This window comes from Balaenoptera musculus, chromosome 3 (genome assembly GCF_009873245.2).
Source record: "Balaenoptera musculus isolate JJ_BM4_2016_0621 chromosome 3, mBalMus1.pri.v3, whole genome shotgun sequence".
NCBI classification, from domain to species: Eukaryota; Metazoa; Chordata; class Mammalia; order Artiodactyla; family Balaenopteridae; genus Balaenoptera; species Balaenoptera musculus.
In genome coordinates, this window is record NC_045787.1 from 110768210 (window position 1) to 110840298 (window position 72089).

The window sequence follows — 72089 nt, forward strand, 5'->3', positions numbered from 1 at the left end:
AGGGCTGAGGTTCCAGCCCCAGCTATGCTTCTGCAACCACAGCCCAGATATTGAATTTTAGCCCCATCCCTCAAATGCCAGGAATATTTTCTGATTAACTATTCCCAGCATACTACCTCCAGGGAAGCAAAAGTCCTGGGATTCAAGCAGTCCAGGTGGGAAAATCTGGTTTTTATGGTGAATTCATTTCCAGAGATGATCTCCCTTTGTAAATAGAGTTTCACTGATGTAAAGGGCTCACAGGAGCATTCCTATGAGGACCGGCCCTCTCGGCGGATCTAAAATCAAACTTTGCTGCCCAGAATTCAGTCACACTCCGTTTGTCAAGGGCTTACCCATGGGAAAGACCTCAGGCTCTGCATGTGTGTTCCAGCCCATAGGACAGCATGTAAGCTAAGAAGTAATCCAGTCTACATGGTCAGAGATCTCCTGGCTGTACTCTCCTGCTGTGTCAACTTTCTCAGTCTTTCTCCCCTGATACAGTGGTAAGCACAGTGACTGTTATATGATCTTGGGCAAGTTATTTCACCTCTCTGAGCCTCACGTTCCTCTGCTTAGCCACTCCTTCTTCCCTTTTGTCAAACTCGAAGCCTTCCATCTAAAATCAGACTACCTATTACTCCAGAGGAGAGAGTGCTGAATGCAAAGAAAAAAGAGTGAAATTCTTGGATCTTGATTAGCAAAATGGACTCTTGAAACCCAAAGCTTTTTAATGCAAGAAGTTTTTTGAGCAATGAAAGTCCAAGAGGCTGAAGGACTTATATCTTAAATTTTACATCAGCAACAGCATAGTCAGGAAGAAGGTATGATGACACCAGAGCGAGTTTTCTAAAACACTGGGGGTGGGGAAAAAATTAAGGCAAAGTGAGCATTGCAGTTAGCTACTGGGGTGGGCCTCTGAGAAGGGACTCTCTCTCACTCCCTCCCCCGATCCCCTCTACCCAGGAATAAGGAGAGATTAGGACCTCCAGAAAGGTTTGGGAGCTCTGAGAGTGAAGAGAATCTGTGCCTTGGTCTGTGAGTAAGGTCTAAAGTCTTCCATGATGAGAAAGTATGGCAGCAGTGAAGTAGAAATGGCACCTGGGTGTGCCTAGGCAAGTGGGCCTGGGAGCATCTCAGGCTGGTGAGGAGCATTGAAGTATGTTCTGAGACCCTAAAACAGCATGGAAGTTGCTCAAAGAGGGGCTAGATAAGCAGCAAGGGGCTTGTGGGATGTAATAAATGGAACCAAATGAGCCTAGAAGAATCTGGACAGTCCAAGCCAGAGACCATGGCACAAACACGGACATCCATGGGCACAGCAGAAATCAAGGACGACAGTTCACAACTGGCAGGGGTCAAGTCTACCTGCCTTCCTGAGCAGTAGAGGAAGATGGATGATGACCAAGGACCAGACAATCTCCAGCCCCCTCAACTCCCACTCCATGCCATGATCATATAAGCTCAGACTGTAGTTTTGATCCTGGATAGCAGAAGAGGGACAAAGCCCTCAACTTGACTGAGTGTACCCCTGAAATGACAGTGATCATACAACCACTTGATTAAAGTGACCAGATTATATTTTTGCTATCATCTGGAAATAGGTACTATAGAAAGTAAAAGAGCTATCATTTTGGCACACCCAAATTTTCTGACTTTAAAATTTCATACAGCCATGGTGCAAAGGAATCATATCGACCTGCTGCTGCCCACTTGCTGCTCACATCTGTGTGATCTGGGTGGGATGTGTGGCTTCCCCTCTCTAACCCCAGTCTCCTTGTCTGTAGAATGGGGCTTATAGCAATACTTACCTCACAGGATTTTTGTGAAAATTATTTCAATCACTAGAATAGCTAAACTTAAGAGTGACAATACCAAGTGTTGACAAGGATGTGGAACAACTGGAACTCTCACATGTTGCTGGTGGGAGTACAAATTGGTATATTTCAGAAAATTGACAGTATCTACTAAAACTAAACATGCATATACCCAGTGGCTCAGTAATCCCAATTCTGGACTAATCCCCAACACGAATAAGTCCTCATGTCCATAAAATATGTTTAGGAATGTTCCCAGTAACTTTATTCATAAGAGAAAAAAACTAGAAGTAACAAATCCATCAAATGGAAAATGAAAAAATAAATTGTCATATATTCATACAATGGCATACTAAACAGCAATGAAAAGGAAACTACAGATATAACCATGGATGTATCTCACAATGTTGAGTGAAAGAAGGTAGACAGAAGAGTACTTATGAGTCCATTGAAATTAAGACCAAAAACTAATGTAGGTTAGAGAAGATAGAATAATAGTTCCCTTTGCCAGGGAGGCAGGTATTGAAGAGAGAAGCTCTGGGATGCTGGCGATTCCCTATCTTGATCCAGGTGGTAGTTTCACGGGTGTATGCACATATAAAATTTCACTGAGCTATAATCATATTTGTGTACTGCCTACAAGTCATAACTCAGTTTAAAAAGTGGGGAGTGTAAAAATGGATGTTGCATACTTAGCATGGTTCCAGGGTCAATTCCAGAAGGAACTTTGAGCCCCTGTAGCCTCTCCTTCACATGGCTGCCCAACCCTCCACAGCCAAGGCTGCAGGAGTAAAGAAAGACATTGGGAGGGAAGGTGGGGGATTGTTGCAAGGCCCCTGTGCCTTATCTGCCCAGGGTAGAAGAGTCTAACTGAGGCCTTAGACAGCGCTGCAGAAAGGGCCCCTCATCAGCTTCTTTGCTTCTATCACAGCCAGCCAGTGCACTGCACCACCCGCCCCCGGTGGGCTATGGACCCACCCTCTGAAAGCTGCCATGGAAGCTCTAGGCAGAAGGGGCATCCAACCTAAACAGTACAGGAGAAAACTTCCTGACCCATATCTGTACCCAGCACCATCAGAGAGCTGTGGGCCCAGGCTATATTGGAGGGTTGTCAAGCCAGAGTGGACCTGCCCATGAGATTGAGATGGATTATGCAACCTGCCCCAGCCACATAGCAGGGAAGTGGGGAGGTGGGATTTGAACCTAGATCTGACCGACTCACTACAGAAGAATCAAAGCTTCCCAGAAGAACATGGGCTATTCTCTGTTCCACCCTCTCTCCCAGAGGGAAAGTCTATGGAGACACATTGGTGCCCCCTGTGGGCTCAGACTGGCCAGGATGGACCCAGCAAAGGCAGGCACAGGTATGGGGTTGCCCTACAGGCTGGTCCTGGCCAATCCCCAAGAACTACCAACACTGATTGGTTTCAGCCAGCAGATGGTGCCAGAGGGCCAGATGGCTGTCCAAGGAGGCCTTCCCCCTCCTAGGTTTGCACTCTTGGCCCTGCCCTCTCACTGAGATGTCTCCAGAAGCTGCCCAATCTCCTCTCCAGGACCCAGAATCCTGTCCAGATCCCTGGTCTGGCCATCAGAGAATGAATGCCAGTGCAGATTTTTCACACACACCGTGGTTGCAGACTCCAATCCTGTGGGCCACAGCGTCCTTCTGTGAAATTGAATTCACACACAGCAAGTCCTGGCAGCAGGAGTCAAGTAGGCTCAGTGAGGAGCAGGGCAGTGCAGTGCATCGAGGGCTCTTTTGCAGATGACAAAACCATGACAGGTATGACCTATAATCTCCAGCTATGTCTTCCCACTGTCTGCCTCCGTAGGAGATCAGAAGACCCCAGTACCAATGTGGCATCTGGAGCCAGCACACCGGGGCAGAGACCACCAGGCAGGGTAATCTGTCTGAAAGGTGTGCAGCCTAGCCTGCCAGCTGTCTGCCCGTGGAGCTCCAGGCCAGGCCCTGAGATGCTGAACATTCCAGGAGCCAGACTCAGGGAGTCATCAGTGAGGTGAAGCCAAGTGCAGCTTGATTATGTCCTGCAAGGCAAGTGTCAGTTTGTGACTACTGAATGCCCAGGCAGGAAGGCCAGTCAGCCAAGGGGTCACTGAGTAGCAAGGATTTCCCCAGGAGAATCTCTGACTCAGTCAATGACCCACTCACTAACTGGCCCAGAAAGCTGCCAGTGTGTGGACTGTGTCAGTCAATTAATCAATGAGTATTTATCTAGTACCCTCTGGCTTCAACCACCCCCCCACCCCCATGTCATCAGCAGGCAGTGGTAAACAAGAAGGATAAAGGATTTCTGACCAGCACAATTAAGGGAATGTTAGATAAGTACTGTGAAGAAAATAAGAGTTGAAGTTGGGGAGAGGGGGGGCAGCGATACATTTAAGCAGAAACTCGCTGAAGAAAGTACCAGCCATGGAAAGAAGTGGGAGAAGTGTTCAAGTAGAGCATGCGCAAAGGCTCTAAGGTAAGACTGAGTTTGGCATATTCCAGGAACAACAAGGCCAGCATCCTTAGAGCTTAATGAATGGCGGGAGAGTGCAAAGAGATGAAGGCCGAGAAGGGCCAAAACATGAAGAGCTTTGCAGGGAAGACATTATAAGAAAGTTGGATTTTCTTCTATTTGCATTTAGCAACCTCAGGGGAGGGAGGGTAAGCAGCAAGTGGCATGATGGGATCTACAGTATACAAAGATCACTCTTTTTTTTTTTTTTGGGCTGTGTTTGGTCTTCATTGCTGCGCGCGGGCTTTCTCCAGCTGCGGGGAGCGGGGGCTACTCTTCGTTGCGGTGCACAGTCTTCTCATTGCAGTGGCTTCCCTTGTTGCAGAGCACGGGCTCTAGAGCGCAGGCTCAGTAGTTGTGGCGCACGGGCTTAGTTGCTCCGCGGCATGTGGGATCTTCCCAGACCAGCGATCCAACCCATGTCCCTGGCATTGGCAGGCGGATTCTTAATCACTGTGCCACCAGGGAAGCCCCAAAAAGATCACTCTTGTGACTATATGGAGAATGGATTGTAGTGGGGGAAAGAAGGGAAGTAGTAAGATTTTTTAGCAGGCTTGAACTAGCACAGGGGCAATGGAGTTGAGGAGAAAGATGTATTTGCAGGTATAGCTAATGAACTACATGTGAGGGATAGCCGTGTGAATGGTGGTACTATTTACTGAGGTAAGGAAACACCAGGAGTTGGTGTGGGAGGAGATCAGGAATTCAGTTTGAGATGCATGTTAGAGATTTGAGTCACGTCAAGGAGGCGATTGGAAATGTAACTCTGGAGCTCAGGGGAGAAGTTGGGCTAAGGATATAAATTTAGGGCTCTTCCGCATATAGATGGGACTAGATAAGATCACCTAGGTAGAGGAGAAACAGAGACCTAAGCATTTAATCATCCTAACGTTTAGAACACAGGAAGAAATTGCAAAGGTACCTGGGAAGGAGCAAAAAGATAGGAGGAACTCTGACAAGTACAGGTTTCTGGTAACTGACTGTACTGCTGAACTGAATGAATAAGCATTTTCAGAACTCTAATGAAAAACTGATGAACTCATAAAAGTGCTAACAAAAGATCAAGATAAAAAAAATTAATTACATGGGACTGAGTGAACTGATGAGGATGAGTATAATTTTTGTGACTTTCTGTCTGAATTAAAAAAAAAAAAAGTCCCACAAGGACTCAGAGGCAAAGAATATAGAAATCAATTTTCACTGCAAAGTAAAGGAGCTGTTACAGTGGAGGATTACTGGACTGAATGTCAATATTATGACATAGTATGAGTGTGTTTCATGTTTGGTAATTGCAATCATTGTTGCTTTTGTTGTGGTCATCCATGTACAATGCTTGGTGTCAGTCTATTTATCTCTTGTAAAAATAAAATACAGTGTGTGTGTGTGTGTGTGTGTGTGTGTGTGTGTGTGTGTGTGTGAAAAAAAAAATCTGGAAAAAAGTTGAACACCTATATACCCACTGCAGAGTTTAAAAAAAAAAAAAAAAGATAGGAGGAAAACAAGCAAATCACTAGATTTGCCCTACGCTAGTAATGGTGGAAGAATAAACTATTTCCAGGAAATTGTTTTGGTCAATTGCTTCAAATGCTAGAAACTGGGATTTAATATTCAGAAAAATATCTACTATACTTCGCAATATGAAAATAATCTTAATAAAGCCAATGATTTCAGTGGAGTGGTGTGCTGAGAAGGGAATGTAATATAAAAAGACAGAATAGATAACAGTTCTTTTAAGGAGTTTTGCTAAGAAGAGTATAGAAAAGGGGGAGACACTTAAGGGGGCTATGAGGTCAAAGAAGTTTGTTTTTAGGATTGAAGATACTGGAGCCATGTTTGTTTATGCTGCTGGGAATAATCCAATTGAGGAGATCAACATGAGAGACAGAGAGGTTGATGGAAGTGGTAGCAGGAGGAAGAGAGAGATCTTGTCTGACTGGACTCTGCAGTGTTAATAGGCAACGTCATCAGAGTTCTGGAAGGGAGATGCTGGCAATCTTTATGAGTCCTTTTGATGGCTGAGAACAAAATCTCAGGAAGCGAAGGGGATTGTCTGGTGGTAACTATGGTCCCTACCAGTATAGTTGTGTCAATTTCTCTAGCCATGTCCTGCTGCTCAGGTGCAGCCCCAGGCTCTGGTCAGAAAATCCCAGGCTAGACTACAACAGGCTCCCATCCAGCAGCTTCCCTCCTGCCGCCCCCGACCTCCCCGCCCCAGCAGGTGAAGACAGAAATTTCTGGGGATGTTGTCAGGTCATGGTCAGTGCTGCTCTACAAAACACACTGCAGTTTTCTCTTATTTAAAATAAGTGTCATCTTGAGATAGCGTCTAATACAGACTGGTAAGAAGGGATAGCTCCTGCCATCCTTTAGGTCTCAGCTCAAAGTCACTTCCTCAGAAACCACCAGCCTCATTACTAGCCCAATCAGTGCAGTTAAATTTAATGAAAATTAATCTACATCAAAATGTCTTAATACAAGGAAAACTGTCATAATTCATAATCTTGAGTTGTGCAACAGACAACCTGCACAAAAGTATATGCAGGCTCTGGCTAAAAGGGCACCTGTTTTTACCTTCCTGTCCCCTTTCTCTTCACAGCACATGCTTCCTATCTGACTTTGATATTTGTCTCTCATTAAGTGTAAGCTTCCAAGGACAGACACTTGGTGTTGTGCACCACTGTATTTATTCCCAGTGCCTAATAACACCTGGCATGTAACAGGTGGCTCAGTAAGCAGTTACTGAATGAATGTTTAAATCTCTCTCCTTCTGCTTGCCCTTTCAAAGGCTGTTCCATTTTAAAAGGCTCCTAGCTAACACCGAGAAATATCTAATGAAGAAACTTCAAAGCTGCAGTTACCCAAGACAACACACCTAGGATCAGGGTCCTCACTATACCCTTCCACTTCCTTCACCATACAGTTGTCTTATAAGGATAGGACACAGCCCTGTGCTGCAACGAAGTCAAAATGGCTCCCAAGCCCGCCCAGGCCATCCTGTCACTTGTCTGACCCTAGGTACCTGTGATACACCACCTGAACCAGCCACTAGCCGCACTCTACCAGACCACTCAGTTCAGCCAGTGCTTGGCAGTGGCTTACTTACCCCGTGAGCTTTACTCAAACACTATGGCAACATCTTTTTGTTCCACTCCCCATTGCTATGCTCCCCCAGATGGCAGCAACCCCTTACTACACTCTGAATGACAGAAGGAAACCCTCTTGCTAGAATCACATCTTATTCCACCCCACAGCACACACTCATCCTTGCTTTCCCCCTTTCTTCCCATTCTTTTTGTCGATTTATTCCTACCTCTCATCTCCCCCTTAGACAAGTATCTCTGTCCTTTGCCTCAAGACTTGGAAAGCCTTGAAATTCTCTTATAAAACAAGAGCATCAATAAAGCACAAGGCTTGGAATGTTAGAGAGTCAGCAAGCCCTAGAGTCACAGGCCTTTTTTTTTTCTCCACATCTTCATTGAAGTATAAATGCTTTACAATGTTGTTAGTTTCTGCTGTACAACAAAGTGAATCAGCTATGTGTATACATATATCCCCATATCCCCTCCCTCTTGAGCCTCCGTGGTAGTGTATATATGTCCATGTCACTCTCTCACTTCATCCCAGCTTCCCCTTCCCCCCACTGTGTCCTCAAGTCCGTTCTCTACGTCTGTGTCTTTATCCCTGCCCTGCCACTAGGTTCGTTCATCAGTATCGTTTTTTTAGATTCCATACATGTGCGTTAGCATACAGTATTTTTTCTTTCTTACTTCACTCTGTACAACAGATTCTAGGTCCAAACACCTCACTACAAATAATAGTCATAAGCTTTTTTTTTTTTTTAAACTTTTTTTAAAAAAATAAATTTATTTATTTTTGGCTGCGTTGGGTCTTCGTTGCTGCACGCAGGCTTTCTCTAGTTGTGGTGAGCCGGGGCTACTCTTCGTTGCAGTGCGAGGGCTTCTCACTGCGGTGGCTTCTCTTGTTGCGGAGCACGGGCTCTAGGCACGCGGGCTTCAGTAGTTGTGGCTCGCGAGTTCTAGAGCGCAGGCTCAGTAGTTGTGGCGCATGGGCTTAGTTGCTCCGCAGCATGTGGAATCTTCCCGGACCAGGGATGGAACCCGTGTCCCCTGCATTGGCAGGCGGATTCTTAACCACTGCACCACCAGGGAAGTCCTGAGTCATAGGCTTTTCAACGCAGACTGGTTCCTGCTGACCAGTCCAAGCAACAGAAGGACTTAGGACTCAGGCATGAATGGATTCATCCAGCTACCACCTCCAGCAGTCCTCCACCAAAAACTCAGATGAGAGCCAAAGCAGAGCCTCGATTCTGCTAAGTTGGTGAGGGTGGGAAAGGCTTTCTGTACCTACAAGAGGAAGGCACAGAACCCCATACTGGGGTGACCAACTGTCCCAGTTTGAGAATTGAAAGCTCTGCTTCCTGGGAAACCCTTAAGTACTTGGCGAGCCGAGACGATCATCACCCTATGTTGGAGCTGTGCACAACTATGACCACACTCAAACAACCTTGTGAGTTAACTTCGTTTTGCCTCCCTGTTTAAAATTTAGCTACTTTAGGGGCCCAGCACTTTCGCCAACTCACTGCTGTTACTTGTAAAATAATTAAAAGCTCATACTGGTTGGCATGGTATCCAAGATGCTTGGATACCATGCCAACCATGTACAGAAGAGTGTCGGCTATCATTTGTTGTAAGGGGGCCAGGAGTAACACACACACAGAGTGCCTATGTGCTGACACATGTAAAATTAACCTAGGTTGCTCCCAGGGAGGCAATTTACTTTTCATGATCATCATGAGATAAGTATGATAGAGCATGACCACCGTACCAAAGGCATGCTTTATGTGCTGGTAGGTATGATTGTGAAGGTATCCACAAATCATTAACAGAACTTCACAGGCATAAGGTGGGGAGATCATTTTTTTGTATACATCTCTATTGCTTGACTTTACTACAAGTATTATTTTATAATAAAATAAAAGATCAACTAAAAAAAAAAAAAGCCGGAGCACCCATACAGATCAGAGGTGGGCAGCACTTGGGGAGTCAGGTCTTCCCTATCAGAATTTGTGGATGGTTAACTGGCACCAGGAGACAAGAAAGTAATTTGCTCTTGGCTTCTGGCTCCTCCCAAAGATGACAAATTAATGGTCTTCAGAAAGGTGGGGAGATTGTCAGGTGATGAAAAGCTAGCAGAAGCTTCCATTTACTCTCGTTGTTAAAGCCTAAACAACTGACTAGTTTCCAACAGTCTTACACAAAATACCAGATGTTTAATTAAAGAGTAAAATACCAGGGGCATTTCTCACATACAAAAACACTCAAAAATCATTTCTGGCTATCAGGGAGAAAAGGAGGAATTATTTCACTTAGATGCAACAGACTGGGGTGGGGTGAGGGAGTGGTGAATAGGTGGAGCAGAGGATTTTTAGGGCAGTGAGAATACTCTGTATACAATGGTGGATACATGTCATTATACATGTCCAAAACCATAGAATGTACACCAAGAGTGAACCCTAATGTAGACTCCAGATGATTATGTCAATGTAGGTTCATCAATTTTAACAAATGTACCACTCTGGTAGGGCATGCTGACAACGGGGGAGGTTATGCATATTTGGGGGTAGGGGACAGATAGGAACCTCTGTACTTTCTCAATTTTGCTGTGAACCCCCAAATTTTTTAAGTCTTAAAAAAAAATTAGATGGGATATCCCACTCCATATATACCTCCTTAAAATAAACCATAGGTTTTCCTTTCCATTTTTAATATATTTGTCAAGCTAAGTCCACTGTGAAAGTTCCTTTATCCTCAGGAACAACAATTAGGCTGTGGTGGCAGGTGGTGAGTCGAAAATAATTTTCTCGATCAGACTCAGCTCTTTCAGAATCTAGTTCACATAAATGTCCTTGAGACACACAGTCAAGTCATTCCATAAGCTTCAGGAGCACAGTGACCAGTATACTTGACTTGGGGCAACACTCAAGAGGGCCAAACCTCCTTGACTATGCTTCCCAAAGGGCCTGCCACATATTTGGCTTACCTGAAGCAGGGTCAGGCACACACACACGTCACTTTCTCTAGACCCAAAAGCTGTGTAGGCTCTTACCCACACTTCAAAGGCCACTAAATACCAATTTCAGCAAAGGAAAGCGAACTCTAATGCTTTTGATGCCGAGCAGGGCCCTGTGGGGCTCCTGGGCATGGAGGATTTTTGCCCCCCATTTCTTGTAGGCAAGAGTCCAGCCTCCAAAGGACCTTCCCTGAGTTCCAAAGGGCAGATTCGAACAGTTGCTAATCAAGGGAGGAGCAGCCACGAAACTACCTGAGGTAAGATTCAAGGGTCCACCTGAGACCCTGCACACACCCTAATCTTGACAGCAACCCACCCTTCTGACATTTTGCAGGAGGCGAATGCAACTGTTACTGCCTATTCCTTTATTACATACCTCTGACCACAGTCCTGATTATATAACCTCTCCCTATTCCCCAGGGAGTGGGGCACAGTTCCAGCTAGCCTACTAGTGGGGCGCTGGCCTGTGTTCCCTCTCTGCCTGGCAAAGAAATAAAGCCACTTTTTCTTTTTTCTCCGTAACTCTTGGCTCCTTATTTATGTTTGGCATTGTTGCACAGACAGCCAAGATTTTGGCAACACTTTCTGAAAGTCAAGGACTCTGGGGTAACACTGCCTGAATAGCTTTACCTTCCCACCCCTCCTAAACTGTTCAGACAACTCAATAAAATAATCCATGTAAAATGTCTGACACATGGGAAATGCTGTGTTAGACATTATTCACTATTAGCTATTTCTGCCATTTTAAGGCCTGAAGGTCCAATGCCTAATGCTCTCCTGTCCACTCTGAATTCAACTAACCCCTTTACAGTAATGGTCATTTCAGCACTCTATTCTCCTTATTCACAAATGACACCAGAACCCTTACTTAGTTGAGAACATCAGCTACTGCTCTGAGGACTGAAGCATCAAAATTATTTGAGAAGCCACAGACCACTTATTCTGCACTCTTCAAACATACCTAATGATGTAGGCCATCTGCCATTTCAGGTTGAAAGCAGAAGTCAAAGTGCTTCCAAGAGGTGGCTTAAACAGATACTCTCACCCATCTATCCACGTTCCCAGCCCTACTTTTTAAAATCCTGCCTCCTGATTACTGCAGTAGGGTATTTTCCCTAGGATCTGAGGTGAAGTTGGAAATACCCACAGGCCTACAGTGCAATCATTAAGATTCTGCTTTGAAGAAATCCAACACCTGAAACTAATGCAATATTGTAAATCAACTATACTTGAATTAAAAAAAAAATAAAGAAATCCAGAGCAAAGGACAATATATGCAGCACTGGCACCAGGAGAAGAGGCCATAACCAGATCCCTTATCACCTTGAGCTTTTCAGAGGACATGAGAGCTACTGCACTACCACCCCAAAGATCTTGGTCCATATTTGATCATCCTCTCTCTCCATCCCTTCCCTCCCCTCCCCCTTCCCTTTCCTTCCTTGGCTGCACTGGGTCTGCATTGCTGCACACAGGCTTCTCATTGCGGTGACTTCTCTTGTTGTGGAGCACAGGATCTAGGGATGCGGGCTTCAGTAGTTCCTGCATGCGGGCCCTGGAGTGTGCGGGCTACTGTAGTTGTGGCGCACGGGCTTAGTTGCTCCACAGCATGTGGGATCTTCACAGACCAGGGCTCAAACCGGTGTCCCCTGCATTGGCAGGAGGATTCTTAACCACTGCGCCACCAGGGAAGCCCCTCCAGCCCTTTTCTCTACAACCAGCTCTGGTGTAGCTATGGGGAGGGAGTAGTGAGCTAGGGCTTATTGTCTTTGTGGTCTTTTAATCACAGGTCATTGAAAGGATTAAAATTAAAGAGGTAGTTTTATTTGAACCAAGGTAGAGATCACTCTTCTTTTGCACGTGATTATGGGAAACAAAGATTGCTCAAGACCAAATACATCATACAGCTTCTCCTCCCATTCCTCTTTCTTGCTACATTCAACACACACTCAGATCCTCACTGCTGCTGGCAAGGGACTTACCTTGAAAGGAAAGCTGGACCTAACAGCAAGGGTAATTCTACACACATTTTTACATCTGGCATATTTCACTATACCTTGTAAACTGGCTCTTTCCTGAAACACTCTTGAACATACCTGACCTTAGAGTCACGAGGCCCACCCTTGACCAGGCTTTACAAAACCTAACTACTAGTCCTTGCCCCTGCCCTGGAGGTAACACTGCTGTTTGATCTACTGCAAAAACCTAAACCATAATAGACCATGGAATCTCCTTACAGCTCAGAAGACATGCTAAGCCTTGAAGCAGAAGTGCTCAACAGACTCTGGCATTTCCAAAAGCTTTAATTAGACCTCTCACTTTGGTCTTCCTAGCGTCTGCAGAGCAAGCACTCTTAACTTCCTTTTCTATCACACAATGCCGGTCTTTGACTTCCACCAATGGGCAACAGACTGGATGGTGGCCACAACCTACCACTACACTAATAAGTCAGCTAAGAACTTCCCTGGTGGACCAGTGGTTAAGACTGTGCACTTTCAATGCAGGCGGCGCGGATTCAACCCCTGGTTGGGGAACTAAGATTCCACATGCCGCTCAGCACAGCCAAAAAAAAAAGTCTGCTAAATCATCTCTTGGAAGAACGTACCTGGTATTGTCCATTAAAGCCTAAATGGACTTTCCCAATGACAATATCTGGATGGCTGAGGCTATCTGAAGAGACTCCTAAGGGGGCTAAGCATTCATATGAAGTGGTCTGCTCCATTAGCAGCATTTTAGGCAGAGAAAACTTAACAGCCCACCCACTTATCCCAAACCTGTCGAGGATACAAACTACTTACAATTAAATTTCAGCCATGAAAATCTGTGTTTTGCCTAAAGAAAAAATAAAAGCAACAAATGAAAAAATGAAACAAAAATAACCAAAACACAACCACAGCCTTTTTTTCAGCATTCAATCACTAGCAGTAACCGCCTCCCTTTTCAATTCCTGGGAGAGGAATTCTCGTCCAGGTATGACAGGAACCTTGAATCTGGGGTTTGTCACCCAGTCCACTTACTCTTAGTTATCAATCATCTTTGTATGTTCAACTTTCAAACAAATTTGTACATTATAAATACCCATAATCCATTTTCCTTCCCTCAAATTTATATACCAGCTGATAAGTGAACACTGTAACCTATTTACTGGATAGCACTAGGACTTCAAGCAATACTACTTACTGTTTCTGCAACATTCTACTTCTGTCTACATGGCAGTAACCTGTGCAATTAATTAAATATATATAATAAGAAACAGGAATATAATGTACTTATAGTCCTAAGATATAAGGCTTAAACTATAATTGAAACAAATATGGAGAACATTAGGTGTGTCCTAAATAATACATCTACTTTACTGAACTACTTTAACGTTATTCAACAGAATATGTAACTGTGAAGGGGAAAAAACCTAACTTAAAAAAGTTCATATTCCCTGGTGGTCTGGAGGTTAGGACTCCGGTTCAATCCTTGGTCGGGAACTAAGATCCCACAAGCTGCAAGGCGCTGCCCCCATCTCCTCCCCACCCGCAAAAAGTTCATAAAAGCTAGAAATATGTCAAAGAACACGTGAGAACAGATTAAGGCTTTAATGAAAAAAAGTTTTAGCTCATGGGAACAGAATCTACCTCATACCAAACAAGCCTATTATTAAACTTTAAGGTCCATTTCTAGTGACACATTACAGTTGAAAGTAAGGGACTACTTATTATACAGGACAGGTAAAAGTCACTACTGAAAGAAAATCATCACATGGTATATTTTAATTGTTCACTAAAACCCACAACAACCATCAATTAGCACAAAATCCAATATTCTTAAATTTGTAGTTGGGAAACTGAGCAGCGGTTCTTAAATCTAGATGTAAATTAAAACCACTTGGGAAACTTAAAAATACTTACGCCTGGGCCTTCCTCCAAATAATTTAAATCATAACCGCTGTGGGCATCAACGTTAAGAACCACAGTAAAAAAAAATCCTTTCCTTATTAAGCTAAACCTAGGTCTTTCTGAAAAATTATCCAATACTGACACGCTACACTTCTATTTAAAACACACCTACTGCAACCAAGAAAAGGAAGAGTCATCTATGTTTGCTTAGGATATTCAACCTAAGAAATGAGCACATCATTTTATCAATTCATTTTACCCTTACAAAATTAAGTTCCAAAGCAAATTTCTCCAAGTCCTCAGTCTAGAACACTAAAAAACATTCATTTTTTTGAACAAGCTTTGTAAAACTGAAAATTCTATTTTAATCTGTTACTAATTGAGAAATCAGCAACAGCAATTATATATTTTTAAAGCAAATTACTATACTTACCAATGCCCTTTCTTTTTTAAAAAATGTTTTTACTGAAGTATAGTTGATTTACAATGTTACACCAATGCATTTTCTTTACCCATTTCATAATCAGGTAGGTTACTAACACTTGCTAGCTTAGATGGCCAAAGTCCAATCATTCTCTACAATTAGCCAATTCGTTTAAACCCCGGTAATCATTCTAAACCCAAGCCAGTCTGGCCACAAGCCCCACCCCACCCCCGTTTTTTGGGCCATGCCACATGGCATGCATTATCTTACTTCCTCAAACAGGGACTGAACCCCTAACCCCCTGCAGTGGAAGTTTGGAGTCTTAACCACTGGACCACCAGGGAAGTCCCCACAAGCCCTTTTCTGTTAACCACAAGGTCTACTTTAGAGAGGCTGTACCTGGATGACAATAACACATCAGTTACAAGATACTCGTTCTTTTGTAGTCAATTTTGATCACAGGACCTGAAAAATCACTGCTTGGTATCTATCAACAGATCAGTTGGAAACTGGATTACGTACTGCACATTAATAAACTATTTGTTCAGTCAGAAAGAAAATGCATAAAATGACAAAACAAAAAAGAGACAGAGGGATGTATTTCTTATGAAAGCATAAAAGAGTAAAATGAAAGGGAGAAATGCGGAAAAACTAAGGGCTTTTGGATAATCAACTCCACGAGCTACCAAAAAAATAGAAAGTGGCCCACTTAAAAAATATATACATTGTGTTGTATTTTCTTCAAGCATCTTAGAAAGAAAAATGCAAAAATTTCCTCATCAGTTCCAAATTCAACACAGTACAAAGCAAAGAAACTTTTATTACTATACCCACACAATTAATGATTAAGTGTCTTGAAGTTTACCCTGGTAGCTTAAGACAATCAAGTATTAGTTTCCATAGAAAACCTGTTTTAACTTCCTAATCCTATTCAAAGGATAAAAGGGAGGGAAACACTCAGTATGTGCTTATCACCGCAACTTCATTTCAAATGCCATTTTTGTCCTTGGGTGAATGTACATAACACTAAGCCATGATCCAGCAACAGTTTTCTATTTGGTTTAACTAGTATCATTTAAAGAGCATAATACAGGATAATGCTTTAACAGCTATATCTTATCTGAGACAAATTTAACTTTAAGATCACATGACAAGTAATGTACAAATATTCGTTAAGAACTTACCACTCTGTCAATCATCTTAAAGCGTCCACGTAACACACATAGCAATATTTATAACCAGAAACTGCAGTGACTGATAAGTAGATACATTAGTTTGTTAACCTCTACCTGAAAACATGCTTTTTTCATTAAAAAACAAAACCCAAAAAACATAAATCTCGATTTATATGGTTTTACAATCAGGTCTTACTGAAGCAGCACAGACTTCATTTCCTTTCTTGCAGACAATATGCAGGAAGAAGAACCCACAAAGAGCATGCTGGCAATCTGACATATTGTACTATCCGGACTACAAATAAGTCCTGAAATTCATTTGAAGAATGTCAAGGAGTTACGAGAGAGATTATGTAGTGGCCTTGATTTTTATTTTTCTTTACCTAGAATTCTACAAATTCTAAAATTTATCAATTGATGTATCTTTTAAATAAACAGCACCAGTCTTGCCCATTGATACAATTAAAATTTGACTTTCTCAGTTCTTAGTTCACAAGTTTATTATGAAAAACACTGCAGTGCTCTTGTGCAGTTAACATCGTCTTACAGGAGGGAGGAAAAAAAAAAAACAGTTCTGTTCAAAACAACTCACCAGGATCTGACAGTAACAAAGAACAACATGAGGCTGAGATTTGAGAAGGGGAAATAAACTGAGTGCAGACAAATCATACAATTAAATTAAACAGTATCCCTGAAAATAAACAAAACGATTTCAAAACTCACAAGTAGAGGGGAGGCCTTGGTACTTAATTTTAAAAATGTTCATTAAGCTCCAATGATTGTTTGCTGCTATTCTTATCTACAGTCATGCTGAGTAAAGCTATAGCTAAATGGAAGTTAAATTGTATTCACGAGGTGTTAATGTTTACATCTTATTATCTGCAGTCTCTCAGAGAAAGCAAAGTAACTACAAATAGCGCTATGCCAGAAACTGGTTTCTTGACCAACAATGTCGCTTCAGCATGCAATGAACTGGTTCATTCTAAAGTGGTCATGGCTGTTGATGACAAGAGGCTTTGTATTTTTATATGGCACATCTTTTTGGTCCGTGTGAAAACAAGTTTTTTTGAATGTTAACTATTCTCTGACACTTTGTGGAGTTACTGTTGCTCTTCCCATTTCCATTAGGTCAAAATGTGGTTCATGGCAATACTGTACAAGTTTAAAATTTCGTTACAGGAAGTAGTCTGGGGTACGACGAGTAACATGTGGCTCGCCTCTGCGAGGTGCTGGGTCAAACTGCAAGCTGAAAAACAAGACATATTTGTTGTTTATACTCCAAGACATCAATGTACTGACAATTAAAATCAAGAATATTAGTCTTTGACTTTACATTTTTTAATAGTTTTTTTAAAAACTGAAGTATAATTGACTTACAGCACTGTTTTAGTTCCAGATGTACAACACAGTGTTTTGAAATTTCTATACATTAATTACAATATGATCTAGGTAAGTCTAGTTACCACCTGTCACCATACAGTTATTACAATATTACTATATTCCCCATGTTGTATATTTCATCCCCGTGCAGATTTTTACACATTTCCCACCCCCATCCAATAACTTAATGTAAGAGAACCCTAATCATGCATTTAATAAGGGTCTTCTAGCTGCACGCCTCCTCAAAGAACCAAGGCAACTTCAGCTAGAGAGGATATGCTTCTGTATATTTGTAGTTCCTTCTAAGACCATTTGAAAGAAGGATTCTAAATAAAGAAAGTTTAAATAGCCTAAGGTACTGTTACCTATCATGTCATCCTCAGGATATATTTTATTAACTCTACAATAAAAACATGGATTTAAAAGTTAAAACCCTAATAATTCATATTAGGATCTAGGTTTCTGTTGATGTGTTTCAAAGGAAACTTAAAAATCCAATTGGAATCTGGATTTAGCATGAGCTCTTGAACTGTTAAACTTCCTATTAAAACTAATATATTCAAATAATGGTAACCAACGACTCAAGTGTAAATACTTACAAAGAGTACTTCAGAGTATCATCAAGTTCCATGATTGCAGCTTGGTTACCGCAACGGTAACAATAGTTTGGAGCACTGAAAATCGTTACTACGTTTCGGTCATGGCACCAGTTATATCCCTACAAGGAAAAGAACAGAAAAAATTCCCCTATTTTACTCCCTTATTTACACAACTAAATGTGACTTCTCTCAAGAGGGGAAAAAAAGACCTCCCCTTCTGCCCAAAAGGCTTTTTAAAAAGTATTGCTTTGTTTCTGGGTGATTTAATAATTTTCTGTACTCCACACAACTTTTTTTTTTTTTCTTTTTGCTGTGCCGTGCAGCTTGTGGGATCTCAGATCTCAGTTCCCCGACCAGGGAATGAACCCAGGCCATGGCAGTGAAAGCACCGAATTCTAACCACTAGACCACCAGGGAACTCCTTCTGCCCAACTTAAAAAAAAAAACAAAAAAAAAACCATGTATTTATTTTTTCCCAAAAGTACAAAAGTAGTCTACTATAAAAAGAAAATCCCTAAAAAAAATCACTAAACAGAAAAGGATAAGCTACTTCTTATATATCCGACTTTCGGTAAATAACAGCATTTCTTCAGCCTCTCTTATTGCAGCAGCCCTAAACATGATACAAGAATGAGTATATGGCCATTCCTTGTAGAGGCAGATACATACTCCTGGAGACCAGAACCTTATTAATTCTGTCCTCAGTCAGTACAGGCATTACCTGTACTGCCCAAGGTACAAAGGAGAGGTGCCTCTAGGAACTCCAGCCTCATTCTCTCAAAGCCCATCTGAATACATGAGTTACTTTTCAAGTATTGTTCACAAATTTCTTTCCCTATCTCTAGCAAAGTCAGACTTTATTGATAATCACAATACAGTTGTATTAGTACTAATCTAAATAGGACCCTAATTTTATAAGTACGCTAATCAATGTTCTATGCTAAGAATTTAGCCCATTTCCCTTTAGCTTCTTCTTTCAAATCACCTGTAATCCTATCATCCAAAGGACCACTTAAACATTTTGGTGTATTTCTTCCCAAACTCTCTTCCATACATACACATGTTAAATACATGAAATAAAACTGAGACCATAAAATATTATTTTTCACTCTCCCCCATCTTACTTTCCCAGCCTTAAACCCCAAGCACTACTACAGTCATTAAGAATTCTCTGAAAACATTTTACCTGTGAATTTCATTTGGATCAAAAGTTTGAGATTTTAATTCTAGTGTGCATCTACTGAAAAGGCTCAGGCTATAATGGCAAATTCATCAGAAGAATACATGGCATGTTCTCACTATATCATATAATTTAAAATTTCCTAAGATCTTCCTTCATTTTTACTTAAAAAGCAAATCAGTCAAAGAATAGAACATACCTCCATCACCAGCTGATGAGCTCTAGACACCAACGTGAGGCCATTGGCATGATTAAATGTCTCAGAAATATCTTGCCCAAAGGTGTAACCAGCTCCTCGAGGAGATATACCCCAACCTCCACGGTCATCTGGATCTGACCATAGCAAGTCACACATTGGACCCTAAAAAGCAAGTTATATTTTAGATTGCCTTTTGCAAAATTGGTTAATATGTGATCTGAGTAATTCACCAAGAGCAGCACCCTACTAAGTCACTTTTTGAACGGTGTTTGCTGAAAATGGTAAAAGGTTTTGCAGATAGAGTCAAATAAATAAGAAACTATTTCCAGATGTCTTTAAGAGGCAGAGCCTACATCAATGAGTCCCAGTAGCAACAAGCCCTAACTAATTAATCTGCCTAGTGTATGCAAATTTCAATGTTAGGCAGTAGAGTTTAGTAACTAAGGCAGAAGCTCTTAAGACAACCAACACCTAGGTCCTAAACCCAGTCCCAGAGCTGTTGTGATCTTGGTAGGTTTCTTAACGTTAGCTTCTGAAGAATGGGGTCAACAAGAGTGTTCACACCACATGATCATTTTTGAGAATTAAACAAGAAAATACATACAATGAACTAAGTTACAATTAAATATTTCCTTTCTCTAAAAAGTTTTTTGAAAAGAAAAGATTTTATTACCAAAAATAAGGTCAATACCTCATGGGGAACTTCTTGTAGGCGATCAAGTGCTCTGATGTGATCCAGTGTATCTATGGATGGTGAGAGGCCACCATGTAGACAGAAGATCTGAAAAGAGTGGTTTACAACATTACCCTCATTTAAAATAAACTACAAACATTCTGGACTAAGCTGCAGGCTGTAGCCCACATCACTCGGCCCTGCTGGTGTTTCTGTGTTCTGCCAGAACCAGGCTTGTTTCTGCAGATCTTTCTTTCTTGCCTCCCACTCTAAACTATGGAATACACTCCCTTTCTTCCTGATAAACCATCCCTACTGCACCCAAATCCCAATCAGCTCTTCTAAGAAAACATTTCTCTGACCTTACCCTCATCATAGACAATTATCTTCCTTCTCACAGAATTTCCTTGCAGTTTCTTATGTGCACTGCTCTACTGGGACCAGTAAATAGCTAATTACATCTCCCCAACATGTCCAGAAACAGCCCAAGAGGATGGACGGGCTATATCTTCCATCCCCCTGTGGTCCCAACATATAGTTCAGTGCCCCTCACAAAGAAGGCACTTCAAAGAAAAACCTCAAAGGGATGTGAGGATGGAAAAATAAGTTACTGTCACCTAAATTAAGAAAGCAGATTCTTGAAAATAATCGGCAATGTATGTTTTAAGAAGACCTACATACCTGCCCATCCACCAAGGCAGTGAGAGGAAGATAGTCAAAAAGATCTGTAAAATATTTCCAAACATTTGCATTTCCATACTTCCGTAAACACTCATCATAGAAACCATATACTTGTGTGATCTGTCTGCTCTCATGATTTCCTCGAAGAATGGTGATGCGTTCACGGTAACGAACCTGAAACAACAAAGTTGAAAACAACATGAACGGCTGGCTCTTTCAAAAACCAAATAAAAATCAAGCAAACATTCTACAGGGAAAGACAGAATTCCAACTTTGCTGGAAAAAACCTCCCACACCCCCACATCACACAAAAGTGAAATCACACCTACAGATCATTTATCCCATGGGGTATCTGCCAACCCCATTTCAACTAAAATCAAATTCTCACTACCACCAACTTTATCCCACGCATAATCATCAGCTGCAAAACTCCATCCATGAGTTTTTTTATTACATTATACAACAACCATTACAATCCAGTTTTAGAACCTTTCCATTAACCCAAAAAGATCCCTCGTGCCTGTCTGCAATCACTCCCGACTCCCACTCTCAGCAACTACTGATACTTTGTCTCTTGAGATTTGCTTTTCTAGAAATTTCATATAAATGGAATCAATACAATATGTAGTTTTTTTGTGTGTGTGGCTTCTTTCACTTAGCAGAATATTTTTTAGACTCATCTGTGAATGGATCATGGTCTGTCTCATCTTACCGCTCTGCACAGTATTCCATTGTATGGCTATACCGTATTTCGGTTTTTTATTCACCAGTAGACTGAACATTTGGATTGTCCGCAGTTTTTGGCTATTATGAATAATGTTGCTATGATCAAACCACATATAAGAAGTTTCTCTACGCGTATATGCTTTCATTTCTCTTGGACGGATTCCTAAGTTTCTAATCTCTTCAACAAACTCACTAACATACGGTATTATACTAGCCTTATTGATGAAAGCCATTCTAATGGGCCTGATTCTGACTTTAATTTGCATTTCCCTGATGACTAAGGTTTGAGCATCTTTTCATGTGCTAAATTAATGACCATTCATATATCTTCTTGGGTGAAACATCTATCCAAATATTTTGTCCACTTAAAAATTATGTCTTGTTATAGGTTTTAAAAAAATATATATGAATACAAGTACTTTTTTCTTAGTGATGTCTTTTGAAGGACAAAAAATCAATTTTTATGAAGTCTAATTTATCAGTTTTTTAATGGCTTGTGTTTTTGGTATCATATCTAAGACATCTTTGCCAAACCCAAGGTTACAAAGATTTTCTGTTTTATTTTAGAAGTTTCACAGTTTTAGCACTCATATTTAGATCTATGATTGACATTGATCCACTTGTAAGGTATGAGGTAGCTAACTTCATTTTTTGCATATGGATGCCCAACAGTTCCAGCACTATTTGCTTAAGTTTCCTTTCCCCTGTATTAAGCCTGCTAGGGCTACCATACGAGGTACCACAGACTGGAAGGCTTAAACAACAGAAATTTATTTCCTCACAGTTCTAGAGGCTAGAAGTCCAAGATCAAGATCAAGGTGTCAGCAGGGTTGGTTCCTTCTGAAGGCATCTCTTCTTTGGCTAGATAACGGCCATCTTCTCCATGTGTCTTCTCATCTTCCCTCTGTATGTGTCCTAATCTCTTCTTATAAGGACACCAGTCATATCGGATTAGGGGTCACCTGTATGACCTCATTTTACCTTAATTACCTCTTTAAAGGCCCCACCTCCAATACAGTCACATTCTGAGGTACTGGGAGTTAGGACTGCAACATATGAATTTGGGGAAGGGGTGGTGGTGGCACAATTCAGCTCATAACACATTCAAACATAAACTCTTAAAGGCAGCATATTTATTCCTCCTCTGAGCACTGGGATTCATCCTGGGCTTTAAGTGCAGGTTAGCTTGCAAGGCTGCTTTCATAGCATCTAGAGTCACTGCAGAAACTTTCCATCATTTAATTCAACTCCTTCAATTTACAGATGCAGAACATAATGACCTCCAAAAATGTTTTGTAGCACTTTACATGATTCAGACCCGTAGCTTCATGAACACTTACACTTTGTTAATTGCCTAAAATTCAGCTCTTGCCAAAACCACATCTCATTGCTTCTCTAGTACTAGAAGATGCTGGCAGCCATCTTACCATTCTACATATTCTTTAAAATAAAATCATCTCCCCAAAAGTAAAGTCAAATAATTTCTTTTAAGGGAGAAAGGTCATCTCAAAAAAGCTTTTTACCGTTTTGTGTTTCACCTTCAGATCTCTGTATATCTCCCAGAGCTACAACTGGTATAAAACAACATGCTTTCTTTAATTATCATTTCTATTGTTCTAGATTATGTCATGTTTAATGGCTGCAAACTATTCCACTGAGATAAACCATAATTTAGATATTCACTTACCATTAGATATTTATATCAATTCTTTCTCTGATATTTAAGATACTACAATTTATGTTTTCATGTAAGTAAAGCTCTCTTCCTCTTAAACTTCTTCCTCTGCACAATTATATGATTATTGTGTCAAAGGATATAAACATGCCAATATTTGAAATATTTTGCTCCTTTAAAATACTTCAAAAATATCTAGAAAAATAATTATATTACCTCTCATATCCCAAATTACTGAACTAAAATTTCTATTTAATCAGCTTTCTAGCATTTTTAAATCATCTGACTGAGGCATTTTCTTCCTTAGAAAATAACCTTCTTGTTTTTATTCTGTACCATTCCCTCATTCAGAATGAAGATAGACCTATGATTTATTAAGTCCCAAACCTGAATATCTAAATTCCTAAATGTGGGGATTTATTCTAAAAGCTAACATGCAGATGCAGAAAACCACAAATCACTGGGAAAAAAAGGACATTCAAGAGGACTGCCATACCCAATTCAAAATGCTCAAACATAAAATTGAAATTACCTTAAGAGCTACAAGCAGAGTAACTGTTTCAACTGAATAATATCCTCTGTCAACATAATCTCCCATAAACAAGTAATTTGTATCTGGCGATTTGCCACCAATTCTAAACAGTTCCATGAGATCATGAAATTGCCCATGCACATCTCCACAGACAGTGACTGGACATCGAACTTCTTGCACATTGGATTCTTTTGTCAGGATTTCTTTAGCCTACAGATAGAGAAAAATAAACCAAGACATTTCACATTAAACAACATTAACAAAGATATGTTTAATTACACATAAGATACGTTTAAGTTACCCTTAATACAGCTTTAAAGGGCAGACTCAGCATAAGATCAAATTGCAAACAATTACAATCCCATTAAAATAAGAGGGCAAGACGATGCCTGGAACCTATCCACCAGCTATCTCACCTCTGATACCTAGAAAAAAAACCATGTATCAAGATACATAGTCCCATTCCTCTCATCAGTATCATGAGTTTTAGATCTATCAGTTGCTGTGTAAGTGCTAAAGAGATCATTATTAGCAGCCATATAAGATCAATGAAAATGGAGCAAGACACTCAGGTACCTAGTTCCCTAGCTTTAGAGTTCTAACTACAATGCACTCTAGGATTCCAGGTTACGAGGAGAGATTTCTTAGTCCTACTTTAAAAAAAAGATTTTTGGAAGACATTAAAATTTTGTCTGTATTTTGGGTTTTTTACACTCTTTATATCAAAACATAAACTTATTTTACAATTGTGACTATTCAATATACATGGTTTTTATGCTGCTTTCAGAAAACTGTTTGGCATCCTATGCATTCCCCCATGTAACCACAAATTCAAACATCGAAACATCACTTTTAAGAGCAACATAATATTCCACTCAGTAGAAACTCTTTTATTCATTTCAACACACATTTATTGATCATTTACTGTATGCCAAAAACTGTAAAGAGAACTGGGAGATAATCATTCGTTTGCTCAACCATGAGTGATACTTTGTGCCAGGCCCTGTGCTAGCCCCTGGAGGTATAGTGAACAAGATAAAGATAGATCATTCCCACACCAGGGCTGGGGAGGGGGTACAGGGGAACGACCACAAACAAGTAACCAAGTAACAAAGTACAGACTGTATTAAGTGCCATGGAAGAAAGGGAGAGAGTAACTGGTGGAGGCCACTTTTTAAGATATCACAACAAACAAGACAGCCCATAAACGTACACAGTGGAGCAGGAGAGGCAGACAATAAAAGATCATTACAAAAGAAAGGGCCAAGTGCTAAGACATGCTAGAGTAAGCAGCAGTGTTCCGGGCTCACAAAAACTGAGAGCTATGAAAACTGCCTGAGGTGCAAATAATGGGCGGGAGCTACAGAAACGGGATGGGAGTAGGGATGGGAGTAGGAAACCGGAGGACATCAAACACCGGCAGATGCAATCATGTGTATAAAGTCCAAGGAGTTAAGCAGAAAAAGTTAATATGGCTAAAGCATAGCATGCAAGAGTAGAGAAGAGAGCAGACTGGGGTGGGGGCAGGTTAACAAACTACCCTGGTTTTTAGCACTGATAGTCCTGTATCCCAAGAAACGCCTCAGTTGTACCCAGGCAAACCATGATGACAGTTGGTCACCCAGCTAGGAAATGTGGGAGGAGAATGGAGCATGGATATGGACTGAAAACAAGTCTAATCAAAGTAGTATTCAAACAAAGATCCACTGGCAGAAAATTTGATTAGTGAATTAAGGATTTCAGAGGTAGGGCTGTGGATATGGATATCTGAGGTGGAGTAGAGCTTAAAGGCCACCCACCAGTATTCAGGGACCAATCCACCGACAAGTCTTGCCTAGTCTCCTTCCAAAACATCTCAATCCATATGCTTCTATCTTCTTTGCCAATATCCTGGTCCAAGCCACCATCAACTAACCTGGATTACTGTGCTAGCCTCCACAATAAACTCCCTGTTTCTAGTCTTCCTGCCTCCAATTTAATTTCCATGCAACAATCAAAGTGACAGTTTAAAAAATTATCACCAGATTCATTTTATCCACCATTGTCTACACAGCACCTCGCTAAACAATGCCCCACACGCTTAATATATATCTTGAGGGAATCAAGAACTTCAACTGAGACAGCTCATCTTTAGGGAGAGTCATGGATGTCTGCCAGGACAACAGCATCAGTACGGACCTGGAAAGTGGTACCAAGTTCTCTGGAGAATGAAGAAATAACAGGTAATAACCATAAGGAAAAATGTCCAGGTATCTAGGTAAAGGACAGAAGCCTGAAAAACACAGGGAATTTTATCCTCAAATAGAAGGATGCAGAACCCATCCACCTGGGAGGGCTACTAGAGAAGGTTAAAGACTTCCTCAGGGAGAGTCAGTTAAGCCAAGAAGGTAAAAGTAAGTATTGTTCTCAGAATGGGTTTTAAAGTGTTTTACTTCATATATCTAATCAACATTTATTGAGCATCTTCTATGTGGGATCAGCAGTATGGAATGGTGTCCCAGAATGTACAGTGGGAGGCTGGGTCAAGGGAAGGCAACACACTGCAATATGGGGGTGAAACTATCATAAGAGAATTGTTGCTAATGAGCCATTGCTCATTACATTTTGAGTGACAACCAAGGATGTCAAGGACTGGTTTTAAGGTAGTGGTATGCAACCTTAGCGGCACATTAAAAAATCACTTGATGGGCTTCCCTGGTGGCGCAGTGGTTGAGAGTCTGCCTGCCAATGCAGGGGACACGGGTTCAAGCCCTGGTCTGGGAGGATCCCACATGCCGCGGAGCAACTGGGCCCGTGAGCCACAATTACTGAGCCTGCGCGTCTGGAGCCTGTGCTCCGCAACAAGAGAGGCTGCGATGGTGAGAGGCCCGCGCACCGCGATGAAGAGTGGCCCCCGCTTGCCACAACTAGAGAAAGCCCTCGCACAGAAACGAAGACCCAACACAGCCATAAATAAATAAATAAATAATTTAAATTAAAAAAAAAAAATCACTTGAGAAGCTCTTTAAAAATATCCAGATGCCCAAACTACTCCTCTCCCAATTAAGTCAGAATCTTTGTCTGTGGGATCCAAGCATCAATAATTTTTTTAAGTCTCCCCTCCCCACCCTACACTAGTGCTTTCTTAGGTGCAGCCAAGTTTAAGAACCACTATTTTCAAGTCTCCAAACATTTTGGGAAGCCTATTTCAGGACATTACCAACCACTGACATCGCAATATAGTATTAATTTCATCTAACATTTTTAAATTTAGAAAAATTTCCACTGTGTTTCAAAAGGAGATATTTCTTAAGAAATACATATAATCCATCTCTCTACAGTCATTCCAACTTCCCAATTTATTATTACTAAAAAGCAAAAGTTCACTAGGCATATTCCATTACTAAACCTGTTTGGAATTAATACCAGGCCTGATGTTTTCAGCACCTAGTACATACTAATGAAAACAGCTATGAATGAAGAGGTAGGTCCTACTTAAAAGAAATTTGCAGGACTCCCCTGGTGGCTCAGTGATTAAGAATCCACCTGCCAATACAGGGGACGAGGGTTCGAGCTCTGGTCCAGGAAGATCCCACGTGCCGCGAAGCAACTAAGCCCGTGCACCACAATGACTGAGCGTGCGCTCTAAAACCCACGAGCCACAACTACTGAGCCCCGCGTGCCTAGAGCCCGTGCTTCACAACAAGAGAAGCCACGCACCGCATAAGAAGCCCACGCACCGCAACCAAGAGTAGCCCCCGCTCGCCACAACTAGAGAGAGCCCGCCGCATGCAGCAACGAAGACCGAACACAGCCAAAGTAAAAATAAAGTAAGTTTATTAAAAAAAATTTTTTTTTTAAAAACACACTTTTTGGGTTTTTTGTCTCAAACTTATCAGCTCTCAGATGATGACTACACAAATACACTAGTCCCAGAACAACCACAACATAAAGACTGTAGACGTCCTTATTAAAGATTATTCTAGTCAGGACAACTAATCATAGCATAGCTTCTCTCAGACATCTCTTTTTCTATCACAGGAGTCAGGCCTTATAAATCCCAGAAGCACCTAATAGCACCCCCCTCTATGGGTCACCCAATGGGACCTCTAATGAGTCACCTTTAGTGCCTCCAGGCCTTCACCAACCATCAGTTGACGCGGAGCAACTAAGCCCATGCGCCACAACTACCGAGCCTGTGCTCCAGAGCCCGCAAGCCACAACTACTAAAGCCCACGTGCCTAGAGCCCATGCTCCACGACAAGAGAAGCCACCGCAATGAGAAGCCCGTGACCCACAACGAGAAAGAAGCCCGCACACAGCAACGAAGAGTAGCCCCCGCTCGCCGCAGCCCGCGCGCAGCAACGAAGACCCAACACAGCCAAGAGAAATAAATAAAAAATTAATTTATATATATAAAAAATTTTTTGATTGAATGTATTCCAAAAACAAAAGTACACTGTCACAGTTAATAGTATCACTGACACTCCATAACCTGTGTGAACTACACTTTGCATGACTATCTAGGTAATCTAATGTTTGTCTTCCAGGTGCACTCTAGAACAAAGGTTCTCAACCTTCTTTCCAGCCCCTCAACAACAGAAAGGTAAAAATTCCCATGGTGGTAGTAACTAAATGACTAAGGCAGAGGTGGGGACAGGGTTGTGCAGAGTGACTGGCCAGCTGGTCACGTACAGTTTTAGAAAATACCCAGATGCAGATACGTCTCTGTCACTGCTTTGTTTATCCATTCCAAACTACAATACCAATAGCAACCATGTATTGTGAAGAAATTAAGCTGTTAATCCCAGATTGCTCTTCACAGTTTTTTCAGACCCCACCCCCACCCGCAGCCATTTACTGGCAACCAGATCTCTGTCAGCCTCTTCTACAACTTCTGCTCCAGGAGCTGAAAGCAAGCCTATTTTAAACAACAAACAAAATCTTTCCCCTTCCCAGTTCTAGTCCATTCAGATCTCACTTGTGTAGGAGAGGAGCAGGGTTGAGGGTTTTTTCAGAAAAGGATGGTAATGTGAAATGGTAAGGAAAAAGGTAAAAATAAGAAAAACGGTCAAAGTATAAAGAAAACGGTAAGGGGTGGGGGGTGGTTCTATGCCACACATAACTTTTCCTGCCTCTCCTCAGCACCCTCAAAAAAGACCCCTCTCTGGACTTCCCTGGTGGCGCAGTGGTTAAGAATCCACCTGCCATTGCGAGGAACACGGGTTCGAGCCCTGGTATGGGAAGATCCCCCATGCCGCGGAGTAACTAAGCCCGTGAGTGCGCCACTACTGAGCCTTCGCTCTAGAGCCGCGAGCCCACAACTCTTGAAGCCCGCGCGCCTAGAGCCCGTGCTCCGCGACAAGAGAAGCCACAGCAATGAGAAGCCCGCGCACCGCAACAAAGAGTAGCCCCCACTCGCTGCACTAGAGAAAGCCTACGTGTAGCAGCAAAGACCCAACGCAGCCCAAAAAATAAATAAATAAATTTACAAAACAACACAAACACACCAACCCTCTCCACCATGCGTCAACCAAACCCAATGTCTCCTGGTTTTCCTAGCTTATCTCTCCAAACTAAACAAGCAATATTCCACAGGTAACTGACAAACCTGACTTACAATGAGATAGAGGAAAAAAATAACACCAGACTACTGTTAACTCAAAATGCTGTTTCCAGTGCCCATCATTCTTTCTATAGCATGAGTTTCACCTTAGTCCTATTGCCCATATTTGCAGACACAGAACTCTTGGCTCTGATAGAGAAAACAAGGCAGAGTGAGGCAGGGGGTGGGGGGGAACTTGTGTGTCTGAACAGAAGAACTGTTCACCTTTTTGGTGTTTCCTCATTAGGTCAACTCAAAACCAACTGCACTACCACTTCATGCCTGGGAGATCAAAGAATACACACAGGCAAACAGCCTTGACTGTGGAAGCTATGAGGATAAAAAGAAGGGCATTTTAACAAGCTTAATGAACAATATAAATGTCAGTTACACTTTATTAGAATATTTTAGAACTCGGTCTCTGGATCATGATTTACAGTATCTGAGAATACATAGAAAATTAACTGAGGTTTATCATCTCACTTATCTTATTTGAGAGACAAATGCAGTTAGCCACGTCCAACACTGAAAAATAAGTCCTGTTTCCTCCTCCAGGAGAGAGTGGGACAACAGTATGTGACGTGAATAGGAAGCTTTAAAGAACAAATATGCTTTCTTTTACAGAGCTGTTGATTCTACAGTTCAGTCTGGCCCCAATTCATCTGCGTCTTCATTATTAACACTACCTCAAAAAAGAGAAGGGGGCTGTGAAGCAAGGCTAAAACATTGGGATTACAAACCATAAACCTAGGCAATATCAATTTAGCCCCTGTAGTCAAGTCACTTTATCTTTCTGAGCTGTGGTTTCCATCTCTAACTGAGGATAATTGTCTCATAAACCTGTTAAGAGAACTGTGTATGTGAAAGAATGATGAAAACAATATTCTGTATCATGCTCCCCCCACAACTGCTTGTTCTCAATATTCAAATTACCTTTATGGAAATAAGCCAAACCACATTTTAAATTAAACACACATACAGACTCAAATATATTACCCATTTCATATAGGAATTTAACCTTGGTCAAGTACTTGCAGGTCATCCAACTAGCAGGAAGACTCATACTGCATTTTATTTATAGTGCTTGTAGAGCAATGGAAAACAGCATACCTAGGTAAAGAACTCCTTTGGAAAAAAAAATCTGGCTATCAAACAACATTCTCCACAAGTTTGGTAAGACATGAAAGCACAAAGCCAAAAATCATACGTAAATGAAACCACTGCTGAACTGAACATAACAAAAGACTGTTTACTATGGTTAAAGCAAAAACAAGCTGATACTATTTACTTCTTCCCATAGGTAGATGGAAACATACCAGTCCAGTTATACAGGTGTAGCAAATGACTACAGAGCTGTGACTATAGGCAAAACTGCTTCACTCACAACAAATTTTTAAACAACCAACAAATTATGATCCCCAAAATGACAAGGTATCTTGCACACACAACAACCCTGTCTTTAATATAGACTTTAATCACATCAGGGGAAAATAGCTTAACTAATTAATAACATAAAAACCATATCCACCCTTGTCTATAAACACACTTTCCTTCTTATAATCAAAGGAATTATCAACTATTACCAAATAGTTAATCTCCACCAAGTATCGTTTCTTTAAAAAAAAAACTATTATAGTAATGAGAACTTTTGCTTCACTAAAAAGATTTGCACAAAAGATGTTTCAAGTCATGCACCCTAACTTATCCAATATACCTAAAAAGCTGCCTTCAAATTAACTTAGTTTGGAAGGTTAATAATGCTCCAAAAGTTGGAATACTTACAAGTTAAAAACAGTTTGAAGGCTGTGTGATAGCCCCCCAAAAGGATTCGTGTTTTGGAAATTTAGCTTCAAATATTTTCTCCTTTTTCTTGGTTCTAAGAATTAAAATCTTGACACAGTAGATGAGCAATGGAGATTTCAGCATAAATTGATTAACCTCACTACATCTTAGTTTTACAAACACGTGGCAAACAACGACCATTTACCAGATGGATCAAGCTTCAGCCACCCCACTGTAACTCCAGTATTATCTTCTGTTGTCTCCAACACAAACCCTCTACTTCTGTGTTCCATCTACTACTGACTTCCAACTACATTCAGGCTCCTTGAGAATAAGCATGATTATTTTTCACTGCTTTTCATTCATCTCATAAAAGTAAGCAATCTTGGATATCCAGTAAGTATTCAATATTTAAACACAAAGTACTAATTTAAAATGGAACTGTATAATCTAAGATTAGAAGGAAACTTGGACATATATTTTAATTCTAGTTTATAGACAGGAAAAACGTGGACCAAGTGAAGTGGTTGCCTCAAGGTCAATCACAATTAGTGGCAGAAAGAGGACTAGTGTCCAGTTCTAACTCACAGTCCAGTGGTCTTCCAATTACATCACTGCTCTCTTGCGATGTTTTCTACACAAATAACTAGTCATCTATCCAACTACTGACTCAAAGTCTTAAACAGAGTAAAAACCTCAACCCTTAGAAGTCATTAAAAATCATCACTTATGGTACCTAGAAACTAAGACCTAACACTATACATTAAATAATTTTTAAAAGCCTATTTCTAAACCTTTAAATAAATATTATCCTCATTTGATGGAAGCAAATTAAGGATCAAGAAGCAACAAAAGACTCAACATTGCTACCATTAAAATTCAGCTCCAAAAATGATGTGCCACCTCATCAATAGGAGAGTTTTTGTCGAAGCACAGGATAAATAAATCTTGAGTTAGACTAACTTAAATTGCAATTATTCACAGAATAGTTCTGAAAAAGCCGGTTTTAGGAGCATATACATCAAACTCATGAACCTAATTCTCACATCAAGCCACAAACAAGTCAGCATAATTGCTTTCTAATAACTCTTCACTAATACAAAATGCTAATATGATATTCCACAATTCTGTGGAACTAAAAAGAAATGCTGCAAAGTTAATTTTGAAAAGGTAAATTGAAACATTCATGGTGGAGCTCATCATTTTCTCTATTTAGGAAACTGAATTATAAGACTAAAACCCAACAGGCTATCTGTTTCCCCAACTCCTTGGAAAAAACAAATCAGAATTAGGTAATTTAAAACGGACTTACTAAAATAGACTACAACATTCCATTTTCAACACCTGTGAGATAAATTATTTAAACACTAAGCACAATATCTGGGATACTGTAAAAGCTCAATCGACAACTATTCTTATCATTACTACCATTATTTAAAGTCACAAATATACAAACAACTTTTCCAAGAAAGAGCCAGAATACAAAATTTGCTTATAGTTTACGTTGCTCATTTTAAAAAGAAATGGCAAAATGCCAAGTACGTTAGACTTAGAGAAGCGTTTCACACTACCCCATTTGAGTCGGCATATAAATCATAAACTGACACTTGATTTCCAATCCCAAAGTTCCTTATGTAGTATGACTCACCAAATTCTTCATTTCTTCCAACTATGAAAATAAGTTATACTCCTCCCTATGACTACCACCATGACATTCGTAGAAACTAGGTTAGAAATTCATTTTGACATTCTTTAAAAACACGCTTCAAATAAGTCTCTGGAAAAGATATCTCGGTGAGTTTAACACAAACCACCCAAGACAGTACTAAAGCTGTGTGACCTTTAGAGAGGTCCTAGGATCTGGTCTATAAGCTTGCCGTTCGGGGAGCTTCTGGACAGCTCTGGACCTAAGAATTAGGTCTGAGTACAAGTAAAAAGCCTCTTACTCACCTGAGTCCCAGGCCCCACTCCCAGGCCATAGAACTCAAGTCCTCTTACCTACATCTCAAAACCGTCCCCAACCCTGACCCACAGGGTCTCCGCTCCCCACAGCCACCTCGCCCCGTGCCAAGGCCGGGAAGCTCTGAAGCCCCGGAGTTGGGCGAAAGGCGCCATTTTAGGCGGCGGTGGCAACGACAACCAATCCCTGCGCGGGAGGCAGAGGGCGCCGGGTCGCCCGGGAGCCGCCGCCGGGCCGCGCCGGGCGCCGGTCTGGGAGGCTCGGGGGGCCGGGGCCTCCGCCATGTTGCACCCTCCCCATGGCCGCCTCCTTCTCTGCGGACTCGGCCCGCCGCGGCTCCCGCATCCGAGGTGCAGCTCACCTTCTCGCAGAGGCTCTTGACCTGGGACTCGGACAGCTGCTTGCACTCGTTCAGCTGCTCGACCCACTGGTCCAGCTCCTTGGTGAACACCTTCTCGTCCATGATGCCACCCGCCCGAACCGGCTGCCGCTCCGCTCTCCTCCCGCGCCGCCGCCCGCACACGGGCCACACGCACACACCGCCGCCGGTTCCCGGGGTACTTGTGCGGGTACTGGCGGTTGCTCGGCGCTAGCGCTGGCCCGCTGGCTCACCCCTCCGTGCTCGGCCACCGGCCGCGGCCGTCCTCCACTCACTCTAGTCCCGGAGCTCTGCTCTCTGTAATGGCGGCCGCCGGCGTGGTGACGTCACGCCCGGCGTCAGGAGGCGGCGGGGTAGGGTAGATAAGGCCAGGACCAGAGCTGCGCAAACTGCAACGCCAGCCCGGGTCAGCCGCCAGACTGGAGTGCTAGGGACTGAGGCGCAGGCGCAACGTAGCCAGCTGGTAACAGGCACCTTAGCCTTTAGGGCGTTGTCCTCCAGAAGGGAGAGGCCGAGGGGGAAGGGAAGACCGAGACCGAGCAGGGGCCAGGCTTGCAGCTGGGAAGTAGGCTAATCCCAGAGCAGTACGTCCTGCGCGGCGGAGGCGCGGACGTGGCGCAGGCGCAGTCGGGGTGGGAGGGTGGCTCCTTGCTGCTGGAGAGTTTTTCTCTAAGGCGATACGCTTCGGCTCTTCACCTGGCGACTGAAATCAAATCACGGAAATTAGAAATGCGACCCCATGGCTCCTCCGTGATACAACACTGGAATTGCGTGGGATTCCTGCATCTTGGGGGCAAGAACGGGCGCCGAGTGGTAGCCTGCTTGGAGTGGCCACCTTCGCCTCCGGGCGTGGCCGGCACCTTGTAATTAGGTCACTCGTAGGCGGAGGAGGGTGTACCTGTCGGGGGAGGGCCGCGCAGTGCATCTGACTCCCCCGGCACACACCTATCCCCGGGCTTAGATGTCTCTTCCGGCGCGATGGTTGGGGCCTCGTAGCTCTCCTGGCTTCCGCAAGCCCTGCGCAGCCTCACCCCTTGTACCCAAGGTGTGCGCCTTCCTCCTACTCCGGTTCCTCCTGGGTAGAAACGCTCCCCTCCCCCAACCCCTGCCCACTCGGGTCTACTTTCTCAAGGAAAGGCCGCAAGGAGATAGATGCACCCGTCCTGCCCGGGACCCGGTCGTGTTAGAAGCGGCAGTGGTCCGCGCTTTATATAAAGTTCGGATACCCTAGGATCGGACCTCTGTCTGGCTGTGAATCTCTTCGAGATTTGTGAAATGTTTTCACATTTCGTCGTCCTTCCCTTCACAGAAATATTTGGCTCCGTAGAGTGCCAACTATGTGCTAGATCCATGACTAAGAGAGAGGAGGGTCATCCAAACAGACACGGTACCCTACCCTGGTGGAGTTTGTATTCTCCCAACAATACTTCCCAGGATGGTCTGCGGATAGGTAGGCAGAAGAGCGATTATGATGTCCACAGGACCTGAGAGATAGCAGCTTTCCAAAAGACATTAAACCTTAAAGGGCAAGGCAAGAGGTGAACCTGGTCCCTGTCTTCTAGACTCCTTACTCCCAATAACAGCCAACCCAAGTACTCAGCAGTGTGCTGGAGGAGAGCTCTCACTCTGCAGCCTTGACCACATCATCCTGACCAACAAGCAGAAGAAGGCCCTGGAGGCCAGGATCAGCTAATGGTGGGACTGAAAATTCTCCTTCATCCAAGACAACCTGCTTGGCGAGGCTGACTGGCGTGGTCTACCCGGGCTGGAAATTGCAATTCCATTTTCTCAATTTCTGACTGTGTTTTGCAGTTAACGTCCCCAAACACAGAGGAATAAGAGTTAAGACTATGTGGAATGAATGGGGAAAAAAATCATCACTTGGTGCCCATGATTATAAAGCTATCTTATCTTATTCACCATTGCCCTGTACCTGTGAGAAGTGGTCCTTTCTCATCAGGCAAGAAGCAGACAGGCACTCAGAAAAGAGAAGGGAGTTGCCCAAGGTAGTGGTCAGGATTTAAAACTTCATACTCCCGGGGTTCCCCGGTGGCGCAGTGGTTAGAATCCGCCTGCAATGCAGGAGACACGGGTTCAAACCCTGGTCCGGGAAGATCCCACATGCCGCGGAGCAACTAAGCCCATGCACCACAACTACTGAGCCTGCACTCTAGAGCCCACGAGCCACAACTACTGAGCCCGCGCACCGTATCTACTGAAGCCCGTGCGCTCTAGAGCCCGTGCTCTGCAACAAGAGAAGCCACCACAGTGAGAAGCCCGCGCACCGCAACGAAGAGTAGCCCCTGCTCGCTGCAACTAGAGAAAGCCCACACACAGCAACGAAGACCCAACACAGCCAAAATTAATAAATAAATAAATATAAAATAAAAATTTAAAAAACAAAAAAACAAAAAACTTCATACTCCCAAGTGCAAGGTCTCAGCCACACTCACACAACTGACCTCAAAGGACTGAAATATGGAGCAGGCTCAGTATAATTTCCCTTGCCTGAGTTCTCTTATCTAAAAAGGTGGGGGTGATGTTAGTTTGGCAGATTAAAAAGTATTGAGTACTCAATATACGCCTAGATTATAATGAGTGGGTTTTTCAAAATGCTGTTGAGATCCTAGCTGGTAGCATTAATGCAGGTATTATTTCTCTTGATGCAGATGACTGGCTCTCCACCACCACAAAAATGGAAGATATAATTATATATACTTAAAACATCCTGCCAAATTAATTAGATTGCCATGACTTAACTTCTTAAGGAATGAATTCTAGGAAGCTCTTATTAGCATTCAAGCCGTGAAGTAAAGCAAATATGATTATAAACAGTACAGAACTAAATCAGAATATCGTTTCCTTTAGAAGAAATCTAGAATTTTTTTTTTTTTACTCTGTAGAACCCAAAATAACCAATGGATCTGAAAATTCAGTTTGATTTATCTGGTCTTGGCTAATTAGACCTGACTGTCTCAATTCTAGAGCTGAGGAATACCTGGAACAAAAAGTTAAAAGCAAGCCAAAAAGAATTGTTCTTTTTTGGGCTTCCCTGGTGGCGCAGTGGTTAAGAATCCGCCTGCCAATGCAGGAGACATGGGTTCGAGCCCTGGTCCGGGAAGATCCCCATGCCGCGGAGCAACTAAGCCCGTGTGCCACAACTACTGAGCCTGCTCTCTAGGGCCCATGAGCCACAACTACTGAGCCTGCGTGCCACAACTACTGAAGCCTGTGCGCCTGGAGCCTGTGCTCTGCAATAAGACAAGACACTGCAATGAGAAGTCCGTGCACCGCAACGAAAAGTAGCCCCCGCTCGCCACAACTAAAGAAAGCCTGCGTGCAGCAACGAAGACCGAATGCAGCCAAAAATAAATAAATAAATAAATTTATTAAAAAAAAAAAAAAAGAATTGTCCTTTTTATTTCTTGGCAAAAACCAGAGAATGAATAAAGCAAATATACTTCAAAAAAGAATCTTTGCTCAGGTGGCAAATTCAGTATACAGTGAGTCTGAGGGTTGCCTATGATGTTTAAACATAGGTATAAATAAAAATCATCTGATGATGGGGGCGGGGTATGAGGAAGATAACCTTGAGCAAATAGCTTTATAAAGGGCACTCTTAGCCAAGGTATAAAAATTGACATTAAACATGGAGAAGGAATGAGATGTATTTTATTTGTCAGCAATTCTCCTGCCCTTATGTTAGGTATATTTTGTTGTTTCTTCTAGTTCCCTGACTTCTAAACTTACTGAGACAGAAGGTAGGGCTGTGTAGGTAAGAAATGGCATCTGGAGTCAGATGGACCAGATTTGAATTCCAGTTCTGCAACTGCCTAGATGTGTGAGGTTTGGCAAGTTACCTAACTTTTCTGAGTTTTCTCATCTATAAAGTGAGGATCATTATAATAGCCAATAAAAGGGCTCTTCTGAGAATTAAATGAAATTATAAATGTAAAACACCAAAAAGTATATCATAAATGTCCAGTTAGTATTATTATTATTATTTCTAAGTGGTCTCTGATTCTAAATATACTTTAATGCCAGTTGGAGCCCCTCAGTGTCTGCCATGAAATACATAGTGGTCTTTGGAAACAAAACATAACTATCAGAAACATCATATAGGAATTCCCTGGCGGTCCAATGGTTAGGACTCTGCGCTTCCACAGCAGGGGGCCCAGGTTCGATCCCTGGTTGGGGAACTAAGATTCCACCCCCACCAAAAAAAACATCATATAGACACAAAGCCATTGGATCAAGCGGGGAAGGGGGAGGATATTCAAGGAAAGAGAGTAGAGATGGAACAAAAAGAACACCCTCTCTCTTCCTTTGCCATCAAGCAAACATTCAGAAAGTTTGTTGTACAGAGAGTAAGTCACTTAGGAATAAATCCAAAAATTAATTCAGTTGGTCAGTCTTATGCTCCTGTCTTCTCTCTGAAAAAGGTGCCATATCTGATAACACACTCTTTGCGGCAAGGCCATATATGCCCCAGAAACCCAAAAACAGATCTGAGCAGTCAACATCTTAGTGGCTCTGCCCATGAGAAGCCTGCTATGCTCTGATCAACTGGGCCTGCCCAACTACCAGAAGATTTTTGCACTCACGATACGCAATGATGCTTACAACTCATTGGTATCTATCCCTGTTCCTTTCCTTTGTGGTTTTCAGAAAAATTAAACTTATATTGCCCTTTCACCTGAAATTAGAATTTTATAGATGTGGCCAAAATTTTGTGACCAGGAGCTTTGCACAGATATAAATCATCCCTTTCCCTTAGCTCTGCAGTTTGGCTAAAGAAAATATGACCATGTCCCCTAGTAATGTCCTTGACATCCAGATACCATTGTGTTACAGAGGGAATATTTTTTTCTGTTAAAGGAAAAAAAAATCTGAAATGGAAAGCAAAGTTCATCACTTGGGAAGGCTGGGTAAACCTTAAGAATACTGTCACCAACTTTGCAGCTATTAAAAATCTTATCATAGAAATATGTTTATTGACATAGAACATTAATTGCAATATATTTTAAGCGAAAAAAATACCTTTATAAAACAGCATGTATGAAGTAGTACTAAAAACTGAGAGCAGGTGTTTATAGAAATTAGGTACTGGAATCACTCAGTTAATGTACCACAGTTAAAGAGATAAGGTCAAAAGTTCCCAAACTTTCACCACAAATTTTACTTAGATTTAAATGCTGGCATCATCTAAGAGTGGTTTTACAACTTCAGAAAGTTGGCTCTTTTGCCCCATCCAAACTTCACTGGGTCAGATTACTCCAATTTAGATATGACTTAAACATAATAAACTTGTACCATGTGGCAGCAAGCTCATGCATACATCACCTAACTGTACACTCTCCAAATGAGGCCTCTTAGTGAATACAAATATTCCATTAATCCCAGTGTAATTCAAACTATGAATGTACAGTGGTTAGGCTGGAGATACTCCTAGTTTATGGGGCAGATGACACAGGAAATTTGGGAGCCAATAGTAGTGGCTGGGGTATGGAGCGGTGATGGGGAGCACAGACAGAAACTTTACCTTCAGTTTTAAAGATATTATGTATATCGAGATATAAATTTATTGCAGCAGAATCCTATTATAACATGGGGTTTTAAAAAATCATTTGCATTGGGGTTGGCAAACTTGTGTAAAGGGACAGAGAGTAAATATTTTAGATTTGCCATATGATCTCTGTTGTATCTACTCAACTCAGTCATTGTAGCCAAAAAGCAGCCACAGTAAAATGTAAATAAAGGAGTATAACTGTGTTTCAATAAAACATTATTCATAGACAAGGAAAAAAAATCATTTGCATTGTAAGGGGAGTCCTACGTTCCAACAATGAAAACACCTGGACAAACAAAACATCTGGAATTCTCTGTTCTTCTTGTCTTCCTGGGCTTGTGCTAGGCTCAATGCAGTGCCACCAATGGGAAGTTCTCTGGGGAACTACATAGGAAGTTTTAAACATGTATGAGCTAACATCTATATTAAGTAGTTGGGCAAAAATTCCTTCAGTGATTTTGTAATAACTGAAGCTTGGAATGTTATTTATGTGATAAAGTAATTTTAAAAATTACCACAGGCCTTAAAAAACAGCATGTATGATATAACCCTAATTTTATTAAATATATATTATAAAATATATGTTTATAAGAGACTTTAGAAAGATACACAGTGAGGTGTTGACAGCAGTTGCTTCTGGTAAGTGGGATTGTTTTTTATTTTCTTTTTACTTCTGTAACAAAACATATTGCTTTTATAATTGGGAAAAGAAAATCTTCAGAATACCTGAGTAAATATGACACAGCACATTTTAGGGGAGTCACAGGCCCAAAGAACATGTAGCCAACAGTTCTAGTGAATATTCCACCATGCCCTGGAATATTACTCAAGGGCCCTCACTTTCTTGTGAAAAGAAGTCTCACCTCTCCTGTGGTCTTCTCAAACGGTCTCCTCACAAAGCATTTCAATATGGCCTTTTCTCCTGCCTTACCTCTCACTAAAAGCTCTTCCACTCAGCTCAGTGGGCCCCTAAATCTCCCAGACCAAAGCTATCCTCATCCGTTCCATTCCTACTTTCACCTCTTTGCTCAGCCTGTCCCTGCTTCCCAGATAGTCCCTTGTATCTACATGAACCCTACTTGTCATTCAAGCCCCACACCCTCTGAACAGTCTTCCCTGATGACTCTAGGTCTCTCTTGATTGGGAGCACCTAGCCCCAGAATCTAGTGGAACCTCAGAGAGACCTGGCACTTGTCAGAGCAGAGAGGTATGAATGGAGGACTTATTGGTGAGCCCATGGGAGGTGTTCCCTAAAGACTCCCAGAAACACTGCCGAGGAGGGGGACATTTTGCCGGAGGTGGGAGTGAAAAATCTGTTCATATTTTTTTCTTTATTTTCCAGATTAATCAGTTCACCACCACTCTAACTTGATGCTAGGCAAGGTTTAAAAATCAGATCCCCCAAAGAAGGTGAATTTGCAAGCACAGAGGCATCTAAACAGTGCTTTGAAGTTCATTTGTAAAAACAGAAAGATAGGACCATACTGCACTCCTGTCAGATGGAAAGAAACAAACTTTCCCCTCACCAGAGTGTTTGTTCCCTAAGCCATTAGAGGGAACACCAGCCAGGGAGACCCCTTGATTACCAGGTACTTATGTGCTCCTCTTTAAGTTCTCATTGTGGTGGATGGTAGTGGAATTGGGTCCACAAACAGAAGAAGGAACAGTGTGTGCAGAAAAGAGAAAACTGGTGGATAATTTAGTGCCTACATGTTGAGGGTTGTTTCTTAGAGGAAAGATGCTAATCACTGTCTCTGTCTTTGGAGGAACAAGCAAGAGGAAATGAGCCTCTGTCAAGTAGTAACAATTATAAGGCCAGCATTAATTAAGTACTTACTATGTGTCAGGTACTCTTCTAAATGCTTTACATGTATTATATAATTTATCCTCACCACTCATGAGGTAGGTACCATTATTATCCTCCTTTACAGATGATGAAACTGAGGCACAAAGGGATTAAGTAACTTGTAAAATAACTAGTACAGAGTACCTAAACTCTTAACTACTGGAGAGCCTTTAGCATCAGATCACAAGCGATTTTCATAAAAGGAATATCTTGACCACTCGACCATCTGACACTTTCAATGCCTAGCAATCTCCAAGAATAGAACAATAACTGGTGTCCTTAAAGGCTGCAGCTTAGTGACTGGCCTGTGGTCCAACCCACCCCATCAATCCTACTCCCTAAATACACCTATCCCATCCCCTCCTCCACTTTCCTCTCCTCCTACCATGCCTTTCTGCTCTCTTTCCCCCTGATGTCCCCTCTTTTTCTTCTCTTTCTTTCTCTCCTACTCCTCCATTTCCACCCTATTGGGATAACCCATAGGCACAGTTTGGCTCCCCTTATGGCACTCAGAATCAAAAAGGCTGCTGGTCCCTGAGCCACACCTTTCCAAGCCACCTTCTTTGGGAATGAGATCCTTCCCATCCATAGGCTGAGTACAGGCAGCCTAAAAAGCAATGAGAAGAAAAAAAAGACCAAATAATTCTGCAAACGAATTACCCAGCTTGCTCCCCATGTCAGGGAATATCAGTTGCCCTGATTGGTTTGTCTTGCCTTTAAGTCAAGAAAATAGCACAATGTGGACAGCACTCTCTTCCTCCCAGGAGCCAGCTGTAGTGTAAGGAAAAGAAAGCTGGGCTCATTTCCTCTTCTGCCACCAACAATCTGTATGACTTTGAGCACATCCTTTCCCATCAGTTTCCCCTCCAACAATGTAGAGATTGGACTATATTGGGGAGCTCTCAAATTAGGATTCATGGGTGAATTCAAGGGGATATATCAATTCCTAAAGGATAATGTACAGGATTTTTCTTTTTTATTGAAAATTTTATTGAGATAATTTTAGATTCATATGCAGTTGTAAGAAATAATAGAGATCCCAATTTCCCAGTGGTAACATCTTGCACTATAGCAGTACACAACTGGGATACTGATATTGGTAAAATCCACCTATTTTATTCAGATTTCCCCAGTTTTACACGCACTCATTTGTGTATTTGTTGGTGTGTGTGTGTGTGTATTTACTGCTATACAATTGGGAATTTTCTTTTGCATGTGTTTTCTGGGGAAGGGTTCTTAGCCTTCATCAGATTCTCTCCAGTATCAGAGATACAAAAAGGGGATTGGATCCCGGCTCTGAGAATTCTAGAAGACCACACCACAAACCTCTACAGCTCTCTGTTCCAACAGCAATATTTAATTAGCACTTACCAGGGACTTCCCTGGCGGTCCAGTGGTTAAGACTCTGAGCTCCCAATGCAAGGGGCATGGGTTCGATCCCTGGTGGGGAACTAAGATCCCGCATGCTGCATGGTGCGGCCTAAAAAAAAAAAAAATTCCAAAAAAAAATTGCTAATTAGCACTTACCACATGGCATGAACAGGGATGCTTGGGGGTGGGGGGAGAGTTGATGGAAATAGATACAGGGAAAGCAGGGAAAACCTAGAGGTGTATAACACAGTCCACTGAGCTATGCTACAGCAGGGGAAGACAGACAGTCCGACAGGTAAACAAGTTATTTATTAAACATTTATAGAAGAGGGATGGCCTTGTTGCTTCGAGCAGCTTGGGAAGTATTTCCACAGAAGCTGATGCTTGAGCTACATCTTGAAAGATAGTCCAGAATTCTTCAGCTGAGAAGAGAAGAACTAACTGTTAAAATCCATTCCCCTTAAATCATATCTGTTCTAGCTGTTTTTAAGAAAACATAGGAAAACATGCCTACATTTGTTTATTCTACAATGTTAAGGTGTCAAATTCTTCAACTCCCGTGTGTTGGTGTTGAGACCAAGGGATTTTTTCCCCCTGAGTCTACTTTCCACTGTCTTGTCCAAATTGGATACCAGATCCTGCTGACTGAGCTTGAGAAAGGCATTTTATCTCTGATGCCTTGATCACATCAGAGCTTATATTTAAAGCATGAGTGATGAGAAGAGACCACAGCCAAGTCCCTGGCTCTGTCCCATGCCTAGAGCACCCTCTTCTCTCTACCGAAGGCTCTGGACACCAATCCTAGTGAAATGGCTGGTGGGAGTCAGAGCTGGCCCGAACCATGAGTAAAAACATCTCTGCTCTCCAGTCAATTCTTCAATCAATGGGATCTCCTTTTTCACAAGGGCTCATCAGAAATCCTCAGGGCTGGGTGCCCTGGTTCCCCCATGTCTGCCCTCCCCATGTTCAATGTTTGGCTCCCTTGTATGGGCTCTGGCTCAGGCATCCCTTGGGGTCTCTTTCTCTATGTGGATTTCAGGTCCACATCAGGCTGTTTAGTTCCCAGTGCTGTTTTCAGGAAGATCATTCTCTCTGGTGGAGCCATCCCTGAGCCAGGGAGACCAAGACCCTTCCATCAGGCCCACTCTTTGAAGAGCTCCCTAGAAGCCTGATTCAAGGCACCATTTCTTAGGACCTCTGTGTCCTCAGGCAAGTTATTTAAGCCCCTAAACTTCAGTATCTTCATCTGTAAGATAGGGATCATAATAGTACCATCCTCACTGGGTTATTTTAAGCGTTAAATAAATTAACCCAAGTAAAGCTCTTAGCACATGACAAGTACTCCATCTACATTAGCTACTACTATTTTTTTTTAAATTATTTATTTATTTATTTATTTTTGGCTGCGTTGGGTCTTCATTTCTGTACGTGGGCTTTCTCTAGTTGTGGCAAGTGGGGGCCACTCTTCATCGCGGTGCGCGGGCCTCTCACTATTGCGGCCTCTCTTGTTGTGGAGCACAAGCTCCAGACGCGCAGGCTCAGTAGTTGTGGCTCACGGGCCCAGTTGCTCCGTGGCATGTGGGATCTTCCCAGACCAGGGCTCGAACCCGTGTCCCCTGCATTGGCAGGCAGATTCTCAACCACTGCGCCACCAGGGAAGCCCAGCTACTACTATTAACATCTATTTTTATAATAAAATTATTTCTGATTGTAAAAGAATTAATGATCACTGTAGAAAATTTGTGAACTACTGAAGAGTTTAAGGAAAAAATAATCATAACATCTAGGGAAGAGTGATATAATCATTCTGATGTATAGTCTTCCCAGTTATTCTGTGTGTATATATATATACTTACAGGAAATAAAAAAACTGGTTTTATATTGTGTATGTCTGTTCTGTAACCCATTTTATTCAACTGATATATAGTATTTTCCATACATTGGTACTTAAATACTCTTAGAATATTTTAAAAAGACTACCTTTTTTTCAAGCATATCGATGTAACCCAACTTAGGTAACTAATCCCTTAGTTTGGTAGTTAGATTGTTTCCTATTTTTATATTTGTAAATACCATGATAAATGTCCTTGTTCATAAATTTTTGTGTGCATCTCTGTTTATTCCTTAAGATAAATGTTTAGAAATAGAATAACTGCCAAGTGTCAATAACTTCAGTGACATTTCTAGGACTGTTTTTGTTTTATCTTGTTTTGTTTTAATGTCAGGTTCTCAGAATTGAATTAACCACAATCTTTGGTTCATGACATTACCATAATTGTTACTGGATGGCCTGATTTTGTTAATTTAGGTGGTAAATTCATTCCAATAATGTAATCAGTACCTGTGAATCCACAACCCCAAACAAAAGCTAGGACTTCGACAATAACCAATATTTAACCCATAAGGGCTTCCCCCTCATTTCCCTGTGCTCCCCAACCAAGGGAACCTGCATCAGATGTTCATTTCCGTGCTTTTCCTTTTATGGTTTCACTGTATTTGTATATATTCCTAAAGAGTAATTTTTAAAAATTGTTCTTAGCTTTATAAAAAGGATATCATGTTGCATGTAATCTTTCAGGATTTTTTTTCACTTAATATTACTTTGCTAAAAATTCATCCATATCATTACATTTTACCGTAGTTCATTTTGACTGGTGTAAAATATCCCAGTGCGTAAATACACCACAGTTTACCATCCACTCTTCCACTCATGGGCAAGTGCATTGTTTCTGGGATTTAGCTCTTGTTCACATTGCTGCTATGAACATTACTGTAAAGGTCCCCTGATGTACTTGCACAAGAGTTTGTCTATGGAGCCGGTTTATACTTCCACCAGCTGTAGGTGAGAGAGCCTCTGGGTCTACATTCTCTGCTACACCATGAATCCATCTTGTCAGGTTGCTTTCCAGACGGGTGGATCAATCTACCTCCTTCCAGCAATGTATGAGAATGCCAATTTCCCCAAACTCTTTCTGACCCTAGAGATCATTTAAAATGTTTGACCATCTGACAAGAAAAAATATCTCCCTGCTGTTTAACTCTGTGGCAAGGTACTGACCCCACTAAAAGCTGAGAGAGAAGGGGTTTGGCTCAGAGAACTGTTTCCAGTCTGATAACTTCAGTGACATTTCTGGGACTGAATCCCCAGTGGCTCAGCTGCTTTCCCATGTCCTAAAAGAGGTGACACAGTTGCAAAGAGTGAGGGGGGCCAGGATGGGAAACAAGCCCAGCTCACCACAGTGTATGCTTGTCTCCTGGTCCCAGCCTCTACCAGTGTCAGATCACTCTTTCTCCTTGATGAAGCAGGCATTCTCTCTCCCCACCCCCACCCAAGAAAAACCAGTATAATGCTGCCCTTTGTTATTTGAATTGATAAATTTAAACCTCTTTCCCTGCTTTGCAGTAAAAGAACTTTCTATTTTGGGCTTAGTGACATAGCCAAAACCAAGCAGAGAGCAGCAGGCTGCAGCATGAGTTAATAGTCTTTCTTCAAGAAGAGAACTCACATGCAAACAGAAGGACCTTCCAAGATATGTCATCTGCATAGCAATATGCAGCCTTGTTGCCTGCTGTTCTGCTGACATATATTTCAAGGTTCAAAATTGAACACTACCTAACCTTTGGAGTAAGCTGATGAATTAAGCCTGAACAATCAGGTTTCTTAATCCAAGTCAATTTGCTAGGATCCCCTCTGTGTACCTAGTGCTGCGCTGGGTATTGTCAGGGAAGAGAATTCTGTCTTTAAGGGGAATTCTAGCCACCAAAAATTATACTAATTTGAGGAGAGCCTAAACATTTACCTAAGAATATGCTTTCCTCTGCTAGTCCATTTCTCTGCCTGAAATCTCCACATTAGTGTAGGGTCCTGGGTCTCAAGAAGCCCCCAGAAGTACACAGAGATCATGTTTATAAGAGGAGCAATCTATTTAAACCATTGGCACCTGTTAGCACAAAACCAGGGCCTGGAAGAATAGGACAGAAGACCTACCATCCTGTCTTTTGTCAAACTTTTTCTTATGGGAGTTTTCAAATATGTACAAAACTAGAGATAATAATGTAATAAACCCCCATGTACCTATCACCTGGCTTCAACAATTATCAACATATGGCACTCTTGTTTCATCTATACCTCCCATCTCTATTTTAAAACCAATTTAAAGCAAATCACGGATATTTTCATATTTAAGTACTTCTGTATTTATCTGCAAAAAATAAGACTTTTTTTTCAATAACCACTGTATCACATTTTAAAAATTATCAATAATTCCTTCTTTCATTAAAAAATCAATAATTCCTTCATACATCTAGTATCCAGTCAAAAGTCAAACTGCCCTGATTTTCCCAAGTATCTTTCTGTAATACTTTATTCTAATCAGGAGCCAAGCAATGTCATTTGTCTTTGTTGATATGTCTCTTCTGTCTCTTTTAGTTGATAATTTTTTAATATTTAATTTATAACAGTTTCCCTTCCTCTTTTACTGCTCTACATTGTGGTGTTGTTGAAAATAATGGATCTTTTAGTTACTAATGCTGTGTAACAAACAACCCCAGACTTAGTGGCATAGAACACCACCAATTTATTGTGCTCACAGATTCTATGTGTCAGGAATTCAGAAAGGGCACGGTGGGGATGGCTTCTCTCTGCTCTTAGCTGTCTGGGGCCTCAGCTGGAAGGATTCAAAGTCTGATGATGACTTCACAGCTGGGAGCTAGAAGCATCGAAGGCTTGTTTTCTCACATGTCTGATGTCAGAGCCTGGACCACTCAAAAACTAGGACTGCTGACCAGGGCACCCACACGCGGCCTCTCCATATGGCATGGCTTCCTCAGAGCCTGGCTTTCCTCAGCATAGTCAGACTTCTTACATGGCAGCTGAGGGCTCCAAGTGCAAGTAAGTGTTCCAGCCAACAAGGTGGATGCTGTATCAGTCTTTATGACCTAACCTCAGAAATCACAGTGTCACTTTTGCTGTGTCCCGTTGGTTGAGAGTAAGTCACAAGCTCACCCAGACTCAAGGAGAGTGGAATCAGGCTCCACCTTTATAGAGGCAGGGGCAAAGTTCCACAAGAGCATGTGGGATGGGAGATACTGTTGCTCCACCTGGCAATTAGGATGGTCAGGCCTGCCTTTCCTAGACCAACAAGCAAAGATGTTACAAAGAGTGGAAACCTAGTGGAAGAGAGAAGAGGGGAGTTTATTTGTTCACAGGGCTACTTCCTACAGTTGTGTGGATTGTGCCCTGAACAGCAGAATGGGTGAGTGGGACTGCAACCCAGCTCCACTTGCCACACCTGTACCTGACTGTGGGGTTGTGTCTTCAGGAAGAAGAGGCACATTTCTAATACACATAAGACACCATATGGGGAAGAGGTCCCTGAATGGATGGTAAAAGATCACTCAACCTGGGAATTCCCTGGCAGTCCAGTGGTTAGGACTCTGCACTTTCACTGCAGAGGGCGCAGGTTCGAAAGACCACTCAATCTAACTTATGCTTACTGGGTACCTATTGATTGAACACATGCTAACTTGGAGAATATTAGGTCTTCTTTTGGTTTAAGTTGCACACACACTTGGCCAAGAAATATCTCAAAAATAAAAATTATATTTTTTAAATGGTGAAAGTTTTTAGCACTAGATACTTTATGACTGCATTGGTCTAGAATGATCTAGACCTATCTTTGAAGAAGCCAAGACACTGTATTTCAATGACTGAGGGCCCAGTCTGACCCATCAGCTGCCAGCCTTTTCTGGATGCAAAAAGTGGATGCAGGATTTATAAGGAACCAGGCCAAAAAGAACTGAGGATTTTCTTTTCTTCTTTGCAGCCCCTATTCTTCATTCATATAGTTTTTATAGTTTGATTAAATCCCCAGGGAAGTAAATGCTTTCATTTCTGTTTATGGCTAACAGGAAAATAAAATAATATAGGTAAGACAAGGAATTTCCAAGGATTTTAAGGACCAGGACAGTATCAGACACCTCTCAGTTTGACAAGGGCAGGTGTGTTATAAGGCAGCTCACACAAGTCCAGATATAAATCTTTGTAAATGAGATAATTAAAAAGTTGTGATCATGCTGATCAAGCCATGCTGGTGGTCCACAGGAAAGCCTCAAACCGCAAGGCTCCGGGCACTTAATTTAATTTTATTTATTTATTTTTTACTTATTAGGCCTCAGGTGCAGAGTGTTAAATTAATCACACTTCAGTTCATGGGACATTATACTCTAACTGGTCCATACAAAGCCGTGCTTTTATGTATGTATGCATGTATTTCCTCTTATGCCCACTCCTCACTCCTGTCCTTTCCACAAGCAACCATTTTATTTGTTTGTTTGTTTGTTTGTTTATTTACTGCACTGTGCGGCATGCAGGATCCCAACCAGGGATCAAACCCGTGCTCCCAGCAGTAGAAGCACGAAGTCTTAACCACTGGACCCCCAGGGAAATCCCAGGCAACTGTTTTAATATCTTTAATTCCATTTTTTGGCTTGTATGTGTTCAAGGGAGTGTGTGTTGTTGTCTGGTTTGCATGCATTTTAATTTACATCTGTAGCCTTGTGATATAGATCTCACTGGGTCTTACTTTTTTCACTGCGCACTTTGTTTTTAAGACCTAACCACACTGCCATGTGCACTCCAGTCCACCATTCCTGACTGCTGCAGAGGACTCCACCGTGTACACATGGCATGTGGCCTCTCTGCTCCCCAGTAATGGGCACTCCCGGTGCCACCCAAAACAATGCTGCTATGAGCAGCCTCATGTGTGTCCAATTTTGGACCCACGTGGCAATCTTTTTAGACAATTTCTCATCCATGTGGTGTCTTTTTATGCATCAGAAAAGGCACCTCTTCCTCCTGGAGGACACAGCCCTTGCACAAGGCTTGGCAAGGTGGAGCTCAGGCTTGGTTTCAGCCCCTACTGGCCCCCTCAGTAGCAGCCTTGCTCAGGACACAATCTGCACAACTGTAGGAGGTGGCTCTGCCAAAACATTTCCCCCATCCTCACTTCCACCAGGTTTCTACTCTTTTGAACATCACTCCTGACTGCTGCAGGAAGGGAAGGGTGTTAACAGACTGCAGAAATCTCATCATAGGATACGTGTATACTTAATGTGACCGAGTAGTGCCATATTGCTCGAGCACTGTATACTTGGGCTGAACACAGTTATCCTTCTCAAATGGTTCCAGCATGCTTCATCCCCTTCCATACCTCAAACCTGTGACACACTGCCACCTCAGTGCCCCGGAGCCTGCCTGTTGCCTCAGTGTCTCTTGGTTAGCTCTCCAACCTTATATTCTAGGAGTTACTAACTCATATCTTTGAATTATTGATGTTCACTTTAAAGAGGTCTGGGTCAGGGCTTCCCTGGTGGCACAGTGGTTAAGAATCCGCCTGCCAATGCAGGGGACATGGGTTCAAGCCCTGGTCTGGGAAGATCCCACATGCTGCGGAGCAACGAAGCCCATGCGCCACAACTACTGAGCCTGCGCTCTAGAGCCCGTGAGCCACAACTACTGATGCCCGCGTGCTTAGAGCCTGTGCTCCGCAACAAGAGAAGCCACCACAATGAGAAGCCCAGGCACCGCAATGAAGAGTAGCCCCTGCTCGCCACAACTAGAGAAAGCCCCCGCACAGCAGCAAAGACCCAACATAGCCAAAAATTAATTAATTAATTAATTAGGGAAAAAAAACCAATCAAAAACTGGGCAGAAGACCTAAATAGACATTTCTCCAAGGAAGACACACAGATGGCCAATAGACACATGAAAATCTGCTCATCATCACTAATTATTAGAAAAATGCAAATCAAAACTACAACGAGGTACCACCTCACATAGGTCAGAATGGCCATCATTAAAAAGTCTACAAATAACAATTGCTGAAGAGGGTGTAGAGAAAAGGGAATCCTCCAATTCCTGTTGGTGGGAATGTAAGTTGGTCCAGCCACTATGGAAAACAGTATGGAGGTTCCTCAAAAAAACTAAAAATAGAGTTGCCATATGATCCAGCAATCCTACTCCTGGACATATACCCAGACAAAACTATAATTTGGAAAGATACATGCATCCCTATGTTCATAGCAGCACTATTCACAATAGCCAAGACATGGTAGCAACCTAAATGTCCATTGACAGATGAATAGATAAAGATGTGGTACATATAAACAATGGAATACTACTCAGCCACAGAAAAGAATGAAAAAATGCCATTTGCAGCAACATTGATGGACCTAGAGAGTATCATACTAAATGAAGTCAGAAAGATAAAGACAGATATTATACATATATGATATCACTTATATGTGGAATCTAAAATATGACATAAATGAACTTCCATGGAACAGAAACAGACTCACAGACATAGAGACAGATTTGTGGTTGGCAAGGGGGAGGGGGGTAGGGGAGGAATGAATTGGCAGTTTGGGATTAGCAGATGCAAACTATTATATATAGAATGGATAAACAACAAGGTCCTACTGTGTAGCACAGGGAACTATATTCAATATCCTGTGATAAACCATAATGGAAAAGAATATGAAAAAATATATATATGTATAACTGAATCACTTTGCTGTACAGCAGAAACTACACAACACTGTAAGTCAACTATACTTCAATAAAATACATTTTTTTAAAAAAAGAAGTTATTGTGTCATCTCAGATGACTAATCAAGAAGAAATGGGCTGGGGACTTCCCTGGTAGCACAGTGGTTAAGAATCCCCTGCCATTGCAGGGGACACGGGTTTGAGCCCTGGTCCGGGAGGATCCCACATACTGCAGAGCAAATAAGCCCATGCGCCACAACTACTGAGCCTGTGCTCTAGAGCCCGAGAGCCACAACTACTGAAGCCCACGTGCCTAGAGCCCGTGCTCCATAACAAGAGAAGCCACCACAATGAGAAGCCCACACACCGCATCGAAGAGTAGCCCCTGCTCACCGCAACTAGAGAAAGCCCGCGCACAGCAACAAAGACCCAATGCAGCCAAAAAATAAATAAATAAATAAATAATTTTTTTTTAAAAAAAGAAGAAGAAATGGGCTCAAATTAACACAAGGGAGATTTAATTTGGCTCCTGATGAAGTATTTCACAAAAGAGGAAACAGGCTGGACTAGGCCATGGGCAGGAAGATGGGAATGTCATCTCATTTCAGAGCCCTTCAAGGACAGAAAGAGCAGGAGACCTTGCATAGTCTAGACTCGAGGCATGCCTGTCTGCAAGCAGGGGAAGGCCAAGGTGCCTTTCAAATCTGGTAACACTTCTGCAGAGTGGCTAGATGCTCTAGGCAAGCTGGATTTTTCATTCTTAACAATTGACCAAGAACCTATTCCTAGAGGATAAAGGAGGGCTGAGAGCCTGGCTAGGATTCCAAGAGCTCAGACTACCTGCTCTGTCTGCTCTCTGGAACCCCTGGAGCATGGGCCTATTCACTATTCATTTTCTTAACCACTTTTAAGGGGGCCAAGGAAAGGGGAACCTTAAAAGTTAATGTCGATTTAGTGGAAGAAACTTTCAAATAATCGAATCTTACCTGTTGTATCACAGCCATATTTACCAATTATCCATGTAGAGCTGCTATAAAAGGTTTCTCCTAAAGAAAACTTCCTGGAGGTATTGAACAATGTCATACACAGAAAAAATGAGATCACAGCAGTTCCTAATGAGTTCCTTGGAGAACACATATGAGCAGGTCCATCCTAAGAGCCAGCAGCTCCTCAGCCCTTCTCAGCTGGGGCCCAGCAAGTGTATGAGAAAGTTTCCCCCTGCTGCTTCAGCCAACAGCTAGGAAATCCTAGCTGCACATACCAGGCTCCTTAAGCAATGATGAATCTGCTTCACTTCCCCTTTTACTTCCTAACCGAGACTTGCAGTTTCAGTGTGGAAGCCAGAAAGGGCTGACGACATCACTACTTCCCCACAGCAGTTCACTCCGTCATCTTAGCACATTGCTTAAGAGGTAAGTCACCCTCCTCAAACTTCCTTTTGAAAGCCAAAACTAGAGATTATAGTTCTTAAATGGGGCACTCAGTCTATCCCTTGAATCCTATCAGAATAAAATTTTCAAAACAAACCTCCAAGGTAGATCTCTAGGACCTAGGTGGACGTGGGAAGTTGGCTGGTAGAACTAAGACTTGGCTTCTGGTATCAGCCCTGCTGTATATACCTGGTGCAAGATCCTGCACATTCAGGGTCTTTGGATAACCTTAAAAATAATGCTATGGCCTTTCACAGCAGTAAAATTTTCTAGAACTCTATGCTTAAAGAGGAAAAGAGGCTGCAGTTGCTGCAGAAGATTTCTGGAAGCAATTTCACCTACTCAGAAGAGTTAAAGCTGTGTTGGAGACACACCAATAAGAAACAAGACCCAGGGTTGTGGGCACAGCCACCCGGGGACAGGTCCATTGTCCCTACCACTTAGGAATGAATTTTGGAACAACCACTGGGTGACTGGAGAACATTGCTGCCATTCTCATCCCTGTTTCCCTCCTTTTCCCCTCCTCTCCCTTCTCCATTCTGAGACTAAATTATTTCTGTTTTACAGGAAGAAAAAGTATAATGTATTCCCCTTAGCTTCAAAGAGAATCACTGTTGGTGACTAAGTGAACTCAGCTGTTTCTGACACATAAACCAACATTTAGATAATCACCATCCCTTTGCAAGTCTTTTGAAAAATATTGGCTTACATTGTTTAATCTCCTATTTTATCTTTTTAAATTTTATCATTCTTGGAAAATCATAGTACTCAGCGCTATGGAGTGAGGGGCTGATTACATGGAATGTCCTGACATGATGAGATTACTAATCTAATGAAAGAGACAAGGCAAAGGTGAAAAAACTCTAGGAATACGGATAAAAGGCACAGGCAAATGCATAGGACATTAATCATAGCTCTACAGAGTTAGTGTAGCCTTGGAGGCAGGTGATGGACAGAATAGTGTATAATGCATTACAAAGAGAAATTACTGGACTTGCACATTTCTCTAGAACCAATTCATCAGCATTTCTCCTTTTTCACTACAATACTCAACCCAAAATCTAAACATTGCTAATTCTGCCCTCTACCTAAAGAGTGCTCATTTTAAAATTATGTATAATTTAAAACATATAAAGAGTAGACCTTTTATAAAGCTAATAATTATTCACTAACATATAGTGAATAGTATGATTCCCCGTGCACCCAGTATCCAGCTTCGACAATCATCAACTCATGGCCATTATTATTTTATCTATACCCCCCCACTGACTTCCCCCATCCTGTGCCATTTTGAAGCAAATTCTAGGCATCGTACAGTTTTATCAATAAATATTCATTATGTATCTCTAAAAGACAAAAACTCATTTTAATGTAATTGTTCCCACATTTGAAATTAATAATTCCATACTATCCAGGTGATTATCTTTTAGGAAGCAAATAAAAAATGTTGACCAGTGGAGAGAGGTGAAATATCCCCACAGCCACAGAGATGTGAAATAGTCATTGCCACAGGTTCTGTGGTTAAATAGGACATGCTTCTAGCTTTGCTGATAAGACCCAGAAAGTGGGTTACGAGGTCTCACAGTCAACCTAATTGTTGTTATTTGTTTACTCTGCACTTCTGGGTGGGGAATTATGGGATGAAATCCCCCTGAAAGGAAGATGAGAGAGCCTGCCTTCTCATGTGTGATTCCCTTTGGACAAGTGGAGATGGTGTAATCAGCCCATGTCACTGTGTCACACATTGCCTCAGAACTACACATACAGCTCAGGAATGTGAGTGAGCATCTTAAGGCACGGAATTACTTGTAGATCCAGAGCACAGCCCAGAAGCAACAGTCTGAGAGTTTTCCAATGCCTAATTCTACTGGTTTCTATTTCTTTGGAAATATTTCAGGAATTTATTGGAGATATAATAATATTTAGTGGCATTCATAAGGGTTAGAAGAGAAAGCAGAGTCATGTAAAAAAGGGGGGTTTGTTTTAAGAGATATATACATATTCCCTATATTCCTTTGTAATGACTGATTGACAATGTTCCTTTAAGAATGTTACATAAGAATTACTTTGGAAGGAAAACCAAGATGGCGGAGTAGAAGGACGTGCTCTCACTCCCTCTTGCGAGAGCACCAGAATCACAACTGGCTGCTGGACAATCATTGACAGGAAGACCCTGGACTTCACCAAGGAGGATACCCCACGTCCAAGGACAGAGGAGAAGCCACAGTGAGACGGTAGGAGGGGCGCAATCAGAGTAAAATCAAATCCCATAACTGCTGGGTGGGTGGCTCACAGACTGGCGAACACTTATACCACAGAAGTCCACCCACTGGAGTGAAGGTTCTGAGCCCCACGTCAGACTTCCCAACCTGGGGGTCCGGCTACGGGAGGAGGAATTCCTAGAGAATCAGACTTTGAAGCCTAGTGGGAATTGATTGCAGGACTTTGACAGGACTGGGGGAAACAGAGACCCCACTCTTGGAGGGCACACACAAAGTAATGTGTGCATCGGGACCCAGGGGAAGGAGCAGTGACCCTGGGGGAGACTGAACCAGACCTACCTGCTGGTGTTGGGGGGTCCCCTGCAGAGGCGAGTGGTGGCTCTGTTTCACCGTGGGGATAAGGACACTGGCAGCAGAGGTTCTCGGAAGTTCTCCTTGGCGTGAGCCCTCCCAGAGTCTGCCATTAACCCCACCAAAGAGCACGGGTAGGCTCCAGTGTTGGGTTGCCTCAGGCAAAACAACCAACAGGGAGGGAACCCAGCCCCACCCATCAACAGTCAAGTGGATTAAGGTTTACTGAGCTCTGACCGCCACAGCAACAGGGAGGGAACCCAGCCCCACCCATCAACAGTCAAGTGGATTAAGGTTTTACTGAGCTCTGACCGCCACAGCAACAGTCAGCTCTACCCACCACCAGAGCCTCCCATCAAGCCTCTTAGATAGCCTCAACCACCAGAGGGCAGACAACAGAAGCAAGAAAAACTACAATCCTGCAGCCTGTGGACCAAAAACCACAGTTACAGAAAGATAGAGAAGATGAAAAGGCAGAGGGCTATGTACCAGATGAAGGAACAAGAAAAAAACCCAGAAAAACAACTAAATGAAGTGGAGATAGGCAACCTTCCAGAAAAAGAATTCAGAATAATGATAGTGAAGATGATCCAGGATCTCAGAAAAAGAATGGAGGCAAAGATTGAGAAGATGCAAGAAATGATTAACAAAGACCTAGAAGAATTAAAGAACAAACAAACAGAGATGACCAATACAATAACTGAAATGAAAACTACACTAGAAGGAATCAATAGCAGAATAACTGAGGCAGAAGAACGGATAAGTGACCTGGAAGACAGAATGGTGGAATTCACTGCTGCGGAACAGACTAAAGAAAAAAGAATGAAAAGAAATGAAGACAGCCTAAGAGACCTCTGGGACAACATTAAACGCAACAACATTCGCATTATAGGGGTCCCAGAAGGAGAAGAGAGAGAGAAAGGACCAGAGAAAATATTTGAAGAGATTATAGTCGAAAACTTCCCTAACATGGAAAGGAAATAGCCACCCAAGTCCAGGAAGCGCAGAGAGTCCATACAGAATAAACCAAGGAGAAGCACGCCGAGACACATAGTAATCAAAGTGGCAAAAAATTAAAGACAAAGAAAAATTATTGAAAGCAGCAGCAGGGAAAAATGACACATAACATACAAGGGAACTCCCATAAGGTTAACCAGCTGATTTCTCAGCAGAAACTCTGCAAGCCAGAAGGGAGTGGGCATTATTACTTAAAGTGATGAAAGGGAAGAACCTACAACCAAGATTACTCTACCCACCAAGAATCTCATTCAGATTCAACAGAGAAATCAAAAGCTTTACAGACAAGCAAAAGCTAAGAGAATTCAGCACCCACCAAACCAGCTCTAGCGCAAATGCTAAAGGAACTCTCTAAGTGGGAAACACAAGAGAAGAAAAGGACCTACAAAAACAAACCCAAAACAATTAAGAAAATGGTCATAGGAACATACATATCGATAATTACCTTAAACGTGAATGGATTAAATGCCCCAACCAAAAGACATAGACTGGCTGAATGGATACAAAAACAAGACCCATATATATGCTGTCTACAAGAGACCCACTTTAGACCTAGGGACACATACAGACTGAAAGTGAGGGGATGGAAAAAGATATTCCATGCTAACAGAAATCAAAAGAAAGCTGGAGTAGCAATACTCATATCAGATAAAATAGACTTTAAAATAAAGAATGTTACAAGAGACAAGGAAGGACACTACATAATGATCCAGGGATCAATCCAAGAAGAAGATATAACAATTATAAATATATATGCACCCAACATAGGAGCACCTCAATACATAAGGCAACTGCTAACAGCTATAAAAGAGGAAATCGACAGTAACACAGTAATAGTGGGGGACTTTAACACTTCACTTACACCAATGGACAGATCATCCAAAATGAAAATAAATACGGAAACAGAAGCTTTAAATGACACAATAGACCAGATAGATTTAATTGATATATATAGGACATTCCATCCAAAAACAGCAGATTACACGTTCTTCTCAAGTGCGCACGGAACATTCTCCAGGATAGATCACATCTTGGGTCACAAATCAAGCCTCAGTAAATTTAAGAAAATTGAAATCATATCAAGCATCTTTTCTGACCACAACGCTATGAGATTAGAAATGAATTACAGGGAAAAAAACGTAAAAAAGACAAACACATGGAGGCTAAACAATACGTTACTAAATAACCAAGAGATCACTGAAGAAATCAAAGAGGAAATCAAAAAATACCTAGAGACAAATTAGAATGAAAATACAATGATCCAAAACCTATGGGATGCAGCAAAAGCGGTTCTAAGAGGGAAGTTTATAGCTATACAAGCCTACCTAAAGAAACAAGAAAAATCTCAAGTAAACAATCTAACCTTACACCTAAAGAAACTAGAGAAAGAAGAACAAACAAAACCCAAAGTTAGCAGAAGGAAAGAAATCATAAAGATCAGAGCAGAAATAAATGAAATAGAAACAAAGAAAACAATAGCAAAGATCAATAAAACTAAAAGCTGGTTTTTGAGAAGATAAACAAAATTGATAAACATTTAGCCAGAATCATCAAGAAAAAGAGGGAGAGGACTCAAATCAATAAAATTAGAAGTGAAAAAGGAGAAGTTAAAACAGACACCGCAGAAATACAAAGCATCCTAAGAGACTACTACAAGCAACTCTATGCCAATAAAATGGACAACCTGGAAGAAATGGACAAATTCTTAGAAAGGTACAACCTTCCAAGACTGAACCAGGAAGAAACTAGAAAGTATGAACAGACCAATCACAAGTAATGAAATTGAAACTGTGATTAAAAATCTTCCAACAAACAAAAGTCCAGGACCAGATGGCTTCACAGGTGAATTCTATCAAACATTTAGAGAAGAGCTAACACCCATCCTTCTCAAACTCTTCCAAAAAATTGCAGAGGAAGGAACACTCCCAAACTCATTCTATGAGGCCACCATCACCCTGATACCAAAACCAGACAAAGACACTACAAAAAAAGAAAATTACAGACCAATATCACTGATGAATATAGATGCAAAAATCCTCAACAAAATACTAGCAAACAGAATCCAACAATACATTAAAAGGATCATACACCACGATCAAGTGGGATTTATCCCAGGGATGCAAGGATTCTTCAATATATGCAAATCAATCAATGTGATACACCATATTAACAAATTGAAGAATAAAAACCATATGATCATCTCAATAGATGCAGAAAAGCCTTTGACAAAAATTCAACACCCATTTATGATAAAAACTCTCCAGAAAGTGGGCATAGAGGGAACCTACCTCAACATAATAAAGGCCATATATGACAAACCCACAGCAAACATCATTCTCAATGGTGAAAAACTGAAAGCATTTCCTCTAAGATCAGGAACGAGACAAGGATGTCCACTCTCACCACTATTATTCAACATAGTTCTGGAAGTCCTAGCCATGGCAATCAGAGAAGAAAAAGAAATAAAAGGAATACAAATTGGAAAAGAAGAAGTAAAACTGTCACTGTTTGCAGATGACATGATACTATACATAGAGAATCCTAAAACCGCCACCAGAAAACTGCTAGAGCTAATTAATGAATATGGTAAAGTTGCAGGATACAAAATTAATGCACAGAAATCTCTTGCATTCCTATACACTAATGATGAAAAATCTGAAAGAGAAATTATGGAAACACTCCCATTTACCATTGCAACAAAAAGAATAAAATACCTAGGAATAAACCTACCTAGGGAGACAAAAGACCTGTATGCAGAAAACTATAAGACACTGATGAAAGAAATTAAAGATGATACCAACAGATGGAGAGATATACCATGTTCTTGGATTGGAAGAATCAACATTGTGAAAATGAGTATACTACCCAAAGCAATCTACAGATTCAATGCAATCCCTATCAAATTACCAATGGCATTTTTTACGGAGCTAGAACAAATCATCTTAAAATTTGTATGGAGACACAAAAGACCCCGAATAGCCAAAGCAGTCTTGAGGCAAAAAAATGGAGCTGGAGGAATCAGACTCCCTGACTTCAGACTATACTACAAAGCTACAGTAATCAAGACAATATGGTACTGGCACAAAAACAGAAACATAGATCAATGGAACAAGATAGAAAGCCCAGAGATTAACCCACGCACCTATGGTCAACTAATCTATGACAAAGGAGGCAAAGATATACAATGGAGAAAAGACAGTCTCTTCAATAAGTGGTGCTGGGAAAACTGGACAGCTACATGTAAAAGAATGAAATTAGAATACTCCCTAACACCATACACAAAAATAAACTCAAAATGGATTAGAGACCTAAATATAAGACTGGACACTATAAAACTCTTAGAGGAAAACATAGGAAGAACACTCTTTGACATAAATCACAGCAAGATCTTTTTTGATCCACCTCCTAGAGTAATGGAAATAAAAACAAAAATAAACAAGTGGGACCTAATGAAACTTCAAAGCTTTTGCACAGCAAAGGAAACCATAAACAAGATGAAAAGACAACCCTCAGAATGGGAGAAAATATTTGCAAATGAATCAACAGACAAAGGATTAATCTCCAAAATATATAAACAGCTCATTCAGCTCAATATCAAAGAAACAAACACCCCAATCCAAAAATGGGCAGAAGACCTAAATAGACATTTCTCCAAAGAAGACATACAGACGGCCACGAAGCACATGAAAAGATGCTCAACATCACTAATTATTAGAGAAATGCAAATCAAAACTACAATGAGGTATCACCTCACTCCTGTTAGAATGGGCATCATCAGAAAATCTACAAACAACAAATGCTGGAGAGGGTGTGGAGAAAAGGGAACCCTCTTGCACTGTTGGTGGGAATGTAAATTGATACAGCCACTATGGAGAACAATATGGAGGTTCCTTAAAAAACTAAAAATAGAATTACCATATGACCCAGCAATCCCACTACTGGGCATATACCCAGAGAAAACCGTAATTCAAAAAGACACATGCACCCGAATGTTCATTGCAGCACTATTTACAATAGCCAGGTCATGGAAGCAACCTAAATGCCCATCAACAGACGAATGGATAAAGAAGTTGTGGTACATATATACAATGGAATATTACTCAGCCATAAAAAGGAACGAAATTGAGTCATTTGTTGAGACGTGGATGGATCTAGAGAGTGTCATACAGAGTGAAGTAAGTCAGAAAGAGAAAAACAAATATCGTATATTAATGCATGTATGTGGAACCTAGAAAAATGGTACAGATGAGCCAGTTTGCAGGGCAGAAGTTGAGACACAGATGTAGAGAATGGACATATGGACACCAAGGGGGGAAAACTGCGGTGAGGTTGGGATGGTGGTGTGCTGAATTGGGCGATTGGGACTGACATGTATACACTGATGTGTATAAAATTGATGCCTAATAAGAACCTGCAGTATAAAAAAACAAACAAAACAAAACAAACAAAAAAAAAAGAATGTTACATAAATACAGGTTGGTTTACACATTCACAGAAAGATAGACAAAATGAAAAGGCAGAGGACTATGTACCAGATGAAGGAACAAGATAAAACCCCAAAAAACAACTAAATGAAGTGGAGATAGGCAACCTTCCAGAAAAAGAATTCAGAATAATGATAGTGAAGATGATCCAGGATCTCAGAAAAAGAATGGAGGCAAAGATCGAGAAGATGCAAGAAATGTTTAACAAAGACCTAGAAGAATTAAAGAACACCTAGAAGAATTAAAGAACAAACAAACAGAGATGAACAATACAATAAATGAAATGAAAAATACACTAGAAGGAATCAATAGCAGAATAACTGAGGCAGAAGAACGGATAAGTGACCTGGAAGACAGAATGGTGGAATTTACTGCTGTGGAACAGACTAAAGAAAAAAGAATGAAAAGAAATGAAGACAGCCTAAGAGACCTCTGGGACAACATTAAACGCAACAACATTCGCATTATAGGGGTCCCAGAAGGAGAAGAGAGAGAGAAGGACCCAGAGAAAATATTTGAAGAGATTATAGTCGAAAACTTCCCTAACATGGGAAAGGAAATAGCCACCCAAGTCAAGGAAGCGACAGAGAGTCCCATACAGAATAAACCCAAGGAGAAACATACCGAGACACATAGTAATCAAAGCTGACAAAAATTAAAGACAAAGAAAAATTATTGAAAAGCAAGCAAGGGAAAAACAACAAATAACATACAAGGGAACTCCCATAAGGATTAACAGCTGATTTCTCAGCAGAAACTCTACAGCCAGAAGGGAGTGGCACAATATACTTAAGTGATGTAAAGGAAGAACCTATAATAAAGATTACTCTACCCGGCAAGGATCTCATTAGATTTGATGGAGAAATCAAAAGCTTTAGCAGAGAAGCAAAAGCTAAGAGAATTCAGCACCACCAAACCAGCTCTACAACAAATGCTAAAGGAACTTCTCTAAGTGGGAAACACAAGAGAAGAAAAGGACCTACAAAAACAAACCCAAAACAATTAAGAAAATGGTCATAGGAACATACATATCGATAATTACCTTAAACGTGAATGGATTAAATGCCCCAACCAAAAGACATAGACTGGCTGAATGGATACAAAAACAAGACCCATATATATGCTGTCTACAAGAGACCCACTTTAGACCTAGGGACACATACAGACTGAAAGTGAGGGGATGGAGAAAGATATTCCATGCTAATAGAAATCAAAAGAAAGCTGGAGTAGCAATACTCATATCAGATAAAATAGACTTTAAAATAAAGAACATTACAAGAGACAAGGAAGGACACTACATGATGATCAAGGGATCAATCCAAGAAGAAGATATAACAATTATAAATATATATGCACCCAACATAAGAGCACCTCAATACATAAGGCAACTGCTAACAGCTGTACAAGAGGAAATCGACAGTAACACAATTAATAGTGGGGAACTTTAACACCTCACTTACACCAATGGATATATCCTCCAGACAGAAAATTAATAAGGAAACACAAGCTTTAAATGACATAATAGACCAGATAGATTTAATTGATATTTATAGGACATTGCATCCAAAAACAGAAGATTATGCTTTCTCCTCAAGTGCACATGGAACATTCTCCAGGATAGATCACATCTTGGTCACAAATCAAGCTCAGTATATTAAGAAAATTGAAATCCTATCAAGAATCTTTTCCGACCACAATCATCACTATGAGATTAGAAATCAATTACAGGGAAAAAAACATAAAAAAAACAAACACATGGAGGCTAAACAATACGTTACTAAATAACCAAGAGATCACTGAAGAAATCAAAGAGGAAATCAAAAAATACCTAGAGACAAATTAGAATGAAAATACAATGATCCAAAACCTATGGGATGCAGCAAAAGCAGTTCTAAGAGGGAAGTTTATAGCAATACAAGCCTACCTCAAGAAATAAGAAACATCTCAAATAAACAACTTAAACACACCTAAAGCAATTAGAGAAAATACAAAAAAAAACCCAAAGTTGGCAGAAGGAAAGAAATCAGAAAGATCAGATCAGAAACAAATGAAAAAGAAATGAAGGAAACAATAACAAAGATCAATAAAACTAAAAGTTGGCTCTTTGAGAAGATAAACAAAATGGATAAACCATTAGCCAGACTCATCAGAAAAACAGGGAGAAGACTCAAATCAACAGAATTAGAAATGAAAAAGGAGAAGTAACAACTGACACTGCAGAAATAAAAAGGATCATGAGAGATTACTACAAGCAACTATATGCCAATAAAATGGACAACCTGGAAGAAATGGACAAATTCTTAGAAAAGCACAACCTTCAGAGACTGAACCAGGAAGAAATAGAAAATATAAACAGACCAATCACAAACACTGAAATTCAGACTGTAATTAAAAATCTTCCAACAAACAAAAGCCCAGGACCAGATGGCTTCATAGGTGAATTCTGTCAAACATTTAGAGAAGAGCTAACACCTATCCTTCTCAAACTCTTCCAAAATATAGCAGAGGAAGGAACACTCCCAAACTCATTCTACGAGGCCAACATCACCCTGATACAAAACCCAAAGATGTCATAAAGAAAGAACACTACAGGCCAATATCACTGGTGAACACGGATGCAAAAATCCTCAACAAAATACTAGCAAACAGACTCCAACAGCACATTAAAAGGATCATACACCATGATCAAGTGGGGTTTATCCCAGGAATGCAAGAATTTTTCAGTATATGCAAATCAATCAATGTGATACACCATATTAACAAACTGAAGGAGAAAAACCACATGATCATCTCAACAGATGCAGAAAAAGCTTTTGACAAAATTCAACACCCATTTATGATAAAAACTCTCCAGAAAGTAGGCATAGAGGGAACTTACCTCAACATAATAAAGGCCATATATGACAAACCCACAGCCAACATCGTTCTCAATGGTGAAAAACTGAAACCATTTCCTCTAAGATCAGGAACAAGACAAGGTTGTCCACTGTCACCACTATTATTCAACATAGTTTTGGAAGTTTTAGCCACAGCAATCAGAGAAGAAAAAGAAATGAAAGGAATCCAAATTGGAAAAGAAGAAGTAAAGCTGTCACTGTTTGCAGATGACATGATACTTTACATAGAGAATCCTAAAGACTCGACCAGAAGACAACTTGAGCTATTCAATCAATTTGGTAAAGTAGCAGGATGCAAAATTAATGCACAGAAATCTCTTGCATTCCTATACAATAATGATGAAAAATCTGAAAGAGAAATTAAGGAAACACTCCCATTTACAACTGCAACAAAAAGAATAAAATACCTAGGAATAAAACTACCTAAGGAGACAAAAGACCTGTATGCAGAAAACTATAAGACACTGATGAAAGAAATTAAAGATGATACAAACAGATGGAGAGATATACCATGTTCTTGGATTGGAAGAATCAATATTGTGAAAATGACTATACTACCCAAAGCAATCTATAGATTCAGTGCAATCCCTATCAAACTACCACTGGCATTTTTCACAGAACTAGAACAAAAAATTTCACAATTTGTATGGAAACACAAAAGACCCCAAATAGCCAAAGCAATCTTGAGAAAGAAAAATGGAGCTGGAGGAATCAGGCTCCCTGACTTCAGACTATATTACAAAGCTACAGTAATCAAGACAGTATGGTACTGGCACAAAAAGAGAAATATAGATCAATGGAACAGGATAGAAAGACCAGAGATAAACCCACGCATATATGGTCACCTTATTTTTGATAAAGGAGGCAAGAACATACAATGGAGAAAAGACAGCCTCTTCAATAAATGGTGCTGGGAAAACTGGACAGCGACATGTAAAAGAATGAAATTAGAACACTCCCTAACACCATACATGAAAATAAACTCAAAATGGATTAAATATAAGGCCTTAATATAAGGCCAGACACTATAAAACTCTTAGAGGAAAACATAGGCAGAACATACTATGACATAAATCACAGCAAGATCCTTTTTGACCCACCTCCTAGAGAAATGGAAATAAAAACAAAAATAAACAAATGGGACCTAATGAAACTTAAAAGCTTTTGCATAGCAAAGGAAAACATAAACAAGACGAAAAGACAACCCTCAGAACAGGAGAAAATATCTGCAAATGAAGCAACTGACAAAGGATTAATCTCCAAAATTTACAAGCAGCTCATGCAGCTCAATATCAAAAAAACAAACCACCCAATCCAAAAATGGGCAGAAGACCTAAATAGACATTTCTCCAAAGAAGATATACAGATTGCCAACAAACACACGAAAGGATGCTCAACATCACTAATCATTAGAGAAATGCAAATCAAAACTGCAATGAGGTATCACCTCACACCAGTCAGAATGGCCATCATCAAAAAAATCTACAAACAAGAAATGCTGGAGAGGGTGTGGAGAAAAGGGAACCCTCTTGCACTGTTGGTGGGAATGTAAATTGATACAGCCACTATGGAGAACAGTATGGCAGTTCCTTAAAAAACTAAAAATAGAACTACCATACAACCCAGCAATCCCACTACTGGGCATATACCCTGAGAAAAACATAATTCAAAAAGAGTCATGTACCACAATGTTCATTGCAGCTCTATTTACAATAGCCAGGACATGAAAGCAACGTAAGTGTCCATTGACAGAAGAATGGATAAAGAAGATGTGGCACACATATACAATGGAATATTGCTCAGCCATAAAAAGAAACGAAATTGAGTTATTTGTAGTGAGGTGGATGGACCTAGAGTCTGTCATAGAGTGAAGTAAGTCAGAAAGAGAAAAACAAATACTGTATGCTAAAATATATATGTACGGAATCTAAAAAAAAAAAAAAAAGATTCTGAAGAACCAAGGGGCAGGACAGGAATAAAGACACAGACGTAGAGAATGGGCTTGAGTACACAGGGAGGGGGAAGGGTAAGATGGGACGAAGTGAGAGAGTGCCATGGACATATATACACTACCAAATGTAATATAGATAGCTAGTGGGAAGCAGCCACACAGCATAGGGAAATCAACCCGGTGCCTTGAGACCACCTAGAGGGGTGGGATAGGGAGGATGGGAGGGAGACGCAAGAGGGAGGAGATATGGGGATATATGTAAAGCTGATTCACTTTGTTATAAAGCAGAAACTAACACACCATTGTAAAGCAATTATACTCCAATAAAGATGTTAAAAAAAAGAAAGAAACAAGAAAAATCTCAAATAATCAATCTAACCTTACACCTAAAGGAACTAGAGAAAGAAGAACAAACAAAACCCAAAGTTAGTAGAAGGAAAGAAATCATAAAGATCAGAGCAGAAATAAATGAAATAGAAACAAAGAAAACAATAGCAAAGATCAATAAAACTAAAAGCTGGTTTTTGAGAAGATAAACAAAATTGATAAACATTTAGCCAGAATCATCAAGAAAAAGAGGGAGAGGACTCAAATCAATAAAATTATAAGTGAAAAAGGAGAAGTTACAACAGACACCGCAGAAATACAAAGCATCCTAAGAGACTACTACAAGCAACTCTATGCCAATAAAATGGACAACCTGGAAGAAATGGACAAATTCTTAGAAAGGTACAACCTTCCAAGACTGAACCAGGAAGAAATAGAAAGTATGAACAGACCAATCACAAGTAATGAAATTGAAACTGTGATTAAAAATCTTCCAACAAACAAAAGTCCAGGACCAGATGGCTTCACAGGTGAATTCTATCAAACATTTAGAGAAGAGCTAACACCCATCCTTCTCAAACTCTTCCAAAAAATTGCAGAGGAAGGAACACTCCCAAACTCAATTATGAGGCCAGCATCACCCTAATACCAAAACCAGAAAAAGATACTACAAAAAAAGAAAGTTACAGACCAATATCACTGATGAATATAGATGCAAAAATCCTCAACAAAATACTATCAAAGAGAATCCAACAATACATTAAAAGGATCATACACCATGATCAAGTGGGATTTCTCCCAGGGATGCAAGGATTCTTCAATATACGCAAATCAATCAATGTGATACACCATATTAACAAACTGAAGAATAAAAACCATATGATCATCTCAATAGATGCAGAAAAAGCTTTTGACAAAATTCAACACCCATTTATGATAAAAAGTCTCTAGAAAGTGGGCATAGAGGGAACCTACCTCAACATAATAAAGGCCATGTATGACAAACCCACAGCAAACATCATTCTCAATGGTGAAAAACTGAAAGCATTTCCTCTAAGATCAGGAACAAGACAAGGATGTCCACTCTCACCACTCTCACTCAACATAGTTTTGCAAGTCCCAGCCATGGCAATCAGAGAAGAAAAAGAAATAGAAGGAATACAAATTGGAAAAGAAGAAGTAAAGCTGTCACTGTTTGCAGATGACATGATACGATACATAGAGAATCCTAAAGATGCCACCAGAAAACTACTAGAGCTGATCAGTGAATTTGGTAAAGTTGCAGAATACAAAATTAATGCACAGAAATCTCTTGCATTCCTATACACTAACAACGAAAGGTCAGAAAGATAAATTAAGGAAACAATCCCATCCATCATTGCAACAAAAAGAATAAAATACCTGGGAATAAACCTACCTAAGGAGGTAAAAGACCTGTACTCAGAAAACTATAAGACACTGATGAAAGAAGTCAAAGATGACACAAACAGATGGAGAGATATACCATATTCTTGCATTGGAAGAATCAACATTGTGAAAATGACTATACTACCCAAAGCAATCTATAGATTCAGTGCAATCCCTATCAAATTACCAGTGACATTTTTTAACAGAACTGGAACAAAAAATCTTAAAATTTGTAAGCAGACACAAAAGACTCTGGATAGCCAAAGCAGTCTTGAGGGAAAAAAATGGAGCTGGAGGAATCAGACTCCCTGACTTCAGACTATACTACAAAGCTACAGGAATCAAGACAATATGGTACTGGCACAAAAACAGAAATATAGATCAATGGAATAGGATAGAAAGCCCAGAGATAAACCCACGCACCTATGGTCAACTAATCTATGACATAGGAGGCAAGGATATACAATGGAGAAAAGACGGTGTCTTCAATAAATGGTTCTGGGAAAACTGGACATCTACATGTGAAAGAATGATATTAGAACTCTCCCTAACACCATACCCAAAAATAAACTCAAAATGGATTAAAGACCTAAATGTAAGACCGGACACTATAAAACTCTTAGAAGAAAACAGGAAGAACACTCTGACATAAATCACAGCAAGATCTTTTTTGATCCACCTGTTAGAGTAACGGAAATAAAAACAAAAATAAACAAATGGGACCTAATGAAACTTAAAAGCTTTTGCAAAGCAAAGGAAACTACAAACAAGATGAAAAGACAACCCTCAGAATGGGAGAAAATATTTGCAAATGAATCAACAGACAAAGGATTAATCTCCAAAATATATAAACAGCTCATGCAGCTCAATACTAAAAAAAACAAACAACCCAATCAAAAAATGGGCAGAAGACCTAAATAGACATTTCTCCAAAGAAGACATACAGATGGCCAAGAAGCACATGAAAAGCTGCTCAACATCACTAATTATTAGAGAAATGCAAATCAAAACTACAATGAGGTATCACCTCACACCAGTTAGAATGGGCATCATCAGAAAATCTACAAATAAGAAATGCTGGAGAGGGTGTGGAGAAAAGGGAACCCTCTTGCACTGTTGGTGGGAATGTAAATTGATACCACTACTATGGAGATCAGTATGGAGGTTCCTTAAAAAACTAAAAATAGAATTACCATATGACCCAGCAATCCCACTACTGGGCATATACCCAGAGAAAACCATAATTCAAAAAGACACATGCACCCCAGAGTTCACTGCAGCACTAATTACAATAGCCAGGTCATGGAAGCAACCTAAATACCCATCAACAGACGAATGGATAAAGAAGATGTGGTACATATAAATAATGGAATATTACTGAGCCATAAAAGGGAATGAAACTGGGTCATTTGTAGAGACGTGGATGGATCTAGAGACTGTTATACAGAGTGAAGTAAGTCAGAAAGAGAAAAACAAATACAGTATATTAATATGTATAAAACGGATAACTAAAAAGGACCTGCTGTATAAAAAATGAATTTTAAAAAATGTCATATATCAACGCATATATGTGGAATCTAGAAAAATGGTACAGCTGAACCGGTTTGCAGGGCAGAAATAGAGACACAGATGTAGAGAACAAACGTATGGACACCAAGTGGGGAAACTGGCAGGGGGCGGTGGTGGTGGTGTGATGAATTGGGAGATTGGGATGACATGTATACACTAATATGTATAAAATAGATAACTAATAAGAACCTGCTGTATAAAAAATAAATAAAATTCAAAAAAAAATACAGGTTGGTTTACATAGTTCCCCAAGATATGCAAAAAATTCTGTAAACCAAATCCTATTTTAAAAGATCTCAAAGGGAACACATTTTGTAAAGCTAAAAATTATTTCCTAAATTATGTTCTTTTTTTAAAGGGCTTTTTAAATTATTATTATTATTTTTTAATATTTATTTATTTTTATTTATTTATTTATTTGGTTGTGCTGGGTCTTAGTTACAGCAGGCATGCTCCTTAGTTGTGGCTCATGGGCTCCTTTAGTTGTGGCACATGGGCTCCTTAGTTGTGGCAGGTGAACTCTTGGTTGCGGCATGCATGTGGGATCTAGTTGCCTGACCAGGGATCAAACCCCGGCCCCCTGCATTGGGAGCGCAAGTCCTAACTGCTGTGCCACCAGGGAAGTCCCTATGTTCTTTTTGAGTCTAGATTTTTAAACATGTTTTTGTTTTTCTTAAAATGAAACAATCTCAACTAGGCTTGCAAGAGGAAATCACATATTCTTGGGGCTCTGCATGCCTTTTCACTCCTGCACCACTACTGCAAGAGCCACCTGACTGGTTTTTCTGCTTCTCATTCTGCCCCTTCACATTGAGTTGTCTTCCTAAAGCACATATCTAATCGTGCCACTTCAATAATAGGCATTTAATGCTTCCATCACCTTCCAAAAATCCCTGATTCCTTAGGATAGCATTCCAAGTTCTCTGAGATGTGTCCCTGACTTATTGGAACAACCTTATCTCCCACTGTTCTCCAATCTCCACATATTCTATTCTCCAGCCACATCAACTAGTAAATATTTTTAGAACATGGTCCATGTTTTTCCAAACCCTAAACGACTTATTTTACTTCCTAGAAAAAGGAACAGTCGCAGCCAAAAATAAATAAATTAAAAAAAATTTTTTAATTAAATAAAAAAAGAACAGTATAGCCCAGTGTTTAAGAGCATACCCATCATGTCAGACTAGATCCAATCCTGACTCTGTCACCTTCCAGCTGTGTGGCTTTGATAAAATCACTTAATCTGCCTGAGCCACAATTTCTTCAGCTCTAAAATGGGGATAATGATAGTGCTTTTCTCATAGAGTTGCTTGGAGGATTCTGTTGGATTACGCAAGCAAAATGCTTAGCACAGTGCCCAGCACATAATAAACATCCAATATATGATAGCCCTTATTTCAGTCTGTTAAGGTCCATCTATCTGTCAAAAAACACTACCCCTTGAAGCATTTTTAGTTCCCCCAGTCTCATCTCTCCTTCTAGGATCCCATAGATCATTCATACCTCTTTCTCTGCACTACTTTCTGCCTTACATAATTATTATTATTTAGATACATATCTTCTCTGCTTTACTTTACTGAATCCCTGCCATGTACTAAGTGCCATAGGGAAGAAAAGATGAAGAAAACTTGGTTCTTTGCCATACAAGTGTTCACAATCTAGTTAGTAAACAGACATTGGCAACTCAATACAATTCACTCAAATACAATGATTGTTGAATAAAGCTGTGGCTCATTATCATTACTGTGATACTCTGTTTCCCTGAGGTCCTCTTGTACAGAATAATCTCAAAGTATGAGCTGGATTTTAACCCAAGGACCATGACCATTTCCCCTACTACCAAGCAGAATTTACCTTTTGAGAGCAAATACAGTGAAATACAATTGAACATAGCTGAATTTAGGGGACTATCAAGGGAAAAGTTGTATCAGTGATGTTGTCAGATTCAAACGATATGATCAAACTATGACTTCCTCTGTCCCCAAAGCTTTTTCCAAAATAAATGCACAAAGCGTTGGACCTAAAATACGGTACAGGGCTAGAAGCACATTTAGCCTCCTTTTCCTGATGATGCAGTTGTGATGTGTATTCGTGGTGTGTTTGTAATTCGAGAGCAGAACAGATGGTGAAGGCTGCATATCCGTGCTGCATCCTCTATCCCTATAGATTGTCAAGTCCATGAGGTCAGTGACTCCCACTGAGTTTTAGCTGCAGAAAGAGTCCTCTGCTTGTACTAAATGATGCTTTATGTCAGTGCCAGGTTCTCAGTGTCAACATGACTTGAAGTGAGACTCGCTCAGGTCCCTGCCTCACCCAAATACCAGAAGATGACTCTTACAGCGCCTACTACAGCAGGAAACAATGCAGCTGGACAGCATATTGGGGGCATGTAAACTGGGCACATGTCATCAAGACGGCGTCTCATGAAATAATTGCTCTGGCCTGCCAGCAAAAGAGGAGTGGCTTCTTGTCCCAGGCGGAGCTCACCACCCCCTTTTCCTAGACTGCCTGAGTCCTATGACCAGTAGCAGAGCTAGGCTGGTTTTCTCCCTCTATCTCCAGAGTTCTAGCTCTGTGGGTAACTGTGGGAAAGGAAGCCTATTCAACTACAGGCAGTTTCGTGTTTCTGAAAACATATTCAAAAGTCAGGTGTATGGTCAAACATACATTTTGTTTAAATGTTTTAAGGACAGTTCATTCCCAGAAAGCTAAAAACATTATAAAACCCCTAATTACGTCTCACATTTTAATCACAGTGTCCAACAATATATTTCCAGCACTTATAGATATTCTTTCTTTTTTTCCTTTCCTTCACAACTGAGTATGCCATCTGACATGTGACATCTGGCATGTAAGAGTCCAGATGAGGCTTAAGATTAATTAGCACCCTCTTAGCACCCCTAAGGAGCTCATCTTTGTCTTAATGCGATCACATTCATAAGAGTGAGGCTTCTTTTTTGTGTGTGTGTGAGGAGTGAGGCTTCTAATCACTAGCATCAGCAATCTCATTTTTCCACTGCAAATAATTTTCATTTTTACCCAAAAAAGAGTAAAATATTCAAACTGTCACATAAGCACCACTATGCCAACAATGAGAGCAGCACTTTCAAGACTGCACCATGGACCTGGCAGAGGATACTAGACTGCAGTAGCCCAAATGATGGATGAGAGCCTGAATATAAGACAGGTGAACTAAGGAGAAGCTGGGATTGCAGTGAGTATGAAAGTAAAATGTTTGAGAGAGGAGGCTGCTTGTTCTGTTAAAACAACCTGTGTGGGCTTCCCCGGTGGCGCAGTGGTTGAGAATCTGCCTGCTAATGCAGGGGACATGGGTTCGAGCCCTGGTCTGGGAGGATCCCACGTGCCGCAGAGCAGCTGGGCCCGTGAGCCACAATTACTGAGCCTGCGCGTCTGGAGCCTGTGCTCCGCAACAAGAGAGGCCGCGATAGTGAGAGGCCCGCGCACCGCGATGAAGAGTGGCCCCCGCTTGCCACAACTAGAGAAAGCCCTCGCACAGAAACGAAGACCCAACACAGCCATAAATAAATAAATTAATTAATTAATTAAAAAAATAAAATAAAACAACCTGTGTACAGATAGCACCTGATGGGTTACAATCTACTTCCAGGTACATTATCTCATTTGGCCATCACCTCACTCTTTCATCTCATCCCACACCCTTCCTTCAGTTTCAAGGAAGAACAAGGATGGCAGGAGGATGGAAGTATTTGTTTAGCATGGATTATTAGTAAACAGAAAAGTATTATTTATATCTTTCCTTGATATGGTAAATATTGAGTAACTGCATAACCATCTAATAGGGTGCTAAGAAGAGAGATATGTTACAGGAGTTCTTTACACA

At 41.0% G+C, this 72089-nt stretch overlaps 1 protein-coding gene across 1 annotated transcript; it reads right to left on the reverse strand.

Moving 5' to 3' along the window:
• Positions 1 to 15503: 15503 nt before the first annotated feature.
• PPP2CA (protein phosphatase 2 catalytic subunit alpha) lies at positions 15504 to 33647 on the reverse strand. The gene is made up of 7 exons (XM_036846610.1): positions 33221 to 33647; positions 23534 to 23743; positions 20601 to 20774; positions 19938 to 20027; positions 19247 to 19408; positions 17868 to 17986; positions 15504 to 17134 (listed from the first exon to the last, which is right to left on the reverse strand). The coding sequence occupies exons 1-7, from the start codon at positions 33320 to 33322 to the stop codon at positions 17062 to 17064; spliced, it is 930 nt and encodes a 309-aa protein (XP_036702505.1). The 5' UTR covers positions 33323 to 33647; the 3' UTR covers positions 15504 to 17061.
• Between the last annotated feature and the right edge of the window lie 38442 nt (positions 33648 to 72089).

Bases quoted from the DNA above. Each gene is read 5' to 3' on its own strand.
- PPP2CA (XM_036846610.1), bottom strand. From the start codon at position 33,322: ATGGACGAGAAGGTGTTCACCAAGGAGCTGGACCAGTGGGTCGAGCAG. The intron at 23,744-33,220 runs GTGAGCTGCACC...CTCTATCTGTAG, and splicing joins TCAAGAGCCTCTGCGAGAAG to GCTAAAGAAATCCTGACAAA. The intron at 20,028-20,600 runs GTATGTAGGTCT...CACTCTTTTCAG, and splicing joins CTGCCTTGGTGGATGGGCAG to ATCTTCTGTCTACATGGTGG.